This window comes from Lepisma saccharinum, chromosome 1, assembly GCF_977018435.1.
Source record: "Lepisma saccharinum chromosome 1, izLepSacc3.1, whole genome shotgun sequence".
Taxonomy (NCBI): domain Eukaryota; kingdom Metazoa; phylum Arthropoda; class Insecta; order Zygentoma; family Lepismatidae; genus Lepisma; species Lepisma saccharinum.
The window spans coordinates 75443339-75507580 of record NC_139229.1 but is presented as its reverse complement, the minus strand read 5'-3'; the positions used below and the strand labels follow the sequence as shown (position 1 = coordinate 75507580).

Here is a 64242-nt window from a genome sequence, read left to right as displayed (position 1 = left end):
ACTCAACTTACTGGTTGTTCTTACTTGAGAGCCACATTTCAACCTTTTGGTGATAATTTTAACTTTTTTTTTATCAGCGGTTGCTTCGAACGGGCTCCAGAGGGCTCTGAGTAGGGGGAATTTAATTGTGGCCACCCGGTACATCATGTGTTGTTTTGAGGAATGGAATTCTGTTGATTCGAAGCGGATGTTATCCTTTGCTTATTGGCTTTTTGTTTCAATTAATTGTCGTCGCATGTGCCAAATAGATTGATTGATAAGGGCGAAGGACTACTCTTTCTTTTGCCTTTATCTACTGGATCTTTTCAACTTCTTTTGTGTGTGTATGGTGTAAAATTGTTTAACTGCAATGTCATTATTTTTTGCGGTATGGATCATAAATATCAACTGATTTTAATCAGAAAGGAATTTTTGCCAGTCGCTGCTCTACGAGAATTTTCTAATTTTCTCATCTTCTCATTTACTTGACGCTTTTTTACACACACACACACACACAAAGTCGATCAATAGAAGGAGAATTTAACTCCATCAATCTTCCAGAGGTTCAAGATTCGAGTTCCAGCCTGGTTATGGATGTTCCTTTCTGGGTGTCCCTTCGTCAGTGTCACCTAATCATGCTTTATTTTCATTGTCGTGATAGAAACATAAAATAAGATAAATATAAATCTTTTGGGTATTTTAACCCTTTTCTACCTCTTTATGTTAATCACGACAATGAGGATGAATAGGAAATTGATGAAATACATGAATAAGCAAATGCGTCATACCCAGGATTAAAACATAGCTCGCTGTGGCTTCGAAGTGTCCCACGCTAACCACTTCACCATGGAGATTGGAATTTCACCTCTCTGGGTCCATGAAAGAATTGGTGTTAGGTATTATACAGGATGACCCTATAAAGGTAATACTTTATGGAGACTTTTTGGGGACCACCCTGTATTTCCCCAAGCAACCCATGTTTTATGAGAAAACGCCTGATGCGAGAAGTGAGAGTAAGAAAAGGACCGGCTCACTCATACCACATTTTTTGTTAATAAAATACCTGAGCCCAATGCCATTGTGTCGACTACTATTGTGTAACGTGTGTGCATTTAAGAATCAAACTGAATGCACGTGTATCTTCATTGTATTTGTTTATTTTTTATTCTCTCGTTGTCATTACACGAGACCTCCGTGAGATATTTTTCGCTTGTCCTAAACGTATTGAGATTGTTGGATCGTCCCATGACAATGCCAGGCCCCATCTTGTGTTTCTCGTTGTATTTGCTGGTTGAAGGGAAAAATTATAGGTGGAGTGAGCTTAATTTATTTATCAATATGTACCAAGACAAAGTAGTTCTCGGTAGTTTTGGTACAGTAGCTGCAGTGGCGGCGATTAGGGGGGCGAGGGGTCAGTTGCCCCCCCCCCCCCACTTTTCGCCACTTTTATCCCTGCACTATGCTAAACCTTATATACAAAGGCAAATATACTGTGTTTGCCCCCCAGTTTTGGCACCTTTCCCCCCTTCCTGTTTTGGAACCAAATCGCCGCCACTGAGTAGCTGCGATGCAAAATTTAAAATTAACACATATCTTGCATAATTAAATTGTAATATGAGTTTGTGTAGAGAGCCAACTAAGTACAAGTACGTATCGGAAGATACCACTCAGAAAATTTATTTCAGAATTTGCTAGGTGAACATGATAATCACCAAATATTAATTATAATTCTACGGTATTAGAAACTATTTCTTTAAGTGATAAGTTTTCTCAACTTCCTTTAATGTGAATTTTCGCTGTTAACAAGGTTAAATATTAGTGGATATTTACGTATAATACCGTTAGCGGCTAATTCAAGAGAGCAAGTCCATCATAGTATATATACTGCTGGACAAAAAAAACCGGACACTTGCATTTTTTGTGATAACGCATAAATTCTGATTCGAAGGCTAACTAAAGGTTGCAGACATTATTCGAAATAAGAAAACCTGAATATATTCAACAGAAGGCAAATTAAAATTTATTGTTAATAAGATAAATTAGAACAAAAACGAAAGTTACAGAAAACTACCCAAAAAAAAGAGAAAAGGAAATCTTACCAATATTTTTTTTAATATTGTTAACTGGTACTGGTGGGGTATATAAGCTGTCTAGTAGTGGGTGTTACCTCCCCTGGCATCAATTACAGCTTGTAACAGCTGTGGCATACTTCGAATAAGGTTGGCAATCACTTCTTGGTCCAATTGCTCCCATTCTTCTTGAATAGCAAGTCTTAGCTCTTCAATTGTTTCTGGAACTATTGTGGGGTTTCTGATATGTTGTTTCAGTTGATCCCAGACGTCCTCTATCATATTTAGGTCTGGACTTTGTGGTGGCCATTCTAATCACGTAATCGCAACTTCGTCCAAGAACTCCGTGACAATATTCGCAATGTGAGGACACGCATTGTCATGCATAAAAACAAAGTCCGGGCCTATGAATGGTGCATATGGTACTACATGATCTGCCACACATTCTGTAATATACCTGCAAGCTGTCATTGCCCCATTCTCTACAAGAACCAACTCTGTACGTCCTTGTAAAGAAATACCTCCTCAGACCATGGCACCACTGCCTCCAAAGGGTGTTATTTCAACGAAACAACATTGCGCATAATGCTCATTAGATCTTCTATACACATGTTCACGCCCGTCTGATGAACGTAGGTTGAATTTTGACTCATCGGAGAATAAAACCTTTTCCCAGTGCTCCACATTCCAATGTAAGTGTTTTGTAGCAAATTCCAATCTTGGCTTCCGGTGACGTGCTAACAACCTGGGACCTGTAGCCGGCCTCCGAGATGATAAACCACTTTCATTCAGTCTTCTACGAACTGTTCGTGAAGAAACCAAAGCTCTATGAACATTTCTCAAACGCTGTGCCACAATATTTGAAGTTGTACGACGGTCTCTTAAGACTATGATACGCATTAAACAATCTTCCCGTACTGTTGTGCATCGTTTCTGACCAGAACCCGGTCTTCTACCATAGGAACCAGTTGCATCATACCGTCTGAGAGCTTCATGGATAGTACTTTGTGCTATATTTAGCATCCCAGCAATATAGTGTACACTACGACCATCATCGCGAAGAGTTACTGCTTTTACTACCTCTTCACGTCTCATTTTCAAGCTAGCAAACTTACAATACACTTGCAAGAAAAACACCAGCAATGACAATGTCAATATTATCTGTTACTATGGTTACTATGAACCAAAATTCATGGCTCTCTAGACATTAAACAAAATAACATCAACAGGAATTGAAAATCAATAAATTAAAACAAAATTGCATGAAATTGATTTTGAGCCTACTAGGTGTTCCAAATAAGTAAATACGAGTAAATAAATAAATAAATAGATAAATAATAAACGGAAAAACTATGGAAAATGTTCAATAATGAATGTTCAATTGTACAATACTTAACTGAGAGCATAATTCATAAGTAATTGCAATTCAGATGTCAAATATTAAGGTGTCCGGTTTTTTTTGTCCAGCAGTATATATCTATGGGTGCCTTGGAAAAGGCACATACGTCACAAACTGCAATTTTCTGATTCTCTCATCTAAGTTACACTGAATGAATTAAAGAAACTACTATGAGTATCATTTTATATTGGCCGAAATGTATATTATGTCTGCAAAGTTTGCTATTAAAAGAATGAAGATAATTTACTAGCTGCTCTGGAATTGCATTTTTTGACTTAAGTACTTTTCCCCCCAACAGCCTAGATATGCATTTTGATATTTTAAGGAAAAATTACTAGTGTAAATTTGTTTTCAAATTAATAACAGGCAAAATGCGACAGGCAACAGCGGGGGTTCACACGGAAGTGACAAATAACACAGGCCCCTTCAGTCTATAAGGAAGCATTCACCAGGCATGCGCAAATAACGGACCGAAGCGACACGTGTCACTTGGAAGTGAACTCTCAGTAATCAATGCAACCTCTTGAACCGAAGCGACACTACAAGCTGCACGTGTTGCTTGTCACTCGGACTGGCTGTTCTCTCAATGGCATGGATCGTGTCGCCACGGTCTGTTGTTCTCGTATGCGCGGTGAATGCTTGCTTATAGACTGATGGCGGCCCGTGTAGCGGTGTGAACCCCTGCTTTCGCTTCTGTCTGAAATCTCCCTCAAGAGACACGTGTCGCGTCGGTCTGACTCTTAAAGGTTCTGTGAATCACTTGCTGATTGATACCTGCGAGACTTATAACTCGCTCCTAAGCTGGTCTAATAATATTAACATTATCTAGGAGCTTAGGGAATTACAGCTAGATATGTTACTGAAATACTCTCACTATACTTTACCTACAACAACCTAAGATACAAAAGACTAGATTACTATTATACTTATGGTGCAGTTTCTAGTAGAAAGTCCTCTAACTCTTCAGTATTACAACTCACATCTCTAACATACGAGGGGGTGCTGATAAGTGTTTAGTTTTACCTAGAAGAAATCAGATTTGGCAAGTGGTGATGAGGTTTTTTATCAACATGTTCTCCGTGGAGACTAACAAACTCTTGTCCATTCTCACAACTTTTGTAGACCTTCTCAAACAATGTATTTGGTTGCCCTTGATACATTTACAGTCTGAATGGCCCTCAGCAATGATGCCAAAGCGAGTCCCCTTCAGGTGTTTATTGAGATTTAGGAAGAGGGGGTAGTCCGAAAAGTTTAAATCTGGGAAATACGGCAGATTGTCCAGTACTTCGAACCCCAGGACAGCCAATTTCTGCAGTGTAATAGTGGCTAGTGATGCATTATTATGGAGGAAGATGACACCTCTGGACAACTTTCAGCGTTCTGTCGACGTTAGTTTATGCTTCAGCTGATCAAAAATTGATCGAGATGCATTCAGTGGCGTGCCGAGGATTTTTGAAAAGGGGGAGGGGTCACTATACTTTTTTTTAGTAGTCAGTCCTCATTTTGCCTCATTCGACTTCCTTTTTGTAGGAATACTGGGCCAAAGGTGGGGTTATGACCACACCAACCCTTCCCCTTCCCTTGGGTATGCCTCTGGAAGCATTCACCAGTTGTGCTGGAGCACTTCTTGAGGCAGTCAACCAACACCACACAAGCCTTGTTCCAGAACAAAGTCGCGGGACCCTTGGTAGCTGACTTCTGGACCCTCCCCTGCACTTCTTTGGTGAATCACTGTGCCTCCATTCGCGGGACTGTTCTTCAGTCTCGCGACCTTACAAACAGATTCAGGTCTCATCGACCGTTACCAATTGAGCCCAGGAACGATCACCATCCTGATGAAACCACTGAGGAACTGCGTTGAAAGCGTGAAAGCGATGGCCTGAGCACGCTTGTGGTGTGCATTGAAAAGTTTCGGAATGCACTTTGTGGAAAGCTTCCTCATGTCAAGGTAGTCGTGAATAATTACACCAACTCTCCTGATTTATTGGATAATGTTTTGTCAGGGTCTCTGCTATCAGCGTAGATGAAATTCTCCCTACATTCTGTAATCATTTCATGCACAGCGTCCACAGTTTCTCGCCCAATCACGACTGAAGGCGTACCCGCATGTGACTCATCACTACTGAAATGTCCCAAACCCTTATCCGTCGTCTGCTGAACGTTGTTGCCACTGATTTCGGCGCAAGCGAGCAAACATGGCGACAGGCCGGACTGCGAGCGGTCATTTGCGGGTGCAAGCACAGATGTCTCCCTCTCCGCCTACCAGAACATTCACGTCCTTGAGAGCGGCGACCCCTGGTAGGCAGAGGACAAAGCACGTGCTGTCTCGAAGGCTTATGCCAATGGTTGAAAACACTCACGTCGCGCCCGGGAAAGTCGGCTAGCAGAAGGAAATCTACGGTTTGGTGCGAACTGTGCCAGGTTAAACCTTCTGCAGTATAGTTCACTGCAGTTTTTGGCACTAAAGTGCGCGTCAAATCTCCTGCATATGGCCTTGAACGGCTGAACAGTACCAGCGAATCACAGACGTGCGGCGTTGCCTAGTTCCTTGACAAGGCGTTTCGCTCAACCACTCTGTCTCTTTTCCGTGTGAGATTTCGACATGGCACCGCTGCAGTGCGCTGCTATTGGCTGTCGCCATATGCAAGAGATTTGACGCGCCCTTTAGGTGCATGGAAGGTGTATCCCGGTATCAGAAGATTCAAACTTTTCTATGATTCAACAAACGCCTGTCTAAGCGATCATTTGATTAGTTAGTACACACCACGTGGCCATACTCCACACCACACCGCTCCAGAACGTAGTGAAAAGGTGGAAGCACCAAATACATTACATGACAGCAAATCAACGCAGTAGACGAGTCGGTGTGGCACTTTGTAACCAAGTAGACGCGTGAGTGCAACGAACTAATTTTTCACGGTGCCGTATCGAGTTGAGTTGTATGGTCCAGCAATGTTTGTTCCATGCTAATGAATTTCCTTTGCGAACTTTCCATGCAAGAAGAGACAATTGATCACTGCCCTGTTGTCATTTTCATTTAAACTTTCATGGATTGCTGCCATGGTCCGTTCACGCTTCAAAACACAAATTACATTAGAAGCCTCGTGTGTGGTCACAAAAATCTACAAGGATGAACGTTCATTACAACATAAAATCAGTTCATATTAATACAGGAAAAGGCTCAAAAGCTAAGGACTTATCAGCACCCCCTCGTATGACAGCCAAATCAACCCGTCAGAGGAAACATGAAAGTACAAAACAAAATATATAACTTTATTAATACATAAGAACACACATAACGTCACACATTCAATCAGACTTCTTACTCCTATAAGATTTTTGGTAAAACACATAAAACAAGTACATAAATATGGCAACGTTGGAGACTTCCAGTGCTGCCAGAAGATAGCTCATTTTGCACCCGAGCATCATCATCACCGGAACATGCAACGTCACAACCACGAAGAATTGTACCTGCAAGACAGATTAACAATAATGAATTCGAGGAAGTTGGACTTGTGGCGTTCGGCTTTAAACCCAGGTTAAGAAAGATTCGTTTTGTTAACTTGAATGTGCTGGCAACCCTGCTCTCTCCCCTGGAAATTTCTGGTGGCGGGGACATTTTAGGACAAGTTTGTTGGTGGGAGGGAAATACCCCCCCCCCTCTGTCCCTTTCGTAGCTTACAATAACTACACCCTGCTATTAACATTTTGGCTACTATTATAGAACAGCAAGTGTTTTCCCAGATATTTCTACAGTGTGTTTCAAAAGTAGCGCAATCCAAACTTTGAAAATTTATATCATGAAAACCGTAAGAGATATTTACACCTGGTTTTCTCCATTATAAAGCCTCGTCTATTGAGATATATTTCAATGCTTAACAGTATCAGTGTACTCCATACATAAAAATTATGATTTTGATTTTTCATACACATTTACGGCCAGTATTTCACGTTTCGTGAGTCTGTTGACAAAATTTCGACCTGCTAGTGTTGCCAGCTGCGGAGATATGTCCCTAAAATGGCACATTTTCATTTAACCCATTTTATCGCCAGTCATAAATCCATCAAATGCTGCACATGATCAATATTGGTCACAAATGACATATTGACATGGCATCAGACGTCTAATTATGACCCTTGGATATTTTCTTATATTTTTTTTCACTCAAAAGTGCATTTCTGCAACAACAAAAAAAAATAAAGCTGCCTTTTATGTTAAGCATTGAAAAATATCTCAATGGATAAGGCTTTATAATGAAGAAATCCCGGTTTTCATGATATTAACTTTCAAAGCTTGGGTTGCGCGACTTTGACAACTACACTCTGTATTTCCTTAACATTTTGGCGGAAGAGGCCGTTGCCCCTTTCCTCCCATTGTTACTTCAAATAGCACTTTGTTAAGGAAGAACAGTTTTGCATTCATCTTTACACAAAGCAAAATTTATTAACTAAGCTGAAGATAAATAGTCGATAAGCTTGAACATGTGCGCCAAATCCCTGAAATTCCTGAAAACTAAACGTTCGACTTTTTTTTTTCAGACCCTCAACAACACATTTCAAACTTACCATCTGAAGCATTGTCAAGTACTTCTTCCACCAAAGGTACTTCTGGACTCTGGGGCCAAGCGCAGACAGGAAGTAGTAGGAGTACATTATCACGTGGATAATGGAGTTAAGTGTGCCAGGTAAGATGAAAGCTTCATCTGTGAATAAAAAATTAAAACATTGCATAAGGTAGAGAAAAATTAAAATACCATCTAATCTTATTAATGTTGTACGTAGTGGTCTCCAGCAACCTTGCCTATAGGGGAAGTATCAGGGTGTCTACCAATGTGGAAAAACATGGAAATCCTGAAAATCCCACGGTAATTACTCTGGAAAAGTCATGGAAATGTCAGGGAAATTTACGGTGTTCCTGTATAATTCACTGGTTTTGTACTAGTGCATTGAAAGTATTATTTTGAACAAAGAAATAAAGGACAAGCAAGATATTTAAAAATTGTCGTGGACAAACTACTTCAGTTTGATATATTGAGTGTTACCGGTAGTTACTGTAGAAATTGTACATTAAATTCTCTAGCAAAAGGCCATGTTTTAAAATATTTTCATGTAAAAATATACTACAGTAAGTGGCAATTGGAATTTCCCCACTTGCTTTTAAAATTTTTTGCTTGTGTTTGGTAGATATCAGGATTAATTCAGATACTATTACTAAATTTACTACAAATGTATTATTCTTGCTATAATTATGTTTTTTTATTAACAACTTTGTTAATCATAAGTCAATGCATGTCAAATTATGTAAAAGCCCACTCCTGATATACACTTTTCCAGCAGTCAATTTTTATTCAATTTATCTTCTTGTTATCACTTTTACATGTGAAGTGAATATTCTAAACACTTGGTTAAGTGTGATTCTAAGAGTGGGGTTAACTAAAGTTTAGTGACGTTCTCACACACATGTTCAAATACATGAATTGCCCTAATGATTTTATTCTGGAAAATTTTAGTTCTTTATATTGAAATCCTGGACGTAATTGCAAGCACCCTGTATAACCTTACTGGTAGAAGAAGTATAACTTGTTGATCCTTACAAGTAGGGGAAGTATAGCGTGTAGATTCTTTATCAGTGTCTACAATTCACAGTTTGCGATAACTCTTATAGTGTTAATACCTGCAAAAAAACAACTCTTATCTTAATTCCACCAGAGAAACTTTCTACCCCACTTACAGTCGTGTATACTTCTGGCTTGTTACTGCACCATAGATTTTGAATGAAATCGTTACAACCCAAAATTATCCTTCCCTGTACGTACATCTTAAGTAAAAGACAAAATATCCGCAGTTTCCGCACTTTTATCGAAAAAATCTTAAATGGTTATGAAGTACAACTATTTTTACCTGAGAAGAAAAACGTCATGTTGAGCCAACTCGTCAGTGGCATGATGGTGTGGTGGAATACATGGAGAAACGTCACTTGGTTCTGCTTTTTCCTCAAAACGAAAAATACCTGGAATCAGAGGAACCAGACATAAGAGATATTACTTATGACTAGGGCTAGAATTTTTATGACCTAAAAATAACCAAAATATGCAAAATAAAATATGCTCTTATGACCTAAAATTTTACAAAATATGCACTATAATTTGAAAAATATGCCCTCATAACTGGACTGTTTCAAACATCAATATCTAAATGCCGAGGTATTTTCACATTAAGTACTATTTTTAGTTCACTTTATGGGCTCTGAGTTACAATGCACAATGAATACTTTCTCTAAATTTTCAAATAAAAACGAAAAAGATTTTGCTAGTCAAAAAAAAAAAAAAATCGCAAACATGGGAGTAAGAACGAATTCACTTCGAAAAGGACTGTATGTTTCTTGAAAATGCAAAAATATGCTGAATATGACCGAAAATCCATCACAATATGCTACATCAAGCAAGAATGGCCAAATATGCCAAAATATGCCCTTAAAAAGCACCTTAATTTAATTAGTTTCTTCATAATATGAATTTCTATATGTTTGGGGAACAGATCACCCTTACCAAAATAATATGCTAAGTCATGAAAATACAATACATTTTACTGTTTGTCTAGTGATTGGTTACGAATATCATGAAAGGAATGATATGACAAACAAGTTTCTTTGTAAACTATCATGTTATTGTATCTTCATTTGAAAGGCATTTTGCTATTTTTGATTCATTATATACTAATAAGTAATGTTTGTAACTGTTAAAACAAAAGTGTCTCATGTAAAATAACAGTAATAATTAATATTATACGCCCACTGCCATCTGCCATCGAGCATTCAGAACAAGTATAAAACAGTTTATTTACCAAGGACTCTCATTAAATTTCTCCTGTTTGACGCTAATTTCAAGAAATTCGATAATAAAGTGCATTGAATATTCATTGAAAGTTGCTCGCCAAGGTTTTTTTTTTCAATTTTAACAATCAAATTTATTACAACGCTTATATTTTATTTCAATAATTACAATACTATAACAATGGTACCGAATAGTACTGAACAATACTGAATACTGTGGATAATAGCCTAACCTTTAATAGGAAGACTGGTGATATCTGCCTCCCCGATGGCACGGTAGAAACGTCGTCGCCTTGTAATCAAGGGGTCCCGGGTTTGATACCGAGTGGAGGATCTTAGTGGTTCGGATCCTACTTTAAACTGCAGGTTCAGTCCCGATTAGCCTTAATGTGCATAACGTGGACTTAAACACACACACACAAACTGGTGATATCGAGCTAAATTGCTGACATTACTGAACGTGTTGTAGCCTACGCTCAACCAAGATGAGAAGAACACCGGCAAACTCGCGAACTAAGGTGGGCAGTCATTTGTCTTCTCCTCTCGCTTCTCCTTCTATTGTTATCCATTGTTGCCATGTGTATATCTTCCCTCCGTTTCTTCGTTGTTCGAAAGCTTCAACAACGTTAAATATTAGGTCTCTAGTTTCGCCGTGTACTGTTTTCACTTCCATGATGATACAGTAGCGTGCAAATTAATCCGAACAAAATGCATACTTTTCCAGGTATACAATAAGCTTAAAACCTGTTGCAGTTTTAAGTTTTAGTTTCACTTTTTTTTTAAAAAAAATTACTGCACATTCTCTCTCGATAATGCCCTGTGCTATGAACATCGATCCATTTTTACTCAATAGTTTATTGTTGAAGACCCGAAGTGGAGTCTTATTGTTGAAGTATTTTGTTATCGTCGTCAGACGAAGATTCGGTTGTGTTTTCCAACAGGACCTAGCAAAATGTCATACATCTCGAAAAGTCAATGAGTTCTTTGATAATAACAATGTCCAAGTACTCTCCTGGCCAGAAAACTCAACCTGACTTAAATCCAATTGAAAATTTATGGTCTATCTGCAAAAGAAGAATGTCAAAAGTGGATTGTTCAACCAAGAAGAAAATTCTTCGTGCCCTTGTTAATGAGTGGTACCATGATGAAGAAATTAAAAACATTTGTGCAAATTTAGTGTCATCCATGCCTAAATGTGTCAATGATGTGATTACAAAAAGGGAGGTCACATAAAGTACTAAGGGTATTTCTAAAAACATGTATAGTTATGTATATTGCAGCAATTGCATTAAATGACAAAATGTATCTTGTTCGGATTAATTTGCACGCTACTGTACCAACACTTGGCACTGACTAAAGGTGACGACAATATTTTGGAGAACGTCAAACATTTTGGCAACGCAGGGGCAGAGGATTACATGGTAATCAGCTGACTGCATTGCCCACCTCCCCACCCCTCGCTTGCAGTTGAAAATTCGACGATACTGCCACAAGGGTTTCCTCATTTTTTCTTAAGCAGTATATTGCCCCGATCTCCGTGGCGAAATGGTTACCACAGCGCGATAGGACGCCACCGGGTCCCGAGTTCGAATCCCGGCCTGGGTATGGGCGGTCTATGTGTGTGTCCCTTCATCAATTTCACCATATCATCACCCATCCCCATTTTCGCGATTAACCAAAAGTGGCAGAGAAGTGAAGTAAAATAATCGAAATTGATCAACTGTATATTTCCTTGCGAAATATAAGAGAGGTGAACCAATTATCACACGAGTGTGTCGTTACGGGAGGCATCTATAACTCGGAGTCCTCTTTGATATTCTCGAAAGTCTTCCCGTGAGCCAAGACATTCGTGCGAGTCTTTTTCTTGATGATATGTATTAATGAGGACTGTCGTTTACTGCTGTACGCAGGACTTTTTCTTCCGGAAGGGGCGCCAATTTTAAAGGTGGATAGTAGTACATAGATGATTTCTAGAGAAGGGTTGTATACATATTAAGATATTTCGAATTTTTAGAATTTTCCGCTCTCAAAATGTCAATCGAGGGTATTTTGCGGGGCTTTCCATTTACCACTCTGGTTTCCCCCCGAGTTGTTCACTGATTTTATTTGAAAATCTTGTTTCTCAAAATTTCGGAGGGGCTGCAACCCTTCAGCCCCCCCCCTCCCTCTGCGTACGCCAGTGTTGTTGTTGGCGAGATCTTGAATGCACCACAAACACGCAACTCACCCGGCCACCGATGTAGCTTCTTCACAACAAGGGAACAACGTTAGCCACTATGCTACATAAGAGGCCATTCATTTTGGTATTCCAATATAGAGTTTGCATACATATTACGTCACAAGAATGCGTTCTAATTGATACACAGCAAGCAACTTTTCCCACGTCATGGTACTTCAACATTCCAACATTCCGACAATTGCATGTAGTTAGGAGAGTTCCCACCAGATGGCGACACATGCCTGTACCTACGTCAGCGCTGACTGCGTCGGCAAGGCAAAACAAAAGTACTTCCGCAATGTGCCGCAACGTAGTGAACGGAGCACGTCTTCAAACGTCTTGAAAACAAAGCAAATTGTTGTCCTACGGATCATTGCTGGCCTCGATGCCTACTTCTCGAATACAGTCAGTCTTTTTTTCATGTCATCATTTAATCAGTTTTCGAACGCACGGCATGTTTTTGTTTTTGAAAGAAGTTCCTCATTTTCTCATGTTCCATAGCTAAATAAATATATATTTTTCATTATTTATTTACTGCTGTTTAGACAGTTACAATATTTAGCAAAGAATCTAGTCAGCACAACTACTTTTAGCCAAATGTCCTACTGAACTTTCAAATTGTACAATACTAAGCGCCTGAAGTGGTAAATGTTAGCTGGTGGATGCTTCTATATTGTTTAACATGACGACAATGAGACAACTGGGGACCTGCTTTGCGAAAAGTTTGTTAGCTGTGCGTGGGGGATACCACCCCCTGCATTCCCACTTCGAGTACTGATCCATACTGCACTGGCGTACGCAGGATATATTTTCGGGGAAGCTGGAATTGTAATGGTACATAGCTGGCTCTGGGGTGGGGGGGGGGGAGCGCATACCAATAAGATATTTCTTATATTTGGAACTTTCCATTCAAAAGTGGTAATCAGGAGCCACTTTAATTAAGCTGGGTTTTCCAGAGTCCCTGTTTTTATTTGAAAATGTTTTTCTCAAAATTTCGGAGGTGGTTGTAGCCTTAGCAGCTTCCCCTCTGCGTATGCCAGTGCCATCTACTTGCTCGTCTACTTATGAGCTCAGTAGTTGGTACACCAGTTTGTTCTTGTGGTGTAAGAGGCGCCCCTTTTTGAAAACACCCAAACATAGTACACTCTGGACTTAATTTTGCAGGCTAACGAGGCTCTGGCTCTGACTGACGCGTAGGCTACAGTGTATAACATGAACACAAAATCCAATCATCATGCCTTTTTCGAATTCAACGCCTCCAAATCTATAACGAGCGGCTAGCACGTTTTTGTAAAAAAAATCCTCTATTTGTCAGTGAAATCTGTCCAACTTACAATATCATTATAACCGAAATCAGGATGTATTGTTAGCTTCTCACGTGTTTTTACAGCTTCTTAAAACACATGTGCAAAAATTGTAACTTCGTATTCAACGTATTCCGAATAATAACAGATTGAAATCAATTCATTCCCTTTAACTTTCACATAATCTTGCCATTATTTAACGCTAATTGCTTGCAATAAAAGTTATAGAGAGTTACGCTCAATATAGGTAATTTTGTATTTCACATCCAAGATATTTCTATAATTTGCTTGTGCTGCCATCGTTAATGAAAAGTAAGAACTACATATGAATTTACCCAGCCCTGGCCCAAAACCATGGTAACGGTTGAAGTTTTTGCGTGCGATGACGTGTGACCGGCCAAGTGAATGCATCACTTCAATGTGAAGTCACGTGAAATGACAAAACGACGGTGTTGCAGTATGCAGATATTAAACACCAGAACAAGAACAATGTCTAGATGAGGATGTGTACTACAGGCTGTGGAAAAGGAGATGCGATAACCACTAACGCCGTCAAATGGTTGGGCGGGAACTTTACGTCACATACCATGAAGAAGTCATAGGATCTGAGCTGATTATGTCCTTTGCGATTAGTCCACTCAGAATTAGTTCACTTCATCAAATGATTTACTAAATCTCATCAATTTACATTGTCGAGTTCATTATTTGTGTTATTTTTGGTTTAGGTTCAACATCTTCTCCGAAGAGAAAATCATGCTCTTTTCTTTGTTTTCCTTGTCCCTGTACATCCAGGGTCAAGGAAGTCAGTAATAAGGTGTATTATATACAGTGTACACCTATAGATTGAATTGTATCTTCTCCAAATATGATGTATAAAGAAACAAACTGCCGGATAACTAAGTGAGGTGAGTGTACATTTTTATATTACTATTATAGTTAGTGGAACCAAAAGCAAAGAAACCTGCGCAGACTCGCGACTCCTGTGCACCGTACTCCAGTGTGGAGGGGATGGGGAGAAGAGTGGAGCACGCTCTCTTATAGTCCGAGTTGAACGGAAGAGGAGGAACGTGTGCGGGGACTTTTCGACGAATGTTCTTTTTCTTGTAGTCGATCTTATAAGGAAGGGGAACTGTGATTGGTCATTAATATATTTTAAAACTTCTTCATCATCTCAATTGACTTAAATGGTCGGTAGAGCAAAGTAAATTTATCAAATATAAATACAAACACGTACCGTTTAATAAATAACCAAAATAGAATGAAAAATTAGCAGTTTGTATTTTTATTGCTTTATGTGAATATGTAGGGAAAAGCGAGAGAAAATTGTACACCAATGGCAAAAGAAATGGTAGGCGAATTGCCCTTCACCATTTTCCTCCAGTCTGTTTTCCACAATCTGGTGATCAAATAAGCAGAGGACAACATCTGCCTTCCATTATTTAAAACAACACAGGATAAGAAAAAAATGAAAATAACGATGGACAATTTGCCTACTACTCGTATTATCTATCTCTTCAAGAATAAAAATACATCTAAATTTAGAACCACACTAAGGAGCTTGCTAATGTAACATTTGTTATATAGAAGATTATTTGTGTCATATTTTCCATTAATGGACATTAACTTTAAAACTTTTTCTTATTATTACAAAATACACTACATTACTTCTTAACTTTCTTAAAGTATTATTGTTTTTACTAACTTAATAGATAAAACTAGACTATAGGTTAATTCCTTGTATTCAAAATTAGACATTAATATTATTGACATGTCTCATAACATAGTAAAACTTATACTTGTATGATCAAGTGAATGGAACTCAATGAATTAATCTTTGTAGTTGGCTGTACGCCTTTAATTTTGTTTTAAATTAATGTTTCAAGAAAACTATATTTCTGCCCCGAAGAAAAAAGTATTGACGGATTGAAAGTATTCCAATCAAAATGTATGTGTCTTTACTCTTTACAATTCGTTTAACTCCATTACATGTCCGACTATGAGTAATTATCCTTAGGAGCGCACAATTCATCCACCTTTCTCAAATTCATATTTCATATGATTGTTAAGGACCGCTGCTGCGAGACTTCATATCGCTAATTATTCACGCAATCTATTGTCACGATTAATACTACTATTCATTTTCATTAATTTCTACATAATTCCCACATAGGTATGAGGATGAGTTTAAATAAATATACCTTGTATCATCTTAAACTTAACTTCTGACATGCAAATGAATGATACTATCATTGCTTCAAATGTGCAAGTTATAAAATATCAAATTTATTGCTTATTTGCACGGCATAAATATATGATTAGAGGATGAGAATGTGAATATATTTTACATTTTATAACAATTAACAGTTTGTCAGAAACATAAGTGGAATGCAAGTATCATCATTTGTTAAAATATAAACATACAAACATGTTGTACAATGAGGAAAAATACAAGTGCATAGCCTAGTGTAAATATAGCGTACATAAATGCTCATTTGAACTTTTCTGGTATGCACAGCATATTATGTTCAACGTACTTGGAAGATGTATCTTGTGCTGAACTAAAATAAATAATAATAACAAGTGGTGTGCGGTATCTCGAAAAGTCGAGACCGGGATCGGAAAGAAAAATTCCGTCCCGATCCCGACTTCAGCAAATGACTTCCCTACTTTTCTGGATCCCGAGCAGTCGAGAAATACCGAATGGTCATTTTATAACGATATTAATTCTTGACGTTTTCTACATTGCAAGTGACTGGAACTTATGGGAAAAAGTTAGTTTTCGTTCCAGATATGCAAAGATAATTACTTAAGGTGAAAATGACGTGTAGAATTTGAGATTTCCAGAGCCTCGGGAAATTTCAGAAATTTCCCGAATGTCGGAATGTAAAAACAATTACCGTTCCGATCAATAATATTCTGTCCCGCATAACAATAAGTAGCCATCGATATTTATTTTCAATTTGTCTGAAGCCACAAAATGTAAATGGGTGGAAATGCTCATTTGTGTACTCGATTTCAGGTGTCCAGTTTCTGGCGTGGTTTCCTATCTGCATAGTGCAACACTAGCGCATAGATTTGGAATTCATTTCATGGATAAATTCACCTCTTACCGTCGTTTCGTCATTACGAGTAAACAACGGATTGGCCCAACCTATACTTCTAATAACCTTGAATTTACCCACAAATTATCGCTGCTATTTTGTTAGAGGTGCTCATTACGGGCACTTTCAGATGAAATTTTTAGGGTAGGCTGCCCAACCTTATCGCCATCCTTGTTCATCAGTTAATTTGGCAAAAGATTGGATGCTACCTTAAATGAAGTCCTTCTCATGTTCCCAATTAATCTTTAAGTAAAAATATACTTTGCTTACACGGCCCGTACTCACGAGTTTCTTTATGGGGGACAGGTCCGAAAATGTGAACAAAGGAGAAGAATGCTGTTTGAGCATGGATGTCCGGAAGGGGATAGGGGACACAGCCAACCCCCCTGGAAAATGTCAACTTAAAAGTACAGTGTTATTCAAAATTAATGGTGCAAATTTACACAGCTATTATGACGTTACTATTTATAATAGAAAATCACACATGGCCTCAATATAAAGAAAAATAATGGTAGTTTTCTTCTCACTTTGCCGCTGTTCCACCAGGATCGCCAGTGTTGCAAAATGGCTAGTGAGCAGTAGTTGTGTATTGTGTGTTGTGTGTTGGAGCTATCAAGAACTGATTCACTCACAATGGTGCAAAGACATTTCCACATGCGTTTTGGTAGTAATGCACATGTTTCACCCTTCCGAAAGTTACAACTGTGAATTGTCAGTGTCTTCGAAACCATGGACAATGACTTGTCTCGTGCATAGCATGCACTTGATTATCGTTTGGACGTTTACCGCATTACACGTGGTTGTCATGTGAGTAAAAGGTCCACAGTTTTTCATCATGCTGATGCCTTGTCTGATTTTCTATCATAAATAGTAACGTCATAATAACTGTGTAAAGTTGTACCATTCATTTTGAATTACCCTGTATATACTTCACACACATAATTTCATTTAGTCTCAGTTATGTATGTTTATCTGTAAAAGAGCGTTGCAGAACATGATAGCTTCAAACTGAAGGAGAGATTTTTTTAAGGGGGCGACAATATTATAAGGGGAAATAGGGCTCCTTTGCCCCCCTCTTCCCCCTCCTGGAAAAATATACTTTGCTTGTCACTCTGTGGAAAAAATCCTGCGGACGTGTTGCACTTCTAAATGTGACCACCACTGCTATGGTCGTACTGCAGCCAGATCAAAATAAAGACCCCCTCCTCCCCCGATGCGACAATCAGCAACCAATTTGCTTACAGACAAAGGCTGTCACACGACGTACAGCTTGGTGGTTATGGTTTACATTCAATTCTCAGAAGTATTCGAATAGTACTGTATTCCACAAATTAACAATGTTTTCAAATTTCCTCTAATTTTCTTATACCAGCACATACCAGGTGGTCCAAAAGTCCCGGAACGGTCACATATCGTGAGAAATACACATCGAATCGGGAAACGAAAAAATACGTGTTTAATAAGTGAAAGAAATCTATTCAATGATATCACACTTGATTCCCCACCCCCGCCCCCTGGGGTTGGGGCGGGGGGCAACTGTGAAATTTTTGGGGGTGGTTGATAGCTCGTTGGACTCGGAATGAAGTCCTCTTTCCGATTCTACAATACAAAATGGGGGGTTTCCATTTAAAATTTCATAGTTGCCCCACCCCCAGGGGGCGGGGGTGGGGAATCAAGTGTGATATCATTGAATAGCTTTCTTTCACTTATTAAACACGTATTTTTTCGTTTTCCGATTCGATGTGTATTTCTCACGATATGTGACCGTTCCGGGACTTTTGGACCAGCCGGTATGAAAAGCCGTTATAATTCTATGTTTAGAAAATAATATAATATTTATAAAATAAATGATACGTATTAGCAATGATTCTTATAATGAAGAACATGTCTGAATACGAGTTAACAAAAATGAAAAAAAAAACTGACCAATTTCGCATCACGACTGCGGTTCGAAAAAAACCCGGGACAGCGATTAAAAAGAATGGATTGTCCCGACAAAAGATCATCTAATCAGTTACAGGGTAGCGTGTTGTCAGCACGACAAACCCCCAGTCGTTGTTGTAGGTTTTCGTGACAGGGTTACGCTACTCGTTCGTAACTCCCCAATTTCCTCTGGATGGTGGATGGCCATCGGTCGCACACACAGGCCGAAATCTCAGGAGAAAAGTTGTTACCCTTCCCCTAGGAGACTCGAGCCTGCGCGCGTCCCGTAGACGGAGCCTAAAGCATGACGCCTTAGATCGCAAGGCCAAGATGCGCCGCCCCCCATTCTCTTAAGCAAGGACAAAATCGAAATTCTTGCAAAATCTTTAAAATCGATATTAATGTTATCTTCGTTGGTTTTTATACGCCACATTAAAATATTTCATAGTTCGAGGGTGGGGGGCATGGCCACCTTGGTCCCCGTTTGGGCACGGGCCTCATGCTTGTTAAGTCAACCAACCAAGGAACTCTACTTTCAACGGAAGGCACGAAGCAGTTTTTCACCTGTAGAAACGAGTGAAAGATAATTTTTTTTTCACTTCTTGAAACGACCTGAATAACCAATCACCTGAGATCGGGACAATAGCAGCAAATTGTTGCACGCGGGAAAGCAATTTAAGTTTTATTCTTTTATTATTATATTCCAAGTAAATGATAATTCAGGACAATATACTTAGATGACTCGGGTACTTTCGACGTGGCCTTTGGCCACGTCTTGTACGCTTGCATGCGTGACCTTCCTCTGTAATACCTTGCCTCTGTAATAAATTCTAATTCTCGTATTTTGAAATTCGAAAAGTCTAGCATAATTCCCTTACAGTAGATTCCGGGGCGAAAATAAACTTTCTTTAAGTTCCCTAGCAACGTCCGTTTCCATGGAAAACAACAGGCACGGCAAGCTCTAAGGAATTGCATGTCTTTATACCCCCTAAACATTTAGTTAAAACAAACACGATGTAGATATTTACGCATTGAGTATAACAATATATACGTAATTGTATCTGGGCTGAATCTTCTTCTTATGTAGATGTTACCCTTGTTTCAGGCACCATTTCAAAACCACGAGTTCATTCATCTGTGTGCTATTGATCTGTGAGAAATATAATGTATCTCGACAATTAAGAATTGAAGGAAACAATGTGCGTTGCAAAAAAAGCCCGTGGCAACGGTTGCTAAGGACGTGAGAAAAGGGCATCTTCACCCTTAAGGAAGGGCCAATTGAGCGATTTTTTAATTTTCTCGGCCTTTTGGGACAATTTCATGGGGGGGGTCGTAATCGGGTGTTTTTCGCTTCCGGGGCTTCCTTCATGTAGAACATTTATGTCAGTGAGTCAGTGGGATTGGGGCTATATATATATTGGACAAGAAAAATTTAACATCACCGAAGGTTGATGAAATGGAAGTAAATACGCGAGATGAATTAAAAGCATTAGTCAAACACGTCCCTCTGTATTTTCGGCGAACTGATGGCCCACTTAATAGCTCTGCATTGTTCTTCTCTTCTTCTTATGTAAGCACACGAAGTACGTGATTTTTACTCACTTGCTAGATCAATAAAGAGAAAGAAAGGTCGTGTGATTATTCAGCATTTGTCGGGAAGTTCCATGGTTTACACGAATCGTTTTTCATTTATACAGAAAAAAATCTTGTTTTAATCGAGACGAAAACAGTTTGAAACTATGTTCAGAAATACATCATTATCCAATATACGATACTCGATTCTAGTTTTCGATATCCGAATCTCGATTTCAAAACCCCACTTCAGAATCTCCATTTCAGAGCCTGATATCCTACTCCAGATTTCAGAGCCCAATATCTGAATTACAATTTCAGAGCCCGATTTCAGGATCTATATTTCAGAGCAAGATATCCTAATCTCGATTTCAGAACCCGATATACGAATCTCCATTTCAGAACCCAATAGCCGAATATCAATTTCAGAACCCAATAACCGAATTTCGATTTCAGAACCCCACTTCAGAATCTTAATTTCAGAGCCTGATATTCTATTCTGGATTTCAGAGTCCGATATCCGAATTACAATTTCAGAGCCCGATTTCTGAATCTAGATATCAGAGCAAGATATCCTAATCTCGATTTCAGAACCCGTTATACGAATCTCGATTTCAGAGCCCCATACCCGTATCTTTATTTCAGAACGCTATATTCGAACCTCGATGCCAAATCCCAATATCAGAATATCAATTTCAGAACGCGATACCCGGATCTTGATTTCAAAATCCGATATCTGAACCTCAGTTCCAGAATCCGATATCTAAACCTTGGTTTCAGAATCTGATATCCGAACTTCGGTTTCATAAACCGAGATCTAAATTTTCGTTATCCGAATCCATTTTGGAGCCCCAAAGTCGGATGGTTTGCTGAAAAAAAAAGGGGGCAGCAGACTCCAGTCTAGAATAACAGCGGAGAAGGGATTCAAACGAAACCCCAATTGTTGGGCCTTGGACCTCAAGGAACTGTTACGTGGGTCTTCCATTTCCCACGAGGTCTTATTGTCTCTTAAGTTACATCCGGACTGGCCAAAGTTGAGTAATTGCCTGCTTGTTTGCAATGCTGCGTAAGCATGTCCTCTACTCTTCATTGTGCGAAAGCTGCAATATGTCCACGCACATATTTCATGCACTTGCCAGGAAGTAGGCTGTTCATTACGCAGCATTATCAGCATCAGAAAATACATTGTGCAGCAATCTTGCGTAACGCTATTCTTTGTAATGTCATAAACATGTGAAGATGACATGAAATGATTTTTTTGGTCACTTTTGGTTCATCACGACGATGAGCGTGAAATTGATGATGGAACACTCACAAATACCCAGGACCAGTGTACACACGCAATCCAAAATGTGTCATTTGACACAAATCTGTATAGGCCTACATGTTTTTCCTGTAGCAACGCAATTAAGGGTATAAACGGCTAACGACGCTCTCACCGCGCTTCAGCCAATGAAAACAGGTCCTGACCGCCAGAGAACTCTTGCACACGACCTTCTCAAAGCCTGGCCCACACGCAATGTTTTGCCGTCAGTCTTGCATGATGATGCCAGACGGATCAAACAAAACATTACGCGTGGACGGCAAGTCTGACGTCTTGCATGAACTGAATGAGGTTTGACGACCGCTTGAAAGAAGGATGAGCTGGGGCTTTGTTTTCAAACAAAACGAACTTCGCATAATTTTGCGACAGGCCTCGTTGATGTTGGACGAGCAATGACTTGTTTTTCAATTTCTGGGGATACTAGCGATAATAATTTGCAGTAGGTGTCCACATACATACGTAATTAATTATGCCTATTCCCATGTTCCTGCCGTAATTCACGGGACAATTTCGCACCAGGCATCCATTTATTTAAATATCGTCGGAATGGTCACTGCTACTAAAGAAAATCCACGCATAATTTGAGAGTATGAATTTCTCCCCATGTTGCAAGTGGAAGCGGCTTTTAAAGTTTATTATTAAGCTAGATACCATGTTTGAAAAATGTGATGAATACGTATTTACAGAATCTCATGTATTCCTTATGGAGAGACAACTTCAAATTGAAGTTACGGCTAAACAAATGGGAGTTTCGACTATTTCTAGCGCAAATATCATCTTCAATGGATCCTTTACCCGATCATATATTTTTTTCCGCCATCGGAAGTTTGATATCTCCAAGAAAACGAGTAAGATAATTCTCCTATAAGCGTAATGCATTTCTTCTTGCCTCCTACAGCCATCCTGGCAGTGTTGCCAAACCTGATGTGCATAAAAGAGCTAAATTTCACCTTAAATTGAGCTAAATTGACTTTCAAGGAGCTAGATTTACGAAGGCTGGAAAAAGTGCCTCCCATGGTAATTTTAGTTGTCAAGAGAGTGGGGAGGGGGTGCTGCTATTACCGGTAACTTTAAAGTGATGACAATCTATTCTTAGTTTTCACCTTCTAGATCTGACGGCCTCACCCATCTCAAAAATCGACCAATGGTTGTATGAATCGAAAATAAAGAATTACCGGATAACAATATTGTCATCTTCACCTCAGTCAAAGCGCTATCTAAAAATTAGCTGGGGAGGTAAAGGGGGGGGGGGTGAGACGACGCAGCAAATATAATAATATTACGTCACGTGCAAAATGTATACGCATGGCAAAAGTTGGTCTATGTCTGGGGCTAGTGATGCATAGTGGGGCAGGGGGCGGGTGCCACAGTTCACAGCCAAGCGAGTGCACGAAAGAGCCAGATCTGGCCTCAAAAGAGCTAAGTAGGCAACAGTGCTTCCAGCTGCCTCAGAGAGAAGAACCTAGGGGAAATTGTCCCTCTCCCCCTTAAGTAATCACTCTCGAGACCACAGTGAGTGATGCTAATATTTTTTTTCATTCTCACCGTACACACTTATCAATGCTTCATCCATGGTGTTTTTGGAGAGCATGAATAGTGCAGCCGCGTCTTATGTATCACTCTTATCTGTCAAACTTACCATATCATGTAAGACTGCGGACCAGGCTTGCTTTATATACACTCTGATGAGATCAGATTTTCTAAAGAAAAAAGGACATTGCCGACAAGCGGACTCCCTCCTTTTAGGAAATTTCTGGGTTGGCATGTTACTGGCAGCGAAGTGGCAAGAAGGACGGCATTTTGTAAGCGTTGGTGCGATATTACAATTTTGTATTTAGCTAGATAGCTAAATACACTGGCTGACAAAAAAAGTGAAGCACCCAGAAGGAGTGGTCGAAGATTACCCCATTTCGGTATACATGCATACCATTGATGTGTGAGTAAATGATTAGATGTATAAGGATCTGTAATGTGTAGAACGCCCACCAGAGGGCATTTGTGATGTCACCTCCTGTTCCTGATAAGGTGGGACCAGTCACCTGCTGTGAGTCAGACAGTGCAGCACGAAGTTCAGAGAGGGAAACGAAGCACCGGCGATGCCTCGCAGATGCGTTAGACAGCCGATCCAGCAATTGACAGCATTTGACAGAGGCCGCATTGTGGGACTGCATGAGGCAGGTTGCTCGTATCGGGCAATTTCCAGGCATGTGGGCCATTCAGATGTCACAGTGGGCCGATGTTGGAATCAATGGGTACATGAGGGCACCCATGCACGTCGTGCAGGTTCAGGTCGACCAAGAAACACCACCCCAAGGGAGGACCGTCATATGGCGCTCCAAGCAGTGCGGGATTCCACAAGTTCGGCACCCGTCATCCGAGAACATGTACTGGACACTCTACAACATCCTGTGAGTTCCCGCACAGTGTCTCGACGACTCGCATCTGCCGGATTTGGGTCCTACCGCCCCATGCGCCGGTTGACATTGACACCACAACACCGATGCCTGCCGTTGGTGTGGTGCAGGGCTCGGGAGGCATGGACAGAGGACGAATGGCGTCGCATCATGTTCAGTGATGAGTCCCACTTCTCCATGACCTCCGATGACCATCGTGTGCGGGTGTGGCGGCGTCGAGGGCAGAGGGCACATCCTGCCTACATTGTGGAGAGACACACAGGTGTGACCCCTGGCATCATGGTGTGGGTAGCCATTGGATATGCGTTCAGGTCACCTCTAATAGTGCTTTGACAGACTTTGACGGCACAGCAATATGTCACAGACATTCTGCGTCCACACGTCCTACCCCTTATGGCACAGCACCCTGGGACAGTGTTCCAACAAGATAATGCACACCCACACACAGCCCATGTGTCTATGAACTGCCTAGAGCATGTTGAGGTCCTCCCGTGGCCAGCACGATCCCCGGACCTCTCCATCATTGAACATGTGTGGGATGACATTGGACGGAGACTCCGTCCTAGTGCCAACCTGCGGGATCTGGAGCGACAGCTGCAACACCCGTGGATGAACGTGTCTCAGGAGAGGATCCAAAGGCTGTTTGACACTATTCCGAACCGCATAAGGGCATGCATTGTGGCCAGAGGGGGTGCGACACCCTACTGACCTTGAGCCACCATTCCACCTGTAACTGCCAACGGCCTTGACTCTTGCATCCTATATTGTAATCAGTTCAATAAAGGTACATGGACTTTCAGCATATGTAGTTTCATTCACGTCCAACCACTCCTTCTGGGTGCTTAACTTTTTTTGTCAGCCAGTGTATTTTACAATCTTTTTCACAAATCTCAATATTATAAATAACAGGCTTGACAACCAAAAACTCAATATGCTGACCAAGGCAGAATTTATTTTATTTTAAAACATAAACTAAATGTTACGTTTCAACCTTCTAGCAAGGTCTTCTTCAGACTCTGTACCAAATACAAATGAGATAAGGTACAAAACAGGAAGATATATATATATACACAAAAATAACCCAGTTATCTTCCTGTTTTGTACCTTATTTCATTTGTATTTGGTACAGAGTCTAATGAAGACCTTGCTAGAAGGTTGAAACGTAACGTTTAGTTTATGTTAATAATAATAATAATAAATCTGCCTTGGTCAGCATATTGAGTTTTTGGTTATCATGGAAACAAGGCTTAATGGTGTTAGGTTTGACAAAAGGAGGGATATAACCAAGGTGGTATTTGAAGGGTGATGTGAATGAATCCCCATTTCAGGTTTCTGCAGCCCATACTCTGCTTGCCAACTTTTAGCGCCTGTGTGGATCGTATATATATATTTATCCCATTTCTTCAATGGAAGTTACTGGAATTCTCCCATCCCCTTCCCCTGGCAATTGTTCGAATACCGCACTGGATATAACGAATATTTAAATAATTGAGCTTCAAATTGACAATATATAGAGAGAAACTGTCCTCCTCCGTGACCGTGCGGTCTAAGGCGATGTGCTATGAGCTCCCACTACGGGACGGCATGGGTTCGCGTCCACCTGGGTTCAGTCTCTGGGTTCTCGGCCTGTGTATAGGACCGGTGACCACCCACCATCGTGAGGAAATTGGGGAGCTACGAGTGAGTAGCTTAACCCGCTCATAAAAAATCTCCTATAACGACTGCGAGTTGGACGTGCTGACCCCACGTCAGCCCATTACTGGTTGAGGATCTCCACACCTCTAGGTAGGATTATGGGAGGGAGACTGGCAGTCGGGAGATAGGCCAAGGCCCTTACGGGCTGTCGAGCGACGGGTTAATTAATAGATAGAGACTGTGTCCATATTCATGAAGAAACATTTGCTTAATAGGCAAGAAACAAACTATTTCCACCGGCACCAATTTTCTTTAGTAATTCTGGCTCATTATCAAATAATCCCATCAAAATTACCAATTTAATACAGTTTTATTTATGTTTTACGAAAAAGCCCATCTAAATGTTCATCTAAATTGGGAAAAATAAATTTTTCGGATGGTTTCATTTCTATAACTCGGAAAATTTAGATAATAGTTAAAATATAGTTGAAAATACCGTCAGCAAATCGCTAAAAATAATATATTTCTTACGAAATATCAGAACATTGGCAGATTCTAGGAGAGAATCGAAAATTGGAAGTGTGTCGCTAATGTACAATGTATGAATGAATGTATAGTTTGAAATATCTTGTACTCAGTAGAATATTATTCTACATTTTGTATTCCATGTTTTGATTGATTGATTTGGTTTATTTTACTTCGTTTTTCTGCTCCTTTTGGCAATTGCGAAGATGAAGATGAGGACGCCCATGCTCAGACCGGGATTCGAACCCCGATCCCTGTATTCCATGCTTTATACACACTGCTCAGCGTGATGCGACTTGCATGTATGAGTATTGTGTGGGTGGGTTGGTGCGTTCGTACGTTTAGGGACATGTGAAATGAGAAAAGTAGCTACTTCGTGTTTAATACATTATGTTTAATATAAGGTATATGGTTGACAGCCTTGACTTCGCCATGTAATATGAGACATAATGATAATAAAAATGATATTCTATATTAGAAGTCTACTAATACTCACTGTGTCCATTAACTCCGTGACCTTGGCAAAGTAGTACCACCATACTGCAGTTTTAACCTATAAAAGAGCAACAGTAGATCTGTAAATTCTGTAAAACAAATAAATGTTAAATGATATTAAAACACTCTTATATTAATGCAATATTTTGGATATTGTATTATTTTTCAAGGCTCGGATCAAATTATTTTGAATTTTGAATTCAAAATTTTAATTCTGTTACAAAATATTTTTGATGAGTGATAAATTTATTTGGTCTTGTTTGCTTGTTTCAGATTTGGAGGAGGGAATCAGTTTATCCTCAAGACTGTCAGAAGACACAGGATTGGAATAGTGCCTACAGATTGATGGTAGGGAAGATGCCTGAAGAGTGGTCGAATAGCTACGTGGTTGTCAATTTGCGATATATCCGATTTATGTGTGAATTTACGTCATCGCAGTTCAACTCCCTGTCAGACACGTTGCTAAAGTATGTATGCGTTAGCTTTGAATTATTTGGCAGGACATAGTGTAAACATGATATTATTTGTACTAATTATTAGGGGACCGCCCCCCTCCTCCCGTAAGAGTAGAGAAGACGCCGCTTTTTAAATGTCTGGCAATTTCGTGAGTGGTAAAGTGCGATAGTTCGAAGATTCTACATTTTACGGAAAGAACAAGTCTCTTGTTATCAAATTTGTGAACTACCAATAAGTGAATGTTACTGGAACCGTCACCCTTAAAATGACTATCCTGAAGATGGGTGCTGAGATGTTGCTTGGTGAGTACCATGTTGGCTTCATTGTCATAGATTTATTGTTGTTCTCATGATGTAATTTACATGTATATAATTACTTAGGTCTTGTTACTCAGTGCGATCATATTATTATCTGTATTGTCTAATCGCCTTGTGGTTATTTTTCGAATCTTTATTATTTTGTTTTTATTGTTCTACGCCTGCCTTAGAGTTATTTTTTCATTCTGCGGTATTTAATCATTGCTATTTCCTACTTAAGTGATTTTTAATGTGAAAGTCAACTATTAGAGCGTGTTTGTCATCCCGAATTTCTACTTGTTTGCTGTCGAAACAGCAAGGAGTACTTTTAATAGTTATGCATTCACACGTCTCACATTCATGCTAAGAAGATAATTATCGTCTGATCAAGGAATGCCTGACATCTCTATCTTCTGCCTCGAAACACAGACGCGTAAAGAAAGCCTCGCCTTTCAAAACATCACGTGACAAGCATCAAACTTGATGAGCCTAACCTACTGATGTAAGAATTGCGAAATGCAATTTTCATACCAAAATGACACATGTGAATTAAGCAGAAGCGAGATCCTAGAGTGAGTATAAAATCAAGTTTTCAGACATTGCTTGCAGAACTTCTCAGTCGATAGCTCAACCGGTAAAAAGAAAAAAGCGTGTTCAATAAAGGTCTTTCTGAATTTTTCGAAATAGTATTCAGATGTGCAGAGGCCGGTGATGTCAACAATGAGCAATGGTAACATGTGTATGTGTGAAATATTATTGGCATGTTTTCTCACCAAAGGCTTACTGCTACTTTGAGAGATTTTGTGATGGGCATCTTCTGTGTTTGTGTATGTGTACCATAGATTCCAGGCATAATCTTACGTGTGCATTTCAGTATTCCGTTGGCAGAGTTAAAGCAATTTCTAAATCAATAATTTTGGAATTTCAATATTTTCTTCCGAATTTGCGGTGAAAAAATAATTTTGTATGACTTGGAAATGGAATTTTACACGCATCAATATCCGAAGTAGTTTCTTTTCTATTGAAGGGGACTCGTCACCCTGTCTCCCCGCTTCTGACGCTGGTGGCTGTGTGTGTGTGTGTGTGTGTGTGTGTGTGTGTGTGTACATGTAATACTGACGTGTGTGAAAGATAATATAAAATAGAATCCTTACCTCGTCGTTATGTGAAGCTCGAATTTCTGGTCTGACTTGGCATCCTGGATTGCTATACTTCTCAAATTTTTCTGACTTAAAACCCTGCGAAAGAGAATAGCACCCACATAAATATAAAGTTTTCAATATTATAAGTTTTTCATAAAATAATTATAACCAATGCTAAATACACATTTCGAAAGAGAAAATATCACACTAGGTGCGAGGAACACGATACTAATGTAAAGTACAGGGTGGGAAATAACCTTTTGCTAGGGGTCTGCAGGAAAAAGTAACAACAATTAAGAAATTATGGTAATACCAAATGTTTACTACGACAATTGTGGTTACAAAAACAAAATTAAAAGTTAGTTCACGACAAACCACCTTGCTTCAAGGCAAATGCTGAAACCAAGACCTTCTTCGGCGAAGTGGCATTGACTTCTTCAACAGTTCTGAATGGCCGGGTGCATCACCGGACCTCAATGCAGCGGAGCACTTTGGGGCTATTCTGAAGGACGCAGTTGAGTCCTTGATGATAGTGGAACGCGGACCGGACCGCTATTCCCGGCCAACACTCCTTGCACATCTGGAACAAGTCCTCCGTGACATGCAATGGAATACGGACTGTTTGCGAATCTTCTGAGCTCCTACCCTGATCGTCTTCGTGCTGTGAGAGAAGCAAACTGCGGACATACTAACTTATAATTTTGTTTTTGAAACCACAATTGTCGTAGTAAACATTTGGTATTACCATAATTTCTTAATTGTTGTTACTTTTTACTGTGGACCCCTAGCAAAAGGTTATTTCCCACCCTGTAATATGTACTAATTCATTCGTTTCAAGCATTCCTTGAAACGTGCCATGCACATACCTAGATAGCACTATATTTCTCTACCTAATTTAGAGGACATACCTCGTACAGCTTTTGATTCGTGAACTTGAATCGGCAGTTATCTGCTGTTACATTAAACTTAGTGTTAAATAACTGATAGTTTTTCCAGTGGTTTTGATTATGGTTAGTGTGATTTGGGAAGATCATTACAAATTCGATAACACTTTTTATGTCTTAGAATTTAAATTTCTGTTAAGATGATAATAAGTGGTAATAGTTTCTTTGGATTTACAATTTAAATTTTTGTTAAGTGCATCGAAGGTTAAAGTATCATTTATACTAGAGCCGTTGTAGTTTCCCACCCATTCACGTAGGCTGTTGGTTTACCTCTCCGATGACGCAGTGGTAACGTCGTAACCTTGTATTCAAGTGGTTCGCTGAAAGAACATAGTGGTTCGGATCTCACTTCAAGCTGTAGGTTCAGTCCCAATTAGCCATTCTGTGCACAAAGTGGACTTAAAAGCAGACTCAAACAAACCTAAGCTGTTTGGTCACTGGGGGAAGTAGGCGACGTGATTGGTTACTTCCGGGGTTACTTTTCCTACACGCCACAGCAGGTGGTCGGAACAGCGAATCAGACGAGCATTGTTCTTGAAATCTGCCCGCGCTCAAATGCTATTGGAGGCCGGGAATAACGCTGGTTGCACGTTTAAGTATTTTCATTCCTATGATCCTTGGCCGTAACTTGTTTTGTTATTGATAAGTAAGTAGCCTCTAATATAGTAATATAGGAAAATTCGGTTGGGAGATGCACACGGTATAATGTTCAGTAGTTACATGTAGCATAATCTAGTTTTACGTTGGGATTTGAACAGCGACGGATTAACAACATTTTCTCGCAGGGTGAAATGAGGTGTATCCTACTAGGTTCATTTCTAGGGTATTGTCAGCTGTAGAAGGGCGGAGTGTGATTACTTGATTTTACTGACGTATTGTTGCAGAGTCAAGTCTTGTCTTGTCTCGGTGCTATGACTGGTAAAGCATTAAAATAGGGGAGTTTTGAGTATACTGAATCAACACGTCCCTAAAACAATGTTCATTTCTATCGTGTAGTTTTAAATGCACATGAGTTATAGAAAGTAACGCATTAAAAAAATAGACACTTTCTCTGAAGAACTGAAACAGTGCGAGAAAATACCCTTTCGTCTGTTTAGCGACGAAAATGAATGGTCAAGATGTAGCAATTCGAATATACAAATTTAAAAGTTAGCATGAAAATGTATTATTTTTGTAAATTATCTACTCACCTGATACACCAACCAAACACTTAACACAACTTGGGCTAGATTATAGAAAATTAACAATCTCTTCATCTCTAAAGGTTTCCTGTTTTTCATAATCCGGGGGCCCAGTTTTACTACAAATAACAAGTAAGCTGCTATGATACCCCATATGGTGAATGGGTTTCCAAGTAGTAGCCATGATTTGACTTTGGGATCTGAAAGATAATGCAAACGTTAGTTCATTGTCTTACCAATGCTATAAGGTAATTGTAAAAATGTTACTAAGAAATCTATATTTCGCCTTTAAACACTTTAGGTACTATAAATTGTACTCGAATATTCCTGCCGGCCAGTGACGGAGTGCTTAGCACATCGCACTACGACGCCAGGGGTCCCGGTTCGAATCCTGGCGTGGGCATGGATGCTTGTGATTGTCCATTCATCAATTTCATCATATCATCACTCATCCCCACTAGAAAATAGAAGTCAAATATTGAATATTAATTTTCTTCCAGCTCTAATGTCTTACAGTTTCTAGACATAATTACATTCCAAATATCCAAATTATAACTGGAGAAAGTAAGAATTTGTTTTACGCCCATCTGAACTTCATCGAAATATGTTTAGACTTTCAGTTGATAACTATATTGAAAATATGGAAAACACCAACAGTAATTGTTTCTTGCTTCTGTTTTGTCATCGTAAGAAAACACTAAATCCGAAAGATTATTAACGTAGGTATTTATTTCTGTGGGGCTTTGAGTTTTCAAGCGCGGATTATGTAAATTGGTGCAGTGAGACAGTTACCTTCGTGTGTATTTGTAGCATTTCCCAAGATGCATTGCGAAAGGAGTTTGAAAAAGGATGAGGCACGGGGGCACCTCAGAGCAACAGTTCAATAATTATTGTTCGTGAGGTATAACTAAATGATCTTTTTCAACCAGAGTTCTTTCGATATAATAGCGTGAAAAATTAGCCAATCAGCTTCGGTTGCATGTTGCTAAAGCCATATCTGATTGGCCATTCAGCTGGCGCGCCTGCTAACGGAATAAGGCTTTGGCGGAAGGAGGAGAAGTTACATCTCATGGACTATACATTACAGTACGCTGATCAGCTTTGTGGCACTTGAGCGATTTAAGAAGGCCACACCACATTCTCTTCCCTCAAGAGGAAAACTAGTAATTATTTCTGGAACACCATTCTTAGCATCCTACGCATGTCGAAGTTAATTCCTGAAGATGACACTATTCTCTCTTCAATTGCAGCGAGTCAAAGAAATCGACCTGAGGCTATGAAGAAAACCTATGAAGAAAGAACGCCCAAGAGAGACTTCCCCAGGGCTAAGAAGCAGGGCCAATGTCAAGGAACATATTTTTGAGGTCAATAACAAGAGGAGAAAGTCTCTTAAGGCAAAAAAAAGGGACAAAGTATGCCGGGATAAAAAGACTCGTAACGTAGCACGAACATTTTTGTCTTCATAATTCTGAGCATTAAATGTATCAGTTTTCGTATCGCTAGTACACTCGGAGTTGCATTTCAGTAACAGAAAAAGGCCATCGAAAGAAGCTGTTTCCTCCGTAGGTTCCGGTTTTGTAGGGGCAAAGCAAGTGTCTGTACTTTTTTACCCCCTCGCCCCTAACATTCACTCATAACAAGTTTTATTTTAAACGTACATATAGACAGCGCCTGAAGTGGAAAATGTTAGCTGGGGAAATGTTTGGTTTAAACCTGGGGTTGGCTCGGGATGCTGCTATGATTTAATATGGTGACATTGAGACAGCTGGGTGATGCTTTGCGAGAATTCTGCTAGCTGGGGGTGTAGTGATTTTCTGTTGCATCTCTCGAAAAATACATTACAATTCTCCGCCCCCCTCACTTCGAGCACTGTATATAGAGAGATAATTAACAAAAACGTTAATAAAATCTTCTATGTATAAAACATGTATTCGTTTACCAGATAACCTAAGTCTAAGAGTTGTAATTAAAATATAATGCAAAAAGCAGAATGATTTAATCTCAAGAGAGCAGTAAACAAAGAGGATATTCCTAAAGAAAATTTGTTTGTAAAATAGGTTCGATTGTTACACTCATTTTTTTGCTTGCTACAGCTCTCTTTCGATCTCGTCAACGAAGTTCCCGGGTTTGGGTGTCCCTAAACCAATTCCACCTAATTATCATTCATCCTTATCGTCCAAGTTAGCCAAATGTTGCATAAAGGCGACGGAGAATAACGAAAATGTCACTTTGATCCTTAATACGTAGTATTTGAACTTGACGTCACTGATATTCTCATCACTCTGTACTACAAAATAAAAGTTACAGAAATAGTTACTTTGAGTGTAATTTGCGTTTTATCTTTCTACAAATGTACATATTGGACGTAAGCGTGTCTTATTTCTTGTGATGATATGCAAGGAATTTTTACGTGTATTATAACATACGAGTAATTACACCCTTCTTTCAGCAATTACCAAATCTGCCGACCCCTACGCGCTACGACGCCAGGGTTTCCAGGTTCGAATCCCGTCCAGGGCATAGTAGGTGTTCTTTGTGAGTGTCCCTTCATCAATTTCATCATATCCTCAGTCATACCGTCGTCGCCTTGTAATCAAGGGATCCCGGGTTCGATACCCGGTGGAGGCACATCGTGGTTCGGATCCAACTTTAAACTGCAGGTCCAGTCCCGATTAGCCTTACTGTGCATAAAATGAACTTAAAACACCAACTTAATAAATCAATCAATTATCAATCATATCCACCTTCTCGATTAGCAAAATGTTGCAGAAAAACTAAGTAACATAAACCAAATTCAATCCAGTAATTACCAATGATACTATATTTCAGTCAAATCTTCTTATGTCGAACCAACTTTATATTATCAAGAAGATAAGGGAGTGTGAGTTGGTCCTATAATTCCGAAAATTCTCACACATTTTACACGTAGTGATAGTTTTTAAAAAAATATATATTTCAGCAAGGTAATAGAATCGCTAATAAATGTTGTTAGAGAAATATATTCTTAAAACTCACATCTGCCAGTGCATATAATTTCTATAACCATTGTAAAGCGTTTCTTCCTTCAAGAATAATTATTTCTGACTGAGCCAAAGGAATACTTTTGAAAGTTGATTTTATGCAATAAGTAATGTTGAATTTATGTCTGCTAGCCTTTGCGAACACGCATGTATACATTATGAGAGAAAACTATAGCTTGACTAGAACTTAACGTAAAAGAACTATTGAAACGTAAATATTTAGTGCGTACCTGTTTTCCTTTCGAAGAAGTCACTGTAATTTTCGACAAGGAGATCGACACCCATCGCCCCAAGCATGGCTGGTACGAAACAGCTGCAAAATAAGAAAACAATTCAATGTAGGTGTACATCGCTCAACGTTTAATGTAGAACTAGGTAATGCTCGTTAAAATCTTGCGTTTGTCACAATTTTTGTTCTATTAAAAATTGCAGTGTGAAATTGAGAGATACTAATATATTTTTACATTAAATTTATTTATCCATAAGGAGTTCATATGTTATAGAAATGAGGAAACATGCTTTCTATAGTACAACAATTTTCGAGAAATCCTTTAAACTGTGCGCGTAACTCGTAAAACAATACAAACTACGGGTACATTATTGTATTCTCTAGAGGTTGTCGAGGTACAGTACACAATATAAGGTTTTCATATGATTTTTCATGTTTTGACATGTTGGGTTGAGTTGGTGTTTTAAGTTCACTTTATACACTGTAAGGCTAATCGAGACTGGACCTAGAGTTTAAAGTGGAATCCGAACCACTATGGGCCTCCACCGGGTTTTTGACATGTTAAAGCTAGTTTAACGGAAATAAATTTGGATGGTGGAAATTACATACCAGGGTATATGTACTGTACAGTGGGAACAATGAGTATTACCGTGCAAAATGTCCATGGCTATTTTCATTAATTTATCTCTTACAGCTTATATGTTTTAAGCAATGGATTTGTATATATGCTGGTGCAGAAGTTGTCAACAGCTTGTTTTGAGTTTTCTTTTAATTCTTGAAGCTCTTATTGGGTCAAATAAAGTGTACGAACGTGGCGGTGGACAATTTGCGCGGTTATACTCATGGATTCCACTGTACATGTGTTGTCGTTCTTGTCAACATATCAATGCTTGGTTATGTAACGACACTTTTTTGCATTTGTGACGATGCATCTCGATTATAGTCCGTCCCAGTGGCCTGTGAAGCAACGCCAAGCATAACGGCAGAGAAGGTGTGGAAGCGAGTGGGCGGGGCAAATCAATGCGCGCTGCCTACAAACGGTTTGTAGCTGAAGTCGCGTTGCCCTTGCATTCACGCACTTCCTCTCTCACGCGTTCATTGGTGGAGCCTTTCGCGAGTCACTACTTGCTTTCGTCCGCTTGCTGCACAGACTCCTGGGACAGAGTGTAGGTGTCCAGGCGACACGTGAATGATTTGGTTGGTTGATTTGGTTTATTTTACTGGCATTTCTGCCACTTTTGGCTAATCGCGAAGATGAGTTGGTGAAGAGAAACGCGAATAAGCATTCAATGACTTCATCATGGAATAATGTAGTAGTTTTAGATGTAGTTTCATCTGTAATCGGTGTTTTTATCTTTGGAACTGTAAAAACAAATGCTTATAATTTTCTTACTAAAGAATTTTATAACTTTTTAGTGATCATCTTTGAAAGAAGATTTTTTTACAAATTTAAGCAGCGTAACTTTGAAGTTTCATACAGTACAAGGAATAATAAACTATAAAGTGAGACGTTATTGAAGAATTTAGCCTGAGAGAAATCCACACCGGTAATCACCGGTAAACACCGCTGATTGCTGTAATACAGAATAAATATGGATCAATATCATCATGTACAGTGCCGGATCTACAAGCCGCAAAACCCCGCAATGGGGGGGGGGGAGACAAGTAAGCCTTTAGGAGGCCCTCAGCCATTGACATAGTAGAGGGTTCTTATATACGTATGTAAAAAATAAACGTAGGTACTCAGGGGTACAGAAACGAATACAATATATACAGGTTTAGACAAAGTTAAAGTTCCCTGTGCATATAGCACCATGCCATGAAGGCACAATTACGGTGTGTGGGCCCCGCATATTTTCGTTGTCGGAAATCTTGGAGGTGCTGTGATCAGCACCATGCTGCAGCCGTCTTTACCAGTCAGACTAGAATTAAAACAGGCTGGAATTTCACGAGAAATACAGTGGTGAATGTATCTTTAACCTATCTTTGACCAGGAAGAAGTTACGACTGCATGATTGTAACAAATATATCATTTTCCAGATGTGAGACAACATTGTCAATCACATCACCCCCTTCCCATTTGAAGAAATTGAGTTGAATTCAATATAGCGGACGTCCGCTTGGAACACACCAATGTGGTTCCCCCCTAAGGCTAACCTGTTTCTATCATGATCAATTATACCCAGCCTAACTCCCTTGGCTTTTATAGGGGGTGTTAAGGTACGTTTGAATCATTATATATTATATGTGTATATATATGTGTGTGTGTGTTTGTGTAAAGATTGGTAGGTAGACGGGGCTTTTGGTAATATTTTGCGGGGAGGCTCAAGATTTGTAGATCCGGCACTGATCATGTATTTTAACCATGTCAGTTTTATTGTTTTCGGAACCTGTAATTATAGTTGTTGATGATCGGGAACGTGCAACAAATGTGAAATACCCTTCTTCAATCTGCAGCTGAACAACTGGTACAAGGTGTATATGCGCAACAATGGAATCAATTGAAAGCCACAGCGACCTCTGCAATTAGCATACAGTTAACGACTTGTAAATGCGAGAAAAATCCACGTCGTAAACATTCCTAAGAACATATTTGGTAAAGGTTTGCTCTCTGAATTCATCACTGAAGCATACCTATAGCTTCGGAAGATGAAGCTATTTCTTTACATTTGCAGATGATTTGTTCTTGTTAATGTGTCTCAATTTGTTTCTCGCTTTTGTTTCCTTCCTGGGGGGGAGTTCCCAAAGGGCTCTCATCTCCAGCAGATTAGAACTACAGTAGTAAAAAGAATTCCAAAGGAGCTGTGTTGTTGTTAGGGAATTTTGGTCAAGGGCGAATGAAATATGGCCAGCCAGTCTGTAGTTTGCGGTAGTAAATTAGTTGACTGTTGTACCCCAGCATTCGTATCACCAGAAATGTTGTAGGGGCATGGAGAGCATGCCCTTGAATAGTAGAAATAATAATAACTGTTATGATTGTTATATACAATAACTCCTAATACAAATAAACCAATTTTATTCGAAATTTATTATTATTATTATTAGTTGTAGTAGTAGTAGTAGTAGGGAAGAAAGACTCTTCTACTCAATCCACCAAGTGAGTGAATATCCCGCACAACTTCCATTCTTACAGTTAGTTCAAAGTTATGCTGTTTTGTTACTAGTTCTTACATACAAAAGTTGTATGGAAATTTTAGTTATAAAGTTTATGTTCTGACCGCGGTGGCTCAGTCGGTAACGCGTCTGACTACTCTGCATGCCGGTTCAAATCCAGGAACTTTTCTAACGATGGAACCGGCCCCGTCGCCCACCCAGCGTCGAATAACATGGGTACCTGGGGGGTAAAGGCGGTCAGGGGCGTGATGCTGATCACATCACTCCCACTCACGACCGGATCAAGGAAGTGTGGGGCGTTACCCCCACACCCCCTATACGCCTTCATGGCGTGGTGCTATGCACAGGGGAGCACTTTACCTTTTTTTATGTTGTGTGACCTCTAACATGAAACTCCCAATTTTTGGAATTTTGAAAACTGTGGAATCATTTATTCTTTGAACTAGTGGTGGAATATGAAAACTAAGCCTGCTCCGTGTATTTTACACATTTTTTTCTATCTAACGCAGTTTTTGCTTTGGTTATTTTGTTCGAATACGAAGTAACTGAAATTTGTCTCGATTATTAACAATGAAAATAACAAGCTTTCTGCTTCTTTGTAACTTGAAATGAACGATGCCAATTTCCATCCCTCCCGACAACCATACTTTGCTTGTGTGCAAAGCTTAGCGAAACCGTGACTTCAGCAGACAATACGTCACTTTTCGATCTGGCAACAACGCGCTTGTTCTCCAATCGTAGGGCAGAAGGCACAGCCGCCTTCGTAGTCGACGGGAACTCTATCTCGCTTAGGCACCTAGGATTTTTGATATATTTGAAATGGTAACAGCCTGGTAACGTCGGTCTGGACGTTGGAGGAGAGGTGAGGAGTCCGTAGCGGGAAACGCAGACATAAACATTTCGCCACCTCATCATATTCGATGACAATGGCACGCTGGTTTCTTCACCTACCTTTATCTGCAGAGAAGCGCCTTACGAGCTTGCATAATTGAGGACAGCGACTTCCGCGTCTCTTTTCTTTCACCACTAAGCATTCCTCGGAGTTCATTCTTCAGGAAGAGACCTTATTATTGTTTTTGAAAAATTCTTGCGACTATTGAGGAAAGCTATGCTGTGTATTCTTTCATGCAAGTTGACAGAAATATGTGAATTTCAAGAAATGGGCACAACCGGAAAATAAGTGCAAACGGTCATCAGGCCTACTTGTGGCATTTTAATTGGTATTTTTTTTTATATACATACATATAGTACGGATGGGACTGTTCAATTGGCCGAAATAAGCATATCGTTGTGTATCGATTTATTGGCAAGAGTCGTCGGCAATTTACCGGTCCAAAATTTCTATAAAGAGTCTGTAAATTAGTGTAAAATTCTTCCGTTTTGTTACGATTTCATGATTATGACGATATCATTCCTGCACTCTGGTTTTGTAAACTAAATATCACAATACGACGTTGAATTTACAAAGAAAAATGTGGTGCATTCACCTGGATACATGCATTAAGAAGACGAAGGAGTCATTCAAGTTCGTCGTGGAACATACGAAATTTTATGTCAGATCAGTAGAATATCAGTAAATGTGAATTTTTTATCGCCATTTTATCGATATAGGCAGAAAATTGACATCAGTTCGTCCTTATTTATATTCCATATATAATTTATGTCATTCCTGTTCTTCCAAAATTTGTTTGTAGTCGACACCCCTACGCCTAGATACCCGATAACCTAATTCAAAGGGCTCTTTCTTTGGTGGAAGGAGTTACGGAGTCACGGGACAATTGGAAAGAACTACTCGAATTTCAAGTAGCATGGCAATTAGTGTTGACACAATGACGATGCAATTCGTGTTCAGTGTTTGAACTTTTGCTCACCGATACATTGTGGAGCTCTAGCTGGCCTGTTATTATATTTCATTTTACAAATATAGCCCTCGCGCTTAAAAAACAAAATGTTCACGGCTTAATTAGCCTACTGGCTGAATGCTATCAAAATATTTCATGCTAACTTGTTACATCTCCAATATAATACTTTTCAGTGTCCTATATTATTTACACTATCCGTGCTCACGTCTTTATTAGGATATTAAGGGGGGATAAGGGCTTATAACCAGGATGAGGATCTTAGGCACTAAAAACTCTCAAAATAGCCAGTCTGCAAAAAAGCACCGAACAAATACAAAATAGGCACTAAAAATAGAAGAACGTCGACAGATTTTTCTTCCGGATTAGACATTCAAAAAGCAGTTATCTTCGAAATAGGCACTGATGACCAAAATAGACAAAAACAGCCACTATAACGTTCAGGAATGGCCTGAAACTGTTTTCAAACCTAAAAGCCTACATTTTCTGGCTAAGTAACAAGACATTTTATGGAAAATTCACAACCTACTTATGGCAGATATCATCGCGTAAAATTATAAAGCAAATCCCAGAGTTCAGGCCACCCAATGTTTCTCAAAAGTTGGCACCTCTGCTACTATACATGTTAATCACTAAGCTTCATACCTAGGTAATCTTCATATGCATTATGAACATGAGGTTACGTAACCTAGGAAAACTATATAGAATGAATGTGTACAAGAAACTTTCCTTTTTCTCAATATATAAACCGTTACGTTAGAGTACCTCAGTTTATTACAATCATTTCATGTTTTCTTCGCTTCAACTTTAACGCACGTATTATAATTTGCATAGGTAGCAAGTAAGCGATTTATTCATGGTAAGAATCACATTCATATTTCGCCTAAATGAGAATGAGGAGATAATGGAGTGGGAAAAGTCATTACATAAATCATGAAACCACTACAATTGTTGTTTAATTGTTCGCACTTGTACAAAAAAGAGCAGCTATCGCTGGAAAGTTATGTGTTGCTTTCTGTTTCCCATTGTATGATAAACATGAAGCCATCACTCAAAGAAATTAAGTTTTTAAGCCCGTTATTTTCAAGTTTGAACTGTAAACCAAAACTTTCAATTTTTTTCATAGAAATTCTTGCTTATATTAATGCAACTTATTAGAAGATGCAATTAATGCAATCTATATGAACACGTGTAAGGTAAAATTTAGCAGATGAACAAAGCCTGCACAGCCACAGAAATGAATGGCGTGGGGGCAAGGATCCTCTCCACCCCCGGTCTAAATTTTGTTTCCGGCCTCTACATTTATAAATATAGTATATATAGAGCTATAATTCGCTACTAATTTCCAATATTAAAACGTAATATTAAGTTGGGTATTGGCATGTCAGGTCTAAGACAATGATTTTGAAACGTTTTGGTATCACTTGTCAATTAAATCGTCAGAAATAAGTAGTGTAACCCATGGGCTTACCACGATTTTTCTTGGGCGGGGTGGGGAGGATATAAACTCTTTTTTTTTTGCAGGGGAGAGAACGATACTACACTTTCCGAAGGAGAGCGATGTTTTATTTTGAATTATTTGTGAAGAGAATAATGTTTATATACTTTCAATGTAGAAAAAACACACTGAACAGAATGGAATTATCAGCCCTCATTTTCCAGGAGTGGGGGGAGGCAGCATGGTGTAACTTAAACAACAGTAGTAAATCACTATAATAAACAACTTTGATAATAATAATAAAATATTGGGTGACCTCAAACACCACTACCAGGGTTCCCGGGTTCGAATTCATCCTGAGCATGGATGTTCTTTGTGAGTATATCTTCGTCAATTTCATCTTCAGTGGTGGAGTGGTTATCACACCGCGTTACGACGCCAGAGGTTCCGGGTTCCAATCCCAGCCTGGGCATGGGTGTTCTTCGTAAGTGTCCCTTCATGATGTCATCACTTATCTTCGCGATTAGCCAAAAGTGGAAGAATTGCGCAGTAAAATCAATCAAATCAATCAATGAACCAATCAATTTAATCATACCATCACTCGCTCTCATCTTCGCGATTAGACAAAAGTGGCAGAAAAGCGAAGTAAAATAATCCAAATCAAATTTCACGTTCAAATGTAAGTTGGTGCCACTGTGACATGTAAACTCGATGAATATTTTCCAAATATCGTACAGTTTCAATAGTTACGCTCATGTTTGCACTGCATGCTTGCAACAAGTAAAAGTGGGTTACACTGAACCCTTCAGTTTTTGTATCTTAAAACAACAGAAACCTTATCAGTTTAAGATAAGGAATTAGGAAATTGCATGAACGGAAAGATACCCTTGCGCCCTGGTGTAAGAATTTAACGGGACATTGTTAACTACAATATAAAAAGTGCTAAGGAGAAAGCTAAACAGAAATTCGCAAAAGAATCTCTGTGTCCACCTTCTTCCTACGAAGGGACTTGCTTCGCGCTTCTGTTGCCCTGCTGTTCATTCTTTGATGTATCTAGGCCACGGGGACACAGTCTTTTTTTTTCCTTGTAGACGATGAGGAACTGCAAAATAGGCCTTGACCCACGAAAGACTATTCCATTATGATTCCCTGTCGTGATTTGGACGTCAAAGAAAATTAATAACGCTGTCTGACTATTCTGATCACTCATAGGAAATGAAAAAGAAAGTCACAGTTTAATCTTTGTGTTTGTCCCCGATTGTTGGGATAGCTTACAATTCATTCTTTTCCTTAAGTTTGTTGGTAACGCTATAAGTAGAGCCCGGAAGTTTGGCAAAATGCCTCTTTTTATCTACTGCATATATTCATAAAATTTTTCCGGATATACGTTTCTTATGTTGTTTCGAATGTTTTAGAAGCCTTTTCATTTTGCCTATTTTGCCTACTTGGGACCCCACTGCTTATTTTTAATTATAATGCCTCTTTTTGCCTTTTTCAATGAAATTTGACCATTTTTTTAAAAAAAAATGTGTATATAAATTATTTATCTCCCAAAAAACGTTGTTGGCACTTATTTTTCTTCCGTTTATTATGTGAATAATTTTCGCCTTATTTAAGTAATATTGAACTCATGCATGTTTCAACATTGCTGAAGGAGAAAAGTGTGAGAAAAATGTATTTCATGCTCAGTTAGGATATTGCCTTTCGGTTAACATTTCCTTGTGCATGATTGACTGTTGAAGTGGACAGGTTGATTTCGAACACAACGAAGATATTTCTGAAATCTCCCTCTCGAACCTGAAATAAGGAAGTTGCATCTGAGCTTAGTTTACCTCCGCAACCAGTCTTGACCAGATGGGGAACCTGGATATCAGCAGCTATATATTATGCTAACAACCTTGAAAAAATCAGTGAGGTGATCGATGCTCTTCCAGAAAATGAAGCGGCTTCAATTCGCGAAGTGAAAAAAACTCCTGTGCTATTCAAGTTTATTTTTGCACATTATGGTGCATTACCAGAGACAATTACAATTATAGCATCCATGAAAATCTTCGAGGAATCTATGCAGCAGATGATGGAAGTGCCAGGAAAAAAGGGGTCAGCTGTTGCGGAAAAGTGCAAACGGGTAGTGAGTGCAAATGAGGACTTGAAACAATTGAAAAAAAAAATTGTGATATTCTAAAAGTTGAAAATGCTGTTACCGAAATGAGTCCAGCTACATTAGCTTGTTTTATGTATGCTCCAATAACGTCTGGGGAAGTAGAAATATCATTTTCTATTATGTAAAACATTGTCTCTGACAGACGACTATCAATGAATGTTGAGAACGTAAAAAAACACCTTGTAGTTATGTGCAATCAAGACGGAGAAAATTGAAATGCTCTTCCCAATGTAGATTTTAACATGTTGCCAGAAATTATAGATGAAAGTAAGCGCCTTCCAAATGTGCTTTTTTCGGTTTATTTTGCCCTTTTTTTCATTTTTAGTGCCTATTTTCCACATTATAAATGCCTTTTTGCCAGCCTATTTTAACGAAAATAAATGCCTCAACTTCTGGGCTCTAGCTATAAGTATTGTAGTCAGCCTCTGTGGGGGAGCGCTGGGAAGCTAGTGGTTCTTGGATCGAATTTTGTTTCAGGCAAAAAGTGATTTCTTTTTGTTTGATTTTTTCTTATTTAGCGTCGCTTTTCTTACACCTTTAGCTAGTCACGACGATGAGTGATGATATGGTGAAATTGATGAATGGACAGTCACAAACAATACCCATGACAAGGCCGGGATTCGTACCCGGGAGCCCTGGCGTCGATAGTATCAGGCAAACGTCTACAAGAAAATCTACCTATAATAACTCAATTCTTCATAATGGTTCACATTGCTTGCTAGACTTACACTTCAAATGAAGAAAATCGCATATACCACGCAAAGAAGCATTCCACTGTATCTTACATTACATTCTTATTAATCTAAGATTGTATAATGGTAAAGTAAGGTAAAGTTTCCCGTGCACATATCAAGCACCGTGCCGTGAAGGCACATTTAGGGGATGTGCCAATTTGGATGTGATGCGATCAGCACCACGTTCCGGACGCCTTTACCCCCAAGGGTTGCCCCCAGGTACCCATTGATTTTAGGCAGGGTGAGCCCCAGAGCCGCCTTATGCGGGGACACGGCCGGAAAAATTCCGACCTTAGATCACCCTCCCCGGGAATCGAACCTGAGTCTCCCGCGTAGAAGTCAGACGTCCTACCATATCTTAGAATAATAAGGTTTCCTTAAATTAACAATATTTGTTGTCTTTCATAATTTAAATAACTGCTGTATCTGAAAAGATATGCTATCTTTGTTATCCAGAAAAACTCATTTTAACAGGTAAGTTTCCATGTTTTTTCAATCCCGGCTTATCTCCAAGGTGATACCTAAATTTGTTGTGTACAATGACGTACAGGCGTGAAACGTTGACACCACAGTGTCGCAATATGCTGATATTAAAACACCTGAACATGGACAAACTCCCAGTAATGATGTTTACCATAGCCCAAGGGTTCCCAAACTTTTTCGTTTGACGGCGCCCTTAGCGTTTCAAGATCTTTCCTCGGCGCCCAAGGCATTAATTAGTATATTTTACTTCGCGTTTTGTGTCTCTTGGCTAATTTGCGAAGATGGGAATGAGTGATGAAATGATGAAATTGATGAATGGATATTCACAAACAACCAAGCCCGAGCGGGATTCGAACCCGGGACCCTTGGCGTCGCAGTGCGCAGGGTCCGGCTGGCGCCCAAGACAGAATGTAGGCCTACCTAACATCTGCAACGCTCAGTTAGTGTACTTAGGTTGCTTGCCTTAAGTTAGAAAATAACACATATTTCAAATTCAGAAAGATTTTGTATGTAAAAAGTACTAAATAAGCACATATTTGGATCAATCATATCATTGCAGTGAAAATATTGGATCATTTCGCGGCGCACATGTAAGCCAGCCACGGCGCACCCTTTGGGAACCACTGTCATAGCCTGAGGAAAGCAAATGCCACTAACGCCATCAAACGGTTGTACGTCATAAGTAGACCTCGGATGTTTACGTTCTAAATAATGTAATTTTAGGTTCCTAAAATAGGTTCTAAAAATTCTAAAATAGGTTCTAAAAATATTGTTAGACTAAAAAAATCCTGAAGTTGGTTACAAATAATCTAAAATGGTTCAAATATCTTGATATATGTAACTATCAAAATTATTAATTTTCTAACTAAGTTTTTATTTCTATGCATCATTTTCAAAATGATCCACTAAATTTTGTAATACTAATACTTGTACTGTTAGAAGAAGATACTTATCTATTGATATATTAATATGTATAACATTTTTCATATTATCCTCAGACAAAAACCCCGCCTTTTATCTTTGAGGATCATCTTATATGCTGAAAATGCCCTTTAAACAGATGCTTAGTCAATGGTACAAATTTGAATGCTAGAAAGCACAAAAAGTAAGCGGATTAGAAGTTTGCACTTTGGACAGTGGTGCCAGACATTTTGTTTTGTTTAGAACTTCAAAAAACATTATGGACTTAGACGAAGGGAAATCGGCCGAAAAAAATTTTGTTTCATACATGTTAGTAAATTGTAATATAATTAAGCCTTGTTTCCATATTAAAAACAATAAGTTGCTGACCAAGGCAGTTTATTAAGTTAAAAACACTTAAGACGTAACGTTTCAACCCTGTATCAGGGTCTTCCTCAGACGAAGAACTTAATTTAAAATAATAATAATAATAATAATAGTTTAGTTCTTCGTCTGAGGAAGACCCTGATACAGGGTTGAAACGTTACGTGTTAAGTGTTTTTATCTTAATAAACTGCCTTGGTCAGCAACTTATTGTTTTTAATGTTAGTAAATTAATTTTTTCATTACCAAACAGAACAAATACCTTCATGTGATGTAAAAATAATGTGAAACCTTAAAAGAAATATATAACAACCTGCAAAAAGGGTTTGATTTAGGCGTCTATACCTAAAATAGGTTCTAACAAGCAAAATAGGTTATTTCAGGCAGTATAAAACTTCATCAATTGTTGCGCTTTTTAATGAAACGCTGATGTAACTTTTTATTTCTCATTTACCTGCAAAGGAAAATAGGTTAAAAACCTAAGATCCGAGATCTAGTCATAGGTCACAGCGTTAAGGACAAGTAAGACTTTTCCGATTAGTCGACAGTCGAGATGAGACTCATAGTGATTAACTAAACTTAATGAAAATACATCGTTACATTTCACATATTGTAACAACAATTTTCATATTGGTCATTTGAAACATAGAGCAAAAGCTATTATTCGTGTTATAAGTACCCGCCAGTATTTTCAACATATCTGAAACCAGAAACTGTAAATGAGGTTATTACTTGTAAAGAATATAGTACAGCAGGAAATTACGATTTGTGTACTTGGTTTCGTGTGTTCTGTTGTCCGACATTTTTATCTGCATAGTCCAACAGTGGCGCATAGTTTCCTATTTATTTAATTGACAAATTTGCATTCTTCCATCATTACGTCATCACAAGAAAACAATCCATCTACCCAACCTCTATACCTCTAATAACCTTGCGTGTGAACTTTATTCACAAGTTGTGAAAATAAAGGTACGGCATTAATCTAACGGTGATGACTAATTGCTGCGTCAACCTCGTAGGCATGAATGCGCTGGCAATTCTTTGGGCTTTTCCTGGTATCATGCCTGGGAATTTTCATGTGATTCGATGTCTATTTTATGATCTGTCTACGAATCTACATTTTAAAATAGATTCTGGTAATGTCTTAACCAATTCAATAGCTATAACATTTTGTTCCTGTGATTATTTAAGAGGTTTTCTAACGCCTTTTCAGATATATGTCTAATTTATAGATATAGTTGTGTGTAACTGGCCAAAATTTTGAAGTATGTATTTATCGAAAATTGAGTTCAACAAGAACGATGTCCAAAAAAGTAGGCCAATATTAAATCTATTATTTCATGTTGAAGTTAACAAATAAAGTAACATCAATTTTTTTAAAAAAAGAAAGATTTGTTTGTGTAGTGACTCTAACAGAAACAATAATTGTTCCCTAATAAAAATAATATCACTATGCTTATTAAGTTTAATTTCATCTTGATATATTTTAAAATTCCCTTAATCTATAGTTCCTATGGCAAGTCGCCAGATATTCGTCCACAGTCTATTCTGGCTTGTAGCCTAATTCTTTCTTTATCATTTAGTTTCTTGGGCTTCCCCGATGGCGCAGTGGTAGCGTCGTCGCCTTATTATCAAGGGGTCCCGGGTTCATATCCGCTGGAGGCACATAATAGTTCGGATCCCAGTTTAAACTGTAGGTCCAGTCCCAATTAGCCTTACTGTGCATAAAGTGGACTTAAAACACGAAAGCAATCAATCGTTTAGTTTTTTAACATGGCTACAGTATGTCAGAGCCATATTTAAATGCCATTCTATGCTAGAATAGGCCTACATCATTTAGGGAAAAACGACAGGCAATATGGCAATATAGGCAATAGTGCTAGAGATGTCTTCCCCATAGAATCAGTAGTTTTATTTTACGACCCTTTTTGTCACTTGTGTCTAATCGCGACGATGAGGCTGGATGACGATTAGATGAAACTTACGAAAGGGACACTCTCAAACGAACACCAGCCAGGACTCGAACCGGGAAGCTTGGTTGGATAGATCGTGAGTCGACTATTCAATGTACAGAGATGGTCTGCATAGCGCAGTGGTTATAGCCGTTGCCTTGTAATTAAAGAGTCACGGGTTTCTTTACCGGCATAGCCACTTTCACAGTGGTGCGGACTCCATTTTGAACTGCGCCTTGCAATCAAGAGGTTTCGGGTTCGATACCCGGTGGAGGCCCAGATTGGTTCGGATGCGGATCCCACTTAAAACTGTAGGTTCAGTCCCGATTGGCCTATCTGTGCATAAAGTGGACTTAAAACAACAACTTCACTTTGAACTGTAGGTCTAGTTAAACTTCAACCAGCAGGATTGTTCAAATGAAAATTAGTTATGAGTGTCCCTTCATCAATGTCATCACATCATCACTTCTCATCGTCGCGATTAGCGAAAGTGGCAAAAGAGAAGCTAAACTATTAAACTCAAATCAAATAGACAAGAGCATCAAGAATTTAAAGCGGATCTAAAGATTGCTTTAACCGCGACGATGGTCACGTTGATCATGGAAAGAATGCAAGATAAACTATAAATAGTTACGAATGCCTTTGTCGGGAGTCGAATCCATGATATTAGTTCCACAGTGTGTCAATCACGCTGTGGAAACTGATCGAGTTGATCCTGAAATAGAGCACAGTTTACACACCCTTCCAGAGACACAGAAGAAGAAAAAAACTTTCCTGAAAGAAAACGTAACCGGCTTCGCAGTACGTACCAACAGAACGTTAGCTTTCACGCAAAGGGATCTATCGCCGGCGGGGCGTTCCTGGACAAGTCCACACAAACACAAACACAACACGCTCGGCTACGGCGTCAGGCGATAATGAAACTGAACACTGTGTCAGGCGCCGTGTTGTTGCACATGCTTCAGCTGACGTACGCCGAAGTGCTGACCTCCAATGCTTGAAGTGGTCTTTCCCTGGCGGGGGAGACCTTCACCGTTATATATCAGCTGGGTGGCCGGCGGGAAATTTCTCGTTCTCGAAACGCCAGCCAGAGCGCGCGACGCTCAGTTAACACTTTCAAGGGCCAACCCATTTTCAGGTACAACCATTTTGGTCGTACCCGCCCCTCCTCCTTAAAATCCCTCCCCTCCCTTTAATGTTACCGAATTTGTTGCATCATTGGGTTCCCACGTATCATGGAGATCTGATGACTTACCGGAAGCTAGCTAATAATGACAAGCAAGGAGTTCTAATAGGAAATTTCGCAATCAAGAAGACATGTGGCTTCCTAAGATATAATTGGCTGCTTCTTCGTGCTTTCCGGAGATGGATGATCTGTCCAGAACTCGACCTCCGTGGAGGACTGGTCGCTTCCACACTCTGCGAGGCAAGACGTCCCAGCTTCGAGTGCTGATTGATGCCCCCGTGTGTTTCCTGATCTACTTTCTTAAAATCAACCATTGCACACCAATAGTTACAGTAATATGCTGCGAAAGTTCGATGGAATTGATTGATTGAATTACTTTATTTTACTTCGCTTTTCTGCCACTTTTGGCTAATTGCGAAGATGGGGATAAGTGATATGGTGGGTGAAAGAACAGTCACAAACACATAGGGACGACACAAAGCCCAAAGATGATTATAGTGGCTGTGAGTCCAGGCGACAGAGCCTTTTTAGCGATAGTTCGAGACCTGGATGGGACATAAAATTATGTGTTTCCCTCATTTGTTACACCATATCCTTCTCATCATTCATTCACATTCAAGAGATTAGCCGACCTCCGTGGCGGAGTGGTTAGCACAGCGCGCTACGACACAAGTTGTCCCAAGTTCGAGTCCCGTCCCGGGTGTTCTTTGTGAGTGTCCCAATGTCAATTTCATCTAATCATCACTCATCCTCGTCTCTTCGCGATTAGTCAAAAATGGCAGAAATGTAACAAAAAATTACAAAATGTAAACACAACCCAATGTAGGCTACGTAATTGATTTTTCGTCCGCCAACTTCAAATTCTGTAATCGATTTCACTCAAGTGCAATCCATAATGAACAATCAAAAGTATATACAGCTGCTATTGAAGTTTCCAACTCAAAAGCTGTAAATTTAAGGCAATTACCGTGGTCACAAGATATATATATATATATATATACATCAACACACCCCATCCAAATGTTTTGCAAAAGCCCAATGAATGGTATCACTCTTAACTCCTAAAACTACCTTCACCCCCAAATCCCTGTTTTTTTTTTTGATACCGTAGCCTACCATAAACCGAGTATTACATTTAAAAGAGTTTGAGTTTCCAAGTTCACTTTATGCACAGATAGACTAATCGATATTGGACCTGCAGTTTAAAGTGAGATCCGAACCACATTTCAAGGGCTTTACAGCCAAATTGTACCACAAGTGATGTCATAATACTCCTGTAATTTCCATATCAAATCACCAAAAATATAGTGCATAATAGTTTTGAAAATGTCAAAAAGGTGGAAATCTCTCTTTCACCCTTTATGTACATAATTTATATTGTCGGGATGTGTGTGTACTATATTATCATTATTTGTTTCTAACAGAAATTCTCGATATATTAGCGTCATCCTTTAGTTCTTAACCTGCTTCAATTTGTTTAACAATTCAGATCATCATCAAGTAAATTAATTGAAAAATTCTGCTGAAATTATTACGAAACGAAAGAGCCAAGAAAACGAAACATGGTGTCCTTGACAGAGATAATGCGCATACATAATTCATATGTACAGATATTACTGTTCTGTTTTGCAAGAAATGTGTACAGCTGGGGGAAATTTTACATTATTACGGTACGCGCATTGGTGACTGTCAGCCGATGTTGACATTGAACGTAGAATCCAAATATTTCCTTAAGAGTTTCTGGTTTCGTGTCAACTGGCACTATATAGGACCGTATGTAATTTCAATGAAAGAAATATGTTACGTGTAGAAGGTCAAGCCTCTCTTGTAAGCCTTCCCGAGAATGTCAGTGTGTTTTATCCTGAGCGAGAGAGAAATTGAACAAATGAACAGGTTCCGAAAAGAGGAAACAACTTTCGCTTTCGAGCCTGCAGTGTAGAATAACAGGTATGAGCAAGAGCTGAGCAGACGGGTGTAGGGAAGTGCGCGGGAAAGCGATTCAGGCGTCTTACAGTTATGATGCTAAAGTAGTAAGTTCCGATTGGAAATTAGTCACGAACTTCTCCACACGAAAAGCTAAATGCATCAAATATACTTGATGCACCAATAATGCATCTGTTGATGCATTAAAGTGTGTTCTTTTGCCTGTGCTAAGAATCAGGTTTATAGTTTGATGAATCTTTGCATAGCATTTGCAAAGGTAACGCCAAAGTGCATCATATGATATATTTCATCACATCATATATGTCCTACAATATTAACGTTTCAATACAACTATGATATTTTCCAAGCTCTGTAACCGATATTTGCCTACTTTGTTACGCCTTGTTTATCTTTACGATATGTAATTCTTTACTTGTTTATTTGTTTGTGTTAATATTATCTAATGTACTGTTTTCTTTTACGTATGTGTAATTAAAAGTGACAGCGGAAGTCATTCCCGGTTTATAAACATTTGTAGAACTGTCCAATCTTATATTGAATCCGTTGCCAGGACAACAGTGCGTGAGGGGCCTCCCGCTAATGCAGTGGTAGTGTCGTCACCTTGTAATAAAGGGATCCCGGGTTCGATACCCGGTGGAGGCACAAGTGGTTCGGATCCCACTTTAAACTGTAGGTCCAGTCCCGATTAGCCTTACTGTGCAAAAAGTGGACTTAAAACACCAAATCAATCAATCAACAGTGCGTGAAAAGACGAAAAGTAAGTTGAGTTTCGCGAGATGATGTGAATTTTTTTAATCACGTTGTTATAAAAGAAAAGCCGCAGCTTATTGTAGTGTAATTGCGTTAGTGAGTATAGTGGCATTGTATTGTAATGACTGTTTAAAGTAATATGATTTTATTAAACGTTGTACAATGAAAAAAAGCTAGTTACTTTTCTAATTGCACGTCCTGAGAATGCCCAGTGTAGCAATAACGTAAAGGAGAGTCACATAACTCTGCGGCACAGGGAGATTGGGTATCTACTGTGACGTGGCAATCCAGTGTCGTGCACCAAAGGGAACGTCACAACGTTTTACACATATTAACAACAGAACCCAGTAACAATAGATATAATATCAAACAAGATATGCTTTCTGTGGAACCACGATATGCCCCACGCGTACTAATCAACACCTAGCAGGCTAGCATATATATATTTTGAAGATTGACTTGTAATTAAGCAACTATTTTTTTAAAAAAATATATGGGCAAACGTATTTTTATTCATCCTCTTAAAACTTCATCCATCCTTCATCACACAATTTTTTTCCCAGAACTCTAAAATCTAGAAATGCAATTTATGTCTATGAGATTGTCGCACCACTTAGCCATCACCGTTAGATTAATGATGTACCTTTATTTTAACCTCGTCCATATCGAAGTTTAGGCTAGAGGGTTGAAGCATACGGTGCCATGCAAACAAGGTGCCATTCAACCTTTTCTCTTCTTTTTACGTGTAATCTTATATTCTGGTAACACACTGCTGGATTTTTCTGTTTCATAGTACGTTTTTAATTATGTTCTTCAGACACTAAGACATAACTGAAATATTCTTAAAAGCGGTAAACTTTTTAAAATAAACGCAATCTACGAAACTTTAAACATAACATTCATTATTTTTATAATAATTTTTTCCTTGTTTCCTCATTACAAAATTTGGGTTGTAAAGGGGTGATTTTCCACGTAGTACACCCAACTGTCAACCTCACTTCCACGTAGTACACCCTGGACGGCATTTTGTAGACAAACGAGGATCTGTCGACTGACCCTATGGCCAGTATAATTCTGTGTGTTGTCCTGTGTTTTGTTCTTATGTGTGCTGAGTGCCCGTTTACAGCCTCAGATTTTAACGGAAGTCATAATATTTTAAGATTTTAGTTATGCAACGTTAGAGTTGTTATTTGTAACGGCAAGGGTCTGACTCCGTATAATGTGATGGGTTCAAAATAGCCTAAGTACTGACGCACCCAAAATTTTAAATTCAAATTCAAAATTCATTACAAAGTTTGTAGGATGTAAATATCATAAACCATGGCAGATGAAGAAAATATCCAAGGACATACATGCTTGGTAATGCGGGGGGGGGGGGGGGTAGGCGCCAAACCAAAATCCTGCCTAGAGCATCAAAATATCTATCCGCGGGGCTAAAACTTAGTCAAAGAGTATAAAAATACAATGAATAGAAGAATCGAAAAAGTACATACACGTGCCGAAACAACAACGCTAGAGTTCAGCACGTGTAGACATCCTTCTTATAACTACTTACTTATTTGAAGTATTCTGTATTCTCACGACATTTACTGACTTGCCAACATTGATTACATTACATCACGCATCGTTACCATAATTGGGGATATTCTGAACTTTATCCTTGAGTAAGGAGGATTGCAAGCTAATCAGAAGAATCTACTCGTTATCAACCACTAGCTCAGATCGTCATCCCCATAAATGATCTTACCCATTCATCATCATCATGATATGTTTTTTATTGGGCTTGTAGGGTTACATTTGGTTGTTTATACCCAGCATACATTTTGAGTTTCTTACACAATATCATTCTGTTCCTTTTTCGGCTGGTTACATCAAGGTTATCATATAGCCTAATACCGAAACGAATTGGAGGATATAGATTGACACATGCGTGGCCTGTTAGGCTTCCAAAGTAACGTTGAGCAAGCCTTAATGTGATGTTGATGTGCAAAGATGGCTTTGGTTCAAAGGTGATTCATAAATCTTTGACTGCATTGAGAGATCCTATGAACAGGAGGTAGTTGAGATTTTATGTTCAGTGCGGAAAAATCGTATTCTCTATGGTTGATGGGAATCTAGTTACGACCTGTGGTCATCAAGGAACTCTCTTTTTGATCGGCAGTTACAAGTCACAGCAAGAATTAACGTGAAGTTAGGTGCAAAATATTGCATTTTAAGTGCACATGATTTGAAATGACGATGTATGTCAGTGAAGTTAAGGGGGGGGGATGCGGGGGGTGGTATCCCTCGTCAGATATTTTTTCTAGAAGAATCCCGGCCCCCATATAACCATGTTAAACCATAGGAGCATCCTCCAGCTAAACCCAGGCCTCGACCAAACATCCCCCCGCAGCTAAGAATGTTTATTCCAAGCGTTGCCCCCCTTATATATTTTCAAGTTTATAATACCAGTCAAGAATGAAAAGAAAGTTTAAAAAAGTCAAGAAATCAGTAGATATGTTAAGTAAGTCAAATAAAAGTCAAGAAATTATGCTTGTGGTCAAGAACTTTTGCTGTTTTTTACAGTATAGTGAATTTACATTGTAATATAGCTGTACTGGGATTTGGTAAAATTGAATATTTGGAAATCTAAAATTGTATTAAGATTTGTTCACTTTGTTTCTTAAGAATTCTTGTGTGAGTGAAGTTTTGTAAAAATATTAAGTAAAGTAAGGTGACCATTCCCCATCCAGGATGAAGTCTGAAGCATTACTTTTTGCATGCATTAATAATTAAAGCAAGTCTAAATCTTGTTAAGGTACAGCTTCAATTTTCATCTTAACTGGCCTTGTGGTAGGGGGTTGTCATTGATCAAAAATATATAATTTCTTAATTTCCAACTATACATAACTAAGGGGCGATGAAACAAATGTTAAAAAAAGGTCAAGAAGAAGTCATCAAAAAGTCCATAATTTTTGATTTGTTACTTTTATAGTCACCCCGAAGAAGCTACAGTTAGAATTCCTCAAATAAAGTAATTGTTACTTCCAAACACTAACACATACATATACACAAATAATACCGTGCTTTTATCCAACTTGAGCCTCCAGTAAATTCATGAAAGAAAATAAGATCGTGTTTGAGTACAGGTCAATAATTGATTCTTAGTTTTAGGGATATTTCTATCAAGTTTTCATTTTTGTTGTTGTTGAAAGAACTTTATTATTGGCATAGCCGGAATATAGGATATTTGTCTGTATTTCTAAATGCAACAGTGCAGCTCAGTACTGGTGTACCATAACAAAATCTTCTTCAATGTATCTAAATGTTTCTCCAGGACCGTAGGTGTAGCATACGTTCCAAGATCTACACCGTACGATTGGTTACCCTGTTCTTTAGACATTGACCTTGATTGATTGCAGATATCAAATAATTAACACGTATTTAATGGAGAAACATAGGGTTCAACCTTTCACGTATGTCTTCGACATAAAATATAATTATTACCAATTGACTGTATTTTGCTTCGTAAGGCTCGTAAATTTGTATTTAGTAGCTCATTGCGAGTGAAGCTTTACGTTCTCATCCCTCATTGCAACGCAATGCACAGAAGTAGTCAACCTACATGTTGATGGTCAGTATGCCTATACGGTATAACTATGATGAAATATGAACGATGAGTCTTATGTTCCTTTTTGCATCATTTCAAGGCATTGTCGCATCCGTTTCATTAGTTCATGTTTCATCCGCCCTAGAGGTCGAAAATCTGCGCAAATCATGACTATGGATCAAAAGATATTACACTCACACACATCCGAAGCATATTTTCTAGGCTAGCTAGGCTATAGTATGCGAAGGCTGAAAGACAGAGATTACAATACAGAAAAGCAATTGATTAGAAATTGTGAATAAAATTTCAGTAAGAAAATTATGGTGTTTACAGAGATACCAACCCTGATTTCTTAAGAGTTTGCAACCTAACTGCCGTTGGCATGGTAACGCAGCTTTCTTGATGATGACGAGAACGAGCACGACGTTTAGGCGGCCTAGTCATCTCCCTTCCTTCGTAGCCTAGGACCATGTGTAATATGAGATAGTCCAGATCTTGTACAGCACACACCAATGATTTTCGTATATACGTATGTATTATATCGTCGCCTTGTAGTCAAAGGGATCCAGGGTTTGATACCCGGTGGAGGCACATAGTAGTTCGAATCTCACTTTAAACTGTAGATCCTATCACGATTATCCTTATTTGCATAAAGCGGACTGAAAACAAAAATCATATTATGTTATTAATCTGACCCCTCAAACTGCTACAAAAGTCGGCACCCAGACACTTGTCTATTTTTCGGGAGGGGTGGAGGGTCCGATTCAAGTGTCTTACATATAATAATAATAATAATAATAATAATAGGACAATTAATAGTAAATATGATTGTTATTATTGCATGAACAGATAAAAATAAGCAGTTATTCATTGTCTGTCTTAAGATATCTGCAGTTAAGATCACTAATATTTCTGTACGAAGAGCTGTCCTACTAAAGAAAATAAGTATTTTTCTTATTTAATGTTGGAGTTCCTTAGTTTTTCGGGGGTCCAGACTCCATGGAACTCCCTAAATAGATCCTTGTCGCAGCAGTATTTATACATTTAATCCTTATCTATATTCCGTTAATTAGTTAGGCATAAACATTCCAGTACTCACCCTTACTTGGCCCAAGATCAGAACTACAAAGAAACGTTATATTTGATGGAATCTTCGCTGCGTTTCAGGACATATTTTCATGTTTTCTTACGCAACTACATCTATTTTATTGCATATTAATGATTTGCCTTTCTTAGGAACGGACGTTCGTCCCATCCTTGGATTACAAACCAGTCTCTGCGAATTTTGGAAATTGGAAACAGACAATGACGTAAGTCTATGAAATGACGTTTAGTTCAAAGAGGAAGGTCGTTACGTAAAATTGGCAGGAAATGTCTCTCCTTGGCCTGAAGATTAAAGTTCTTATTACGGCCCTGAATGCACGCAGTCGATATCAATGCAAATTCCGGCAAAGGACCGACATGTTTTTTTTTTGTTTGGAGACAGAAAAGTAATACAGTGTGCTAACTACATTATATTAAAACACTAAACTGAAAAATTGAGGCATCGGACGCTGAGGAGAACTGCATCATATTAGATTTCGTGTTTTTTGTATTCGTAGTTTAAGTCTACGCTGCTTTTTTAAAAAAATCTTTAGGTTGTAACATTGAGGTTGAGTGATGGCTTGGTGAAAAGAACAAGACATTTGAAATTAGAACCTAATGCAAAAAATATTGGCGTTAAAGCGACACAGACAGTGGCACCAGGAGGACCACACTATATATTGTTCAACGATTAACCTCAGTGGTGTTACAATTGTGTCGGTTAAAATCATTTATCTGTGTTATTTTAACACTACAGAGATTATATGTTTACCAATATGTGGCATGGATCTTTTGAAACCTATGTCTGTCTGTGTTGCTTAAACAAAGGTTGGGTAAAAATCATGATTTATATTTTATTGCTTGCATGGTTTCGTTGCCACTATGCACATACATATGCTTTTTTTTGTAGAAAGGCTCTTTCAAGTAAACGACTCTGTAAAATATTTGAACAGTTTTATTAAAGCAAATAAAAAGTTATATGTAAACATACATTTTTCTCTATCTGATACTGTATACATGAACATACTATGCAAATGTTTCTTGAGTGTGTTAATGAAACTATAATATATAATTTCAGCAACTCTTCTTCCAGTGAAAATAAAACATTCTGGATGTACTATATAATTGTAACTTGAAATATTTTTTAAAGTCTTTGTAGCTGAAGTTTGGCAATTTTTTTAACTGATAGTTTGCAAAATATCAGCTGCCATGTTTATTTACAGTTAAATGATAATAACATTTTTTACGGTTTAAAATGATTAGTATTCTGTTTATTTTTCTACACAAAATGTTTGCTATTTTTTACTACAAAAATTATTGAATTTTAAATCAAGATAAATTGAAGGGTGTTGACAGTTTACATATTACATTTCCTTTCGTATGAGCTTCACCCCATCAGTACACATTTTTTGTTTTCTTTCTTTTCTTTTCATAGAGCCTAATAAACACTATTAAATGATTACGAGATTAATGTACTTTCACTAAAAGTGATTCTGATATCTGATTCTGATTTGTAATGCCTATTGTATGTAATTAGAGCATTCGCTCTGTCATAGGCAACTGGTTAATAAATAAATCTGCAAAATCCTTATGTACATTATTCTATAAATTATACAGTATGTTGAAAGTAATTTAAATCAGTGATTTTTTTAAAAAAATCACCTGATTTAAATCTTGATTTGAATCGCGATTTAGATCAATCCACCTTGCTTTAACATAGGTGTTTCTTCAGTGTAAGTGCCCTGTCATCACATCAGCGTCGAATTATCAATCTTACCGTAAGATCTGAAGTTCAGTTAAATTTACTTTCATCACATAGAACTCAAAATTCATCAAATAAGGTAGATGTACTTTTAGTGCATGATTCGAAAATTTTAAACTTGTAATTTTGACTGGTGTCAAATGGTCACCCTATATATATATCCTAATTGGTGCATTTTTTTATGCATCACATGGAACAGCAGCTGTTAAGAGTACACTTTGATGCATTTCTGTATGTATGTTGATGCACCAAAAGTACACAATAAAACCTTCAATCTCATTTATGTCAGTTTCTTTCGGATCTTGTATTTGGCCCAATAATCTAATATGCTATTCCAAAATTAGATGAAGATACAATAAGGTAAAGTGCCCATTGTACTATATACTCTTTAAAAATAGAGGAATGATTTAATTTGTTTTTTGCAACAAAACAATGCTCTGCTTTCTAGATTCAATGACATATTTTTAGATTGAATTTCTGGAATTGAGGAAAGTTATGTGAAATATCTTATACCCTTTTTGTACATTATACAGTCACGTGTATTTCAGGGTTGTAGTGATCCCATTGAAAGTAAATGAGATCCTTACAAGAGCCCCTGACTGTACGCGTACTTCTAACCACACTCTCTACCTCGAAACCTTGACAGTCAGAACTTCATTGCTATGTTTATATGATCCCATAACACTACAGAAGCTATTAACCACTCGGAAAATAATGCAACGACAAACAAGGCTTCCCTACAGATGCTAAGATATGATCCCTTTAGCTGAACTGGCTGAAACCAAATCCAGCGAATCAGGAGGTCCCGAATTATTTTGGACAATCCCATGAAACCAAATTCTCAGATGAATGTACATCAGTCATGTTATATGTGACTGACTTAATGACTTACGTCTGACTATATGATGTTTGTGTGACACCTGTATTATCTGATATATATTCGTATGCGTTTTTCTTTGTGCTGTGATGTCGTCAGCAGAAAGGTTGCTTCCGTAACATTTCAATTGCACTGTACTTAGGAAATAAGAATAACTGATTATCTTTACTGTTCAATTTACTAAAGCTTGATCTTGTATGCATAGGTTTTCTTATTTGCTTGCTCATCTTGAAGAAATTTTAGGCATTCAGCGAAGGCATACTTTCTAATGATTTCTGAACAACACCAGTAACATTACGTTTTCAGTATATTTAGAATAATGTAGCATAAAAATTCAAAATATAACTGTGCATAACTCCTATGAATACTGGCCTCCCCGATAGCAGAGTTACAGCTCCTTGAATAACGTAGTGTGGAAACTGGTTCCCGAGACGGATGCCAACATAGATGGCAGTGCGATCAATACGGCTGCTTATTTTCTTATGAAAGTAATGTGGCTTAGTTAGTTTTTGGAATATATTGTGTAGATTTGTTTGTCTTGAAAGGCGGTAAGTGAATTGACGGAAAGTTATATTTGTGGGTGATTTGCAGTCACGGAATGGCATTGATTTGGAAAGAAAGGTAAAATGAAATTAGTAAATAAATATCAAGCGTAACCAAGAAGAAACATCGCAATGTGATTCCGGACGTCAGGTGTTGGATTGTGTACTAGAGTTTATTTTTCTATGTTATTAGAATATAAATAGTATCCTGAGAGATATTTCATACCGAGACGACAAACCACACGTGTCGCTTGGAAGCGAGCAGTCGGTAATCAATAAATGCAGTCTTTCCAACCGTAGGGACACAAGCTCTGACTGCACCGTGTCCTCAAGGAGATTTTAGACCCAAGTGACACGGGTCTCAACGTAGCGGCATGACGGACAGCACAGGCCAGCGTTCGTTTGGTGAAATCCTCAAGCGATAAGTGTCGCGTGCCGCTTGTCGCTTTGGTGCGCAATCTTCCTAAAGCAAGACACTCATTGCATAGTTGCATCGCGCATGCGCGAACAACAAACCACGGCAACACGTTGCAAGCTATTGAGGAAATGATCCAGTTTGAGCGACACACAAGCGACACGTGTGGATTATCGTGTCGCCTAGGTCTGTTGTTGTAACGTGTGGTTTATCGTGTCGCCTAGATCTGTTGTTCTCACAATTAGCGGCAAACGCTTGCTAATAGAGTGAAGGCACCATGTCGCTTGTCATTTAGTTGGGAACTCCCCCTGTAGCGCGTCGCTTCGGTCTGAGCACCCTTCCTTTAAGGAGATTTCAGACCGAAGTAACAAGTAGCACGCGAATACGACATATGAACGTGTCGTTTGCTGTTTGGACCCTCATGCGCAATTAATGCTATTTTACAGTCTGAAAGTGTCTGTGTCACTAGTCACATCAGTGTGAACATCCCGTGTCGCTTGTCCCATTGGTCTGAAACTTTCCTTACACTCATGTCGATGGCGCTAAGGAGGTTTTGTGGGTTTCCCCTTGTTTTTTCATGCAATCATCATTATCACCATCGCCGCGATTAGTTTCAAGGGGAAGAAAAGATACAGTAAATATCAAAAATACAAATGCTTCAGTATGTATATCTTTAAAAGAAATGCCGATGATGATAATAATAATAATGAACCTAATTCATACACAAAAATTTAGTTACCAAGAGGATTCCACGAGTATTTTTTCTCCCGTATTATTAATAAAAGTATAACTATAAGAGGACGTGGTCGACTGTCTAGAATGTTCGTCAACATCTTCGCGACCTCTGCACTAAATATCATATCAGTTATCACATTCATAGAAATGCTTCATGTAAAAGAATCAGACGTTGCAGCGAAAACTCCATTTACTTCCATTATAAGCAGACGAATGCCATGCAGCTGTACCGACACTAGCGCCTCTAGCGGTATCATATTCGAGTGGAACCAGCCAGAGAGCCCAAAACAGTGCCGTTTTCAACACTACGTTATTCAAGGCGCTGTAGCGGAGTGGTATTATCATTGCTTTGTAATCAAGGCGCCGACCCTCGTGGCGGAGTGGTTAGCACATCGCGCGACGACTCAAGGGGTCTCGGGTTCGAATCCCGGCACGGACATGGATGTTTGCGAGTGTCTATTCATCAATTTCATCATGTCATCACTCATCCCCATCTTCGCAAATTAGCCAAAAGGGGCACAAAAAGCGAAGTAAAATAAAGCAAATCAATCAATTAATGTAATCAAGGGGTCCCAGGTTCGATACCCGATGGAGGCACATGGTACAGTGGTTCGGATCCCACTTTAAACTGTAGGTCCAGTCCCAATTAACCTTTCTGTCCATAAAGTGGACTTAAAACAACAATTCATAGCAATCCTATGAGTACTAATTTTACAAAATATGATTATTTTTAATTAATGTTTAGGGTCAAAATTTAAATATTACATCCGTAAATATGGAATCACCTTTTATAGTTTCATATTTATTAATCGCTAAATATAATTTTAAAAGTCCTGGTAGCCATTTGTTTAATTACCAATTTCATTTCAAGGATGATAGGGTGATACATACTGAAGCTTCCACGTAGTACACCCTGGACTGCAATTTGCAAACTAGCGAGTCTCTGGTGTGTGGACCCTCGGCCAGTATAATATTCTGTTGCGATTGTGTTGTGTCCTGTCCATGTGTATTTGTGAGTGTCCCTTCATCAATTTCATCATATCATCAAACATCCTCATCTTCGCGATTAGCCAAAAGTGGAAGAAATGCGAAAGTAAAATATACCAACTCAACCAGTCAATCAACCACAACATGTAAGCACAGTCATGCGTTTGTAAGGAAAATCCAGCATGTGTGTATGTTGTCGAACATGACACATTTCTTGGAAAAGATGTTTCATCCAACAATATTTTGCTAAGATGTTAGAAGTTCTTAGAACCATCTTTCCGCAGAGTAAAAGAAGGGGGGGGAGGAGGGAATCCACACATTTTATAACCTTGATATACAAAGACGTAGTTTGCAAGTCAGGCCGTACACTAACAGCAAAACAAACGCAAATGCGCCGTATTTGCAAAAGTTTTTTTCAATGTGCAAAATTCTTGCTTTGCTTTTGAGTGATTCACAAATAAATCCGAAAGTCCTGTTTACCGAACGAAGGTGTTAACTTTCGTGGTACTGCGAAAGTGCTTCGTACGTTCTCTTGTAACTGATCCGCCCATGTTGTTTCAAATTCACTTTTTCTGAAACGAGAAGAATTCCTCTCTCTTTTGGTAACTAAAGGTTAATGTAACATATATGAGTGTATGGTATCGCTTGGTAACTTTTCTAATAGAATTGCCTTGAGTTGTAGATTACAAGCCACATCGTTGTGAGGAAGTGTGTTTATGTTATTTTTCGCCATGTTACTAGTTCATCAAAAATGAATGCAGTGCAAATCTACTTTGTGTTACCAGATTACGCTACAATCTGAAAATAAACATTTGAGAGTGGTTAAGTAGCGGAGGGAAGGGGAAGTCACTAATATTTTGCCCACGTTGACATAATGTTTGACTTTATATGTATACGTGTGTGTGTATTTGTTCCTAACACTGCTGTGAGTTTAGTTTTTGAATCTCTGTAAATGCAATCTAGATAGAGAGTTGTGAATATCAACAGAATTTAGTGGAGAACACACCATATATGGATTTATCATCCAGCATATTGAATAGTTGTGATGTGTGACGATTTTTTATGCGAATTCGATTTTAAGTACAAGTAAAAAAATCCCGCATCGAATAATCGTCACATTCTCCTCATGTTACTCCGGTACGCTTCGCGTCTATCTGGTTTCAAGATTAATGAATTGACCACTAGAGGTCTCTAGTGCCTTTTTTCGCCTTACGAACAGCATCGACGAAAAGCAGCAGTTCCTTATCAGCTCGCGAGCCGCGAGGGATTCCTGACGTGACGTAGCAGATTACGGGAGAAGCAGCGGCTCGCAGAACTCAGTGTGCTTCTCTCCTTTTCTCTCACTCGACGCCGGTTTTGATTTTGACAAGTACTTGATTTCGTCAAACATTACGAGGGAACGTTGGTTCGCACGCGTTTAGTGCCACAACGCGTCGGAAGCGATTGGAGTCTTTTGGAAATACAGGAATGTCAAATTACGTGGCTGGTAAAAATGGAATTTGCTTTCCCCATTGAGCATTTTTCACCGAGGACGATTTGTTAGTTTCGTCTGGTAGAAACCCGAAGCACGAAGGACCATTGGATGGACAAGCGAGAAGGAAGGATGAGAACGAATACACGGCTATAGTGTTCGACGAGCATGAGAAGCGGCCGATTTGACGACGTCCCAGTGTTCGCTTGATTCCAGAAGGATTGTCCAGTTAGTATTGGTGGATCGATTGCGACGAGGCTGAGGTATGTACCCAATGACCTTTTCAATAAGTGAAGTGTGAAAGTGTGTAAATTTTGGACGAGAAGGCCACTTTGACTCTCTTGTCGTTACCTTCGTCACGGAATGATAATTTGAATCAATAAGTAAGCCACGAAGTGCGAAGAGTGAATCACGAGCAAAACGATTACAATTCTCATTCCCCCCCTTTTGTGAATAGACGTCGTAATGTTGCAGTGGATGCAATGAAGAAAGAAAGTGTCGCTGAGACACGTCCTTCCTCTCCTCCCCTGATTTTTTGCTCAAAGTAACAAAAGGATTAATCGTTCAATTTACCTTGCATACGGGCAACGCGTATAATGAGCTCGATGCCTCCCCCTCCCACAAAAAATCAGAATCACGAGTTGACGTAATTTTCACGCAACACAATCAAATGAGTTTAGCATGAGCACCAAAGTATTATGTAATGTCAAAACGGGTGTTTTATTCCTTTGGAATAACTAGCATTTAACAAAAGAGTAGTGTAAAAAAGGCAATCATAGATTTGTTTCGACCTGTTTTAATATATTGTATATTTACGTCATTGGTAGTCACTGGGTTTTGTTCCCGGTTATATTTTTTTGTTGTGCCACCAGTAACGAAGAATTGTTAGTAACTTTTAGTCAGTTATTGTTACGAAGGAACGAAATAATTGTTGTGAATAGTATATGTATATGTTACGTTTGGAAAACGCCTGCCATTCTGCGTTGCGAGGTAGTGCGTAATAAATCTTGAGTTGACTCAACAAATTAAATTAAGTGTAAATAATTACCCCTTACTCTGTAAAAAAATTAGAATCCATTGCATTAGGGCATTTTGACTAAAACGTGATCGGAAGAGCATGCTTGGATGAACAGGCGATTTACTTTCATTGATTGAGAAAGCGACTTAATTTGACTACGATATTTTCAAGTTTGGTTATTGACAAATTGTTTTCTTTTTCTCTTTTTTGTGTGTCAAGTTGGTTCTCTGCGGAGACTGAGGCGACGGTCTAAAATACTGTCATTAGCCTCAACAAGCCCTTCTGACTATTGTAAGTGATAGTTTTCTCTTTACTTCTATTATCGTGCGAGTGATTGAATTTTCCACGGACCTCTGCACCTTCCTTTCAAAAAAATCTTGACCTTATTGTCCCGCACGCGACTATCACGTTACAAAGTTTTTGGTAGCAGATCTGGTTCTGTATACATACATTTTTCTGCTTTACGCGTTAAACGTAAGAAAAGTTTAGATTCACCTCCTTTTTTTTACAAAATTTTTTCCCCCCCACCCCCCCTTTTAAGAACCTTTTGTTTTCTTTTCCCTTTTCCATTGGAAATTTGAGTAATTTAGTAGAAGATAGTAGTCACTTCTATACTTCTACCACCATGCCTCCCCCGGAAACGAGCAATGTTGGCGAATTGATATCTATACAACAGGAGTCTTCTCCATTCGTTTTACCACCACCGCCACCCTTAACGGGCCCCCACATTACACATCCGGTTCAAGTTTTCTCGCAGGTAACTACGGTACCAATTAACACAACTACCACATCTACAG

General features: G+C 38.8%; 1 protein-coding gene across 2 annotated transcripts; it reads right to left on the bottom strand.

The window, feature by feature from the left end:
* Positions 1 to 6742: 6742 nt before the first annotated feature.
* On the bottom strand, positions 6743 to 55672 carry LOC145996612 (very long chain fatty acid elongase AAEL008004-like). Of its 2 annotated transcripts, none has more exons than XM_083133202.1 (8): positions 55655 to 55672; positions 34063 to 34145; positions 30822 to 31012; positions 28700 to 28783; positions 26795 to 26851; positions 9352 to 9460; positions 8017 to 8153; positions 6743 to 6921 (listed from the first exon to the last, which is right to left on the bottom strand). In XM_083133202.1, exons 2-8 carry the CDS (start codon positions 34127 to 34129, stop codon positions 6757 to 6759), a joined length of 810 nt encoding a protein of 269 aa, XP_082989328.1. In that variant the 5' UTR covers positions 34130 to 34145; positions 55655 to 55672; the 3' UTR covers positions 6743 to 6756. The 2 variants fall into 2 exon arrangements, with proteins under 2 accessions (XP_082989328.1, XP_082989322.1); XM_083133196.1 differs by lacking the exon at positions 55655 to 55672 and adding an exon at positions 47896 to 48087.
* Between the last annotated feature and the right edge of the window lie 8570 nt (positions 55673 to 64242).

What these genes read in the sequence shown, in the direction of transcription:
- LOC145996612 (XM_083133202.1), bottom strand. Translation starts at nt 34,129, where the DNA reads ATGCTTGGGGCGATGGGTGTCGATCTCCTTGTCGAAAATTACAGTGAC. An exon ending in CTTCTTCGAAAGGAAAACAG is followed by an intron (nt 31,013 to 34,062) that starts GTACGCACTAAA and finishes ATTATCTTTCAG; the next exon opens with ATCCCAAAGTCAAATCATGG. An exon ending in CATGACGTTTTTCTTCTCAG is followed by an intron (nt 8,154 to 9,351) that starts GTAAAAATAGTT and finishes TTTTATTCACAG; the next exon opens with ATGAAGCTTTCATCTTACCT.